Raw genomic sequence first — 71,641 nt, 5'->3', positions numbered from 1 at the left:
TTTATAATTACAGAAAATATATGCAACAAATTTTCCACCAATTGGTTTCTGTGCCAATGCACCACACAACCAATAAACAAAGCATACAGACTGCGGGCACTTCAATATCATGGTTTACGTTTTCAACACCACAATAAATAGACTATATCAATCTCGACAAATATAAAATGCATCCTTCCCTAACTTGAAGGCGTACAGTACCTAGTATCGAAGGCTTGGATTGACAATCTCTGAATGTCATTAAACTTTTTGGTGTTTTGTAACAGATATTGTGACTGGGATTGCACAATAAAGTCTAGGACTTATTTAAATTGTGGTCCCTATGTTTTACATAAATACATATACAATTACATATAGTAGATACAGACACATTACAGAGATAGAGATGAAAAAAATGCTCAACCTCCAGATGAGTTTGGGGGGGTTAAGTACAATTCTTACAAGCTTTTTTGACTGGTATCTTATTGTTTAGATGTTTTGGGCTATATACAGGCATAATCAAAGTAACACGGGACAGGCGCACTTGCCAGTATTTAGGGTGTCTATAGTTAGGTTTCCATCCAATTGGTGACAGATTCTCATGTGAATATTCTATAATCTTCATAAAAACAATATACAATTTCAGAGTTTCCTTTAGGAAAATTTGGCGCCGGACAGCATGACATGGAAGATATTAATTTACCGGACATTTGAGAAATGTAATGGACATCCATATGCATTCAGATCCAACCCGGAGCAGACAGCGCCATCAATAAACAAGTGATGTTGGCCAAATGAGACACATTTACGTGTCCTTAAAAACAGCCTATAACAAATTACAAAAGCACTATTCCTTGTGTTTCAATGTATAGCATATGACAAACTTCATAGCCTATTTTTTGGAGGGGATTTAGGCTACTTTCCTAAACAATAATTGTCCACATCACGGTTCAGCTGTCAGACATTTGAGCACTAAATGTATCAGGGCATTGCATGTAAAGGCCCTGATACATTTAGTGCTCAAATCTCAGTGTCCACCGTGTGAAATTAATATCTTAATATATATATATATATATATATATATATATATATGTATATTGCATTGCACCCTATTCAAACACTAAATTTTGTTCACATCCCACGGTATCACTAAAATGTATATTACCTTATCAAGCTCCCAGGCTGTGGGAAACATTGAGACACTTTTATCCACGGTCGGGGAGAGATGACAAACCAGAATATCAGAAAAGCACATCTATTTCCACGTCACTGATCCAGAAAGCTCAGTGCGACTGGGGCCTTCGCTTTCCAGAGGGAGCCCCATTCTGGCCATGTCCTTAGCTCTAGTATTCTGTGTCTGTTTATTATTCATGATACCTGAAGACAGAGATAAGATGCATCAGAGTTTCAGTGTCCTGCCTGAGTGCCTGGTCGGTTGGCTGGGGTGATGAAAGGGCATCTATGGAACTGAATATGTGACAAAACATCCCAACACACTATGATGAAAAGAGTTCAACCATCCAAGAAAGGTAGTGGTGAGAAGACATTAAACCTTTCAGATAGCTAAAACAAGTGGACAGCCAAGCTTGGCCCCTTTCAGACTGAGACTCAAAACACAAGGTTTACTCAGAATTACCATATCCAAGTCCCGCAAATGTACATTTTTGATTTGTTTTAATTCAACAATTGTGTTCACACAATGTAAACATGCATGGCATGTAGTGGATGACATCGCAACATCATGACATGGGACATCCACTTGTACAGATTGTCAGAGCTCATCTCTGATCAGATTCAATGCTTTGGACAAGCACACAGTATTAACTGATTAAGGATCAGGGACAACACACAGTAAAGTCATATTGAAATCTGAAATTATATCCATCCGATACATAATCCTAACAATAACAACTGGTGTATTATTTGTTGTAGGTTCATACACATCCGAAACCGTTAACACTGGTAGAGAAAAAGATGATCTGTTTGGTCCTGTTGGATGGGCAGATGTTCTAACTCTTGTTTCTGCTGTAACATGGTAAGCTGTCACAAATATTACTACGGTACAGTGGAAAGGCCATGGCACACTTCATGATGAGAGACACAGAGCACACTAAAGGAAGCAAGGCACCAATCATAATCCTGGAGTGAGCATGACTGGAATGCGGAACAAGCAGATCACTTCATCATCCTAGCCAGTGAGATGCTGGTTTAGTACTGTAGGTTGTGTCTTGAAATAGTTACGAAATGCATCACACAAGCTAGAACCCAACAACATCGTTATAATTTCAGTTCTGCGTTGAATTACCTTGCTTGTGGGTACTAATTTCCTTGCATAAAATATGACTCATTTCATTGACAGTGAGATGTTATGATAAATAGCGCTCTCTGCTGGTGTGTCAAGGAATGGGTTCACCTTATTTAAAATCCAATCAAACGTTATTTGTCACATGCATCGAATACAACAGGTGTGAAATGCTTACTTACAAGCCCTTCTCCAACAACGCAGTTTTAAGAAAAATACCTAAAAAGAAAATAACAAATAAAAAAATAAAAACATTATTTAAAAAATGAATACAAAATATAAGAAATAAAAGTAACAAATAATTAAAGAGCAGCAGTAAAATAACAATAGCAAGGCTATATACAGGGGGTACTTAGGACAGTCATATTGTTTCCCAACTCCAGTACTCAAGTACCCTCAACAGTACACATTTTTATTGTAGTCCCAGACAAGCACACCTGATTCAACTGGATTTTGGAAAGAAATACTGTACACCTAAACAGGACACAGTTGTGTATGTGATCATGTGTAAGTGTACAAAATTATGTAACAGCAGTTGGCAAGGAAATAAATAATTTGCATCATCATTGGAAACATGAAAAATCCTTTGAGATGCTTTTTACAGTAATTACAGAAGTGGGTATGCCTTCATGTGCTCATAATAGGTGCCAGAAAGGCTTGTTCCGATAAGCAGCTGGATTGTGTGATTCCCAAATACTTCTGATTGAAGTTCAACAGTATTTTGAAGAACTGTCAAAATTCGCTGAGAAATTCTTAATGTATGAATAAGAAGAGACTCAGTCAACCAGAAATCCTGAAGTAAAAGTTTGAAACATCAGAATGAATATGTTTTTATAACTATATAACCAGATCTGACTGAGCACTTACAAAGAGAATCATGGCAAAAGGAGATAATAAAATCAAAGGGAAATCTAAGACGGCAGTTGAAGAGGTAAAAAAAAGAAGAGAGAGGGCCAGGAGGCACTGATCGTAGTGGAGGGAATTTCAGGGAAATCAAATCAGTCCTTTTTGTAAAGAAAGTCCACCCCCACTACTTCCTCATCCTCGACGGTTAGCGTGATGCAGGCAGCCACCACTTACCCAGCCACCCACTCACCTCCAGTGGACTGGGCCGCGACCAATCAGACAGCCAAAGGGCCCAGGGCCATGTGGCAGATGCGCTGGATGGGGAAGCCACGGCTGTGTGGGATGAGCCTCATAAGCCGTACACACACACTGGCTGAGTCTTTCCATTTAGAACTTTGGGAGAGAAAAACAACAGGAGGTTGATGATGAATACATCCCTGATATGAGATGAGGCAGCAAGAAAGGGGTTTAAACTTGTTTATATATAAACCCATTTAAGAAAATGAAAGAGAGCTAGAGAGACAGAGTGAGAGAGTGAGAGAGGGAGATCTAAATCAAACAAACATAGCATACAGAGTAGAATACAGTAAGTGTGCACACTGCACAGTGAGAGAGGGTGAAGAGGGAACATTATGATGGGTAAAAAGAGACAGAGAGCCTTGGTGAAGAACATAGAAATCCATCAGACAGGTATAATTTATTTAACGAGGCCCCACCAAAACCTAAACTAATATTCCAAAATGAGAATGGTCAGTGTGTCCTGAGGAACACAGAGAGATTTCTCTGCCATTCCAAACTGATGAGGCAAAGAGCACTTTAGAACGCTTACAGTATAGATGAATAACACTGTATCAAAGTTTCTCTCTACCATCTTCTTGTCTCACCTTCTGGTGGACTTTTCAAACAGTTGCAGACTCAGAGGGTGTGAAAGGCATATAATATGAGGAATAATTCAACAAAAGATTACTCTGCAGCACCTTAAACTTGGGGTAGAGCTTTGAAACTCCCAGACTTGAGGTATCTGATTTGAACTCTGAGCCAGCCACCTCTTTGACAGGCAGTGTGTGAGAGCTGGAGAGATGAGTAACGTGCAGGAGATATACTGCTCAAAGGACAAGAAAATAACACACCTCACCAGTCTTACTCAGTCCTTACAGTCAAGAGTAGGAATAAAATGAGCAGAGTGCCAATTCAAAAACTATACTGCCATGGAAGTTTTTGAATTGGCACTCTCCTCATGTATCTCTGCTCTGCTGAGTTGTCTCCATTTCAAAAAAGGTTCATACAAGTCAATCCATTAGCAGAAAAGGTTGACACAAGTCAATCCAATTGCAAATGTGCTAAAGGTTTCTGCTGGCTATCAGCAACAGAGTTGGGGAGATTTGAAGTGAGATTTGAAACCCTTCCTAAGGTATTTAGCCTACAGGGGTACCATGCAGGCATAATATGTCTACCTGTATTGATTTTTTATGTAAGTAATTGATACCGGAGCGCCAAGTCTAGGTCCAAGAGGCTTCTAAACAGCTTCTGCCCCCAAGCCATAAGACTCCTGAACATCTAATAAAATAGCTACCCAGACTATTTGCTTTGTTCCCCCCCCCCCCCCCCCCCTACGCTGCTGCTACCCTGTTATTATCTATGCGTAGTCACTTTTAATAACTCTACCTACATCTACCTCAATTACCTCGACACCGGCGCCCCTGCACATTGACTCTTTACCGGTACCCCCTGTATATATAGAGCCTTGCTATTGTTATTTTACTGCTTATCTTTAAATATTTGTTACTTTTATCTCTTACTTTTTTAGGTATTTTCTTAAAACTGCATTGTTGGTTAAGGGCTTGTAAGTAAGCATTTCACTGTAAGGTCTACACCTGTTGTATTCGGCGCATGTGACAAATACAATTTGATTTGAAATAAGGCGATATTTATCAGAGCAGAGAGCACAACCCATTTGTTTCAAAGCCATGAGGAGCGGTCTGTGCAATTACAACATTCTTTATCGAAATGGACGTGGGAATAGGCTTGCAGTGACATTTTTGTTGTAGACTTAACTATCTGCCAAATCAATAATTCTGAGGCAGATAATAAAAGGTAAATGTTGGCATCAAAGCAAGCAGGAAAACGGCTCCATCAGAGTGGGCAGGGCTGCTGTCTCTCTGATCTCTAACCATGATGTAGATGAAGTTGTTTTGAGGATCAATGTAGAGAAAAGATCCAAACCTTATGAGTACAAAAACTAAAGTTGAAGACATTGTACTGACCAATAGAGGGCAGAATTGTACCAAATATATTTTAAAAAAATTGATAGTAGACTACTAATACTGTAGGCTGACTCGTAGGCTCCTACAACCGTTTTTCATGAGTTATAAATCGAGAGTAAAATATAAAAACTACCATTTTAATGGATGACATATGCTCCAACTATTCGACCGTGTTTCCAGTCGGTGTAAAAGAGACGGTGGACACAATCCTACCAATCACAAGCTGGCTTTCAAATACCAGCCAATAGAAAGTCAGACATATGAGAGAGAGGCGGTCGTGTTTGGGTTCTGTTTTCAGACAGGTGTCGCATGCAAACCTGAGTCTTCCTAGATAATATTTCAGAGATTATTTGAAATTTACCTAGTTCACAACAACATCGGACTGAAAAATGAATTGTCCGCCATTGAAAAGGGTTTATGCAGATTTGCCCGTATGGATCGTAGAAGACCACTGTGATGTAAGAACATTTAGCTAGCAGTAGCTATATTTAGCTAGCTAGAGTTAGCTACATTTGTGTAACATCTAACGTTATCTTGCTAGCTAGTTGCACACTGAAAAAATACAATGTATTCCCCATTTGAATGTCTCTACAATGGCGATCTACAGTACATCACTGTGCGATGCTACCTCACTTTCTCAAAATAGCAAATGCCCTAGCTGGCTAAGAGATCACATTACATTTTCTTAGCTAGCTGGCAAGCTAACGTTAGCTAGCTACTTTACTAAGGATTCATGCATGCTTACTCTATAATTGTGACTAGATCAGGTCTCCTTTCTGGTTTTGAACAATCAGGCTTTTGTTCCAGCCCAGCACCAACACATCAAATGCAATACTTTGTTTTCCAGACTGGAGATCATGATTTTTGTTGATTATTTGAAAGGTAACATTAGCTTAGTGCAGGAACAAAAGCCTGCACACTCAGTAGCTCTCCAGGACCCTCTGGGCTAGAAATAGATAGGTACCACTGACCCCCCCACCCAGTTTTGCTTGACATAGACACATTGTTTTAATTAATTTTGAGAATGTTTCTATCTTTTATCTGCTGCATTGTGTCCCTCAGGTGGTAAGTCCTATATATCGGGCTATAGCATCAAGGCACTTGCCGCTGAAGAACATCAAGATGGTCCATCTGGATTCCCACCCAGACCTCCTCATACCTGTCAATATGCCTGCAGATACTGTGTTTGACAAGGACTCCTTGCTCAGGTGGGATTACTGATGAACAGGGAGACTGGCCTGTACTGTACCGGCAAACATACTGTATGGACACGGACATGCCATCATCCCACATTTTATATATCCTTGAAATCTTTGTTTGCTAAGTTACCTCTTCAGGTAGCCTACAGCACAGACTAACATTCATTCAATTTCACTGAATAAATAGGGCATGACATGAACAGTATTAGCATATACATTACTCACTGATCATGTATTGTTATTTTTTTGTAGTGAGCTGAGCATTGAGAACTGGATCATGCCCATGGTATATGCTGGGCATGTGTCTCACGTGGCATGGCTCCATCCCTACTGGGCACAGCAGATCAAAGAAGGAGAGCACGTCTTTTCTGTGGGAAAAGACTCCTCCACAACCACCATCAGGTAATTAACCCACCTGACACGACACTGGTTTTGTTAGCCAATCACTTCCTGATTTTCTGGATTTCTTATACAGGAAGGTATGGTTTGAACCAAATACGTTTCTTATTTGTACTTTGTTTAATTTTGTTTCAGAGTTACAAGTAAGGACGATTACTTTTTAAGTGACGGCCTGTATGTTCCTCAGGATCAGCTGGAGAATCCTAAACCTCTGGGACTGAGTGTGGTCTTAGTGAACCCTGTGGCGTGTTGCCAGAGGAGAGACATGGAAAGGGACATTGAGAAGAGCTCTGCCAAAAGACCCAGGATAGAGAACAAGGGAGCTGGGGATGTGAATGATGCTCAACCCTCTGCTTCAGCTTCCAAGTCTGAAAGCAGCTCTAGTAGCTGTACTGACAGTGTTCAGCCACCAGGTGACAGTATAACCTCAGGGAGCAGCAGCAATGGCAACAACAGAGAAGAGGAAAAGGAACCACTCAAACAGCCTTGTTTGAAGACTGACAAGGATGAGGGTTCAATGACCTACGCAGTGAACAGCCTTCTCTCCGTTATCAAACAAACTGATCCATACATACTTGACATCGACCTTGATTTTTTCTCTTGTAAGAATCCTTTCAAGGAGATGTATACACAGGTAAAGGCAATTATTAGTTACCGTTGGATACCAGAGGCTTAACCTTCTCAAGAAAACATATACTGCTGAGATGTTGCAGATATCTTACTTAGAATCAGCAGAAGTGTTGTAAGATGTTTAGACATGTTGGTTTTTCCTTGGCATTCATGTCATGATTTGACGCCATCAGTTTTACTCCCCATCTGTATACCATAGGATGAGTACAATATTCTACAGGAGCTATACAGCTTCAGGAAGCCTAGAGAAGACCCAGATGAGGTGAGAGAAAATACTGTCTGTTCTGAAGGTGTTATGTGTGTCGGAAGGTGTGTCTGTATCAGAAGCATGTGGTGTTTCTCCCCTGCTGTACACTACGATAAAACTGTGTCATGTTGTGTTGTTTTCAGGAGGAGTTGACAGAGTGTGTGGAGAGACGTATCCGGCAGCTGGAGGATCTGGAGGCAGCATTTGCAGACCTGGTGGAGGATGATAGTGAGGAGACAGTCAGGCGCTGGGCTGCCAACCCTGGGTAGGGTAAATCTCCTCTACCTTCCTTACGGTATCTGGGCTGGCGATGCTGAGTTAATCTCCTGTACCTGCCAGGCAGTAACTTCTGCATCAGCCCAACTAGGCCTAATCCTCAGAACTCTTCTATCCTTAGAATCCTTCACTCAGCACTGGCCAGCTTAAAATTGGTACTGGAGAAAGATTAGATAAGATTGAGATCTACTTATGATTATTTCCCCACATATAGTCCCTTGAGAAAGTATTCACACCCCTTGACTTTTTCCACATTTTGTTGTGATACAGCCTGAATTTAAAATAAATTAAATTGAGATTTTGTCACTGGCCTACATACAATACCCCATAATGTCAAAGTTCAATTATGTTTTTAGATTTTAAAAAATTACACATTATTTAAAAATGAAAAGCTGAAATGTCTTGAGTCAATAAGTATTCAACCCCTAGAGAAAAAAAGAGGAAGGGAAGCGCTGCTAAGGTACACAATAGTAGATTTTGGTAGACCTAAGGTGTTCTTTGGTAAAAGGGGTCAATTGGTCATCAAAAAGAAAGTAGGACCAAGGCGCTCTTCATATCATTAATTTAAATGCCTTTATTTGTATGGCATGTTCAATAGAAACAAAGTTTACAAACTCTGACGTGTTTCGGCTGCTTGGCCTTCGTCATGGAGTACAAAGAAAGGACTTTGAACAGCTTTTTCCAATCAGCCCTGATTTGAAGAGGGAATGGCTCAGCATCAGAATGCCTAGAAAGGTAGTTCGAACCTTAAATATGACTGGGCAATGTGCCAAGAATAGGAGAGCCATCTATTCCATAGTACACTAGAACACAGCAAACATGGACAACAACATAACTGAGGGCAACGGAGCAAAATGTCCACTTGATGACAGCAAATGGACCTATCATGAGCCTACAGGAAAGGTGAGAAATCCATACCTACATTTAAACCAGGGTACTTAGTGGCCTGTAATTTGTAAATCCAAAAACGTTCTTTTTGGTTTAGCTGTCTAATTGAGGTGGGAACATGATCAATACCCATGGCTTGTAGGGAGGCAGGGTTGCCATGGTGTAAGTACTTGTAGTGCCTTGCCATGGTGTAGTCTTCATTGCCTACCAATGGGTATTGATCATGTTCCAGCCTCAATTAGAAAAGGGGACCGTCTTAAATAGCTAAACCAAAGGGAAAGTTTTTTGATTTACAAACTACAGGCCACTAAGTACCCTGGTTAAAATGAAGATATGGATTTCTCACCTTTCCTGTAGGGTTGTGATTAGGGATGCACAATATATCGGTGAACATATCAGAATCGGCCGATATTAGCTAAAATTGCCAACATCGGTATCGGCCCAATGTCTAGTTTAACGCCGATGTGCAAAACCGATGTCAAAGCTGATGTGCATACCTATATAAGGTAGGTACATGACGTAATGACGCCACGTAAAATGTTGCGCTACACGTGCAACACAGCATTCCTAACCTAGCCCACAATGTCTGCTGTGTGGATCGAGCAGTCAACAAATCGAGCAGTCATTTGAACAAGTAAGAAAATTTCAGCGAGACAACTCAAAGGCGAAATCCATTAACGCCAAGATAATGGAATTCATTCCCCTTGACAATCAACTGTTTTCTGTCATGGGTGATGTTGGCTTTCGTCGACCACCGGTACACATGTTGCAGTACCAGAGTTACACAGTAATAGCGTCACTGCTATTAGCTTTACGACATGCTATGGAACGCCGTTTGGGTCTTTACGTGTCAAAAACGATACACGTCATAACACTATTTGACGCATTAAATAAGCTTGTAATTTGACACGTCAAATAACAGGTCTGGTATAGAATGTTGTGTGTTATGAATTTGCACGTGCTAGCCAAGCGCCACCACTACTATCAGTAGCACTGTCAAAGCTGTACAAAAACAGTCTGCAAACAAGCACACACTGGCCACGAACGATGTGTTTACAATACCGCTTTGGTAATATGGCATTATTTGTTCGACCGCAACTTCTGGGGTAGCTAGCTAGTTTTATCTTACTTAGCTAGCACCAATACAACCAGCCTGAAAACAATAACCAGTAGAAACTGCAGTCATTTTCATTATTCTTAACAATGATTTAGGAATCTTTGTAAGTATTAGCTAGGTAGCCACTTGTTGTCTTTCTATTGAAAGCAGCTAGCTTGCTGCTCATTTTATAAGCAGCAAGCTAGCTTCATCTGGCTAGTGAAGCTCGACCGGACCAGGTTATGTGTTGTGAAGCTAGCCACAATAAGGATTAGGCACAATAGTGGAATTTGCGGTTTGCCTTCAAAATAAAAGTACCTCTTTGAAAGTGATGCAGAGGGTTACAATTGGTGTAATTATGCCATATGTAGACCAGATGATGTTAAACAAGGTTGGAATGTAAAGCAATGAAATGGGGTGTCAGTCTACTCGGTGACACCCACAGAACACAACTGTGAAGGCCAAATACACACTGGAGTTGCTTACCAAGAAGACATTGAATGTTCCTGAGTGGCCTAGTTACTGTTTTGACTTAAATTGTCTTGAAAATCTATGTGGTCTTGGAAATGGCTGTCTAGCAATGGTCAACAACCAACTTGACAGAGCTTGAATATTTTTTTTAAAGAATAATGTGCAAATAATGTACAATCCAGGTGTGCAAAGCTCTTAGAGACTTGCCCAGAAAGACTCACACCTGTAATCACTGCCAAAGGGGATTCTAACGTATTGACTCAGGGGTGTGAATACTTATGGAAGTGATATATTTCTGTACTTCATTTTCAATAAATTGGCAAACATTTAAACAAAAAACTTTGTTCTTATAGGGTATTGTGTGTAAATGGGTGAGCAAAACCAATTAATTGGATACATTTTTTTATTCAGGCTGTAACACAACAAAATGTGGAATAAGTCAATGGGTGTGAATACTTTCTAAGGGCACTGTAGATCTAGGCCTACCCTATATCTGCAGTGTCTTTCCCATCAACAACTGATATAGTACCTTTTATCCAAGTTTTCCTCTGGGGTTGATCACCTCTCTGTTGTCTGCCTCTCACACAGTCTGAATTAGGTTAGGCTGACATTAGGATATCGTTTTAGATAGAGAGATACTCTACAGGCGTGGTACTGTAGGGCTCTGCCTGGAGGTGATGATCTTCTTTTTTTTTCTCCTGTTTTTAGGATGACCTCTCTGGTCAAACTGGTGGGAAGCCTGCGGAGTCGAAATGAGGCTCCTGACTACGAAATGGTAAACAGATTTTTTCACCGACGTAGTCATCACCATTAGTGTGTTTTTTTTCCTACATTTCTAATTTCAGGGAAGGAAAATAAGATGAGGAAGAACATAATGTAGCACTAATTAACAGTTCGATTAGATCATTTAATATAGCCTGTCCCCTTAACAGCTAAAAGGGTTTTCTTTTTGCTCCCTGCCTCTTTCCAACCTTTTACTCTGAAAAGCACTATGATGATAAAAAGCTGGCTTTCATTATGTGGTTGGCTGACATTCTCTCCCTTCCTATGTGATGGTTATGATGATGATGATGAAGGTGCACCAGGCGGGGCTGACCTGTGACTACTCGGAGCTGCCCCACCACATCAGTAGTGAGGAGGAGGTTGAGAGACTGGTCCTGGCGGTGGAGCTCGTCCTGGAGGCCCTGCCGAAGCCCACCCTTGTCACTGTCTCCAGGTACGTCAGCGCCACTCACCCTCCCTGGAAAACAGCCATTTTACTTATTCAAAGAAAATGGGATTTGTAGCTTGCTGAAGGACATTGGACATGTAGCAAACGGTTTATTGTTGACAGCCATCAATTTATTTGCAAGTTCATGAAGTACTGACTCATTCAGTTAGTGTTTGTTAGCAAAGGCAGATGTCAAACATGTGAAAACGTACTCTTAACGCATATAGACACGGTTTGTTCTGCTACTAAGAAATTTGATCTAATCTTCAAATAATGCAGATCTTACATCAATTGACGCAAACACCTTAGTCATTGTATTTTCAGCAAAGTTGTTATTTTTCATGCAAAGCACAGTCAATTTAACAAAGTGTAATGACGCATCACCTTTGACTGGATGACATTGTTTTTGAATGACTGAATTACAAGATTCTGTTCAATCGTGTTACTGGGAAATTTGTACAGTTTGCATGTGTTATTGTACAATTTGACAGCTGATTGAATCACTGTTTTGTTTGGCAGATCCAGTCTGGATGAGTACTGCCCAACTGAACAGGTAAACTCCATCCAGAGTAGGATACTAGCCGTCCTGGAGTCTTTATATGGCTCGTTGGATGTCCATAAGGAGTACGAGACGACACCAGAGGACAACCTGCCCAAGGCATCATGATACAAATCATCGTAATTTGAGATGCATCCATCGAATTACTGACTTTCTCTCAGAAATCATGCACTGGTGTCAGTGTGAGGATTCAGCCTGAAGATACACACATGTACTAGTTTATTTGGAAGGCTTTAATCTCAAAGTATGAGTTAATGGTTGAAAATCAAGATAGCATGTCTACCTGCTCCTGTCATTTTAGTTTTTCTCAGGTAGGCAAATGTATCAAACATATCCATATTCACCTGACCATTGTTGTGAATCAGATACTGTACAATTTAAAGAGGACAGTTTTTATCATTTGTGTTCAGTTACTTGTTTGACACTTTCTTGCCATGTCCTGACTATTGGATGCAGGCATAATTCACTAAGTGAAAATTTGACTATGGAGCCATTTTACACTAAATGCACTGATTGCATTGGCAAATTGTTCAACTGTATCTGTAGGAATTTTTCATGAAATTAATATTATTTTTGTGCACGTATCTATTTCCCTTTGCTCATTTCGCAAATCTTTTCCCTTGATGCATTTCTTCAATACAATCTGAGGAAGTGTTGAGGACCCCTTTTTTAATATTTTTTTATTTGTTTTTTTTGTACTTCAAAGCAGCAAAGGAGTATGATTAGATCCTATCCTACCCCACCGACTTCGGTTTGTTTGCTCCATTGCCAGTTGCTTAGCAACTCTATTCAGTACTTTCACATTTTCATCTCACTGTTTGTACAAATGTATAAATAGATTTTTCTCTCAGTCAAGACTATTACATATTATTACAATACTTTAATGCCTTGGTTGTCAATGCAGAGTACAATTTGTCCCAACTACAGCACTGTCATTTTTAGTGTACAAGAATACCTATTCATGGTTGTACATGAATATATGACACTTCATTTAATGTTATTCTCATTTCATTCTTACAGATGCTCTCCATAATATTGTTCTAATTTTGAATGTCTTCCAAGGAAAGATAGGATACCCATCAGAGGAGGCTATATTTGTTGTCAAGAAATGTAATCTATTACATTTTCCATGGTTATAATAGACTCAATGGGATTATTTTGTTTCCTGTTTTAATACTGCCTGTGTTATTTTGAACAGTTTTGAAAAAATAATAATAATCACCCATGACAAATTGTCCAATTATAATATTCATAGATTTGCGTATGATATCTTCATGCATCCTGTGGGTTGGAATCAGCCTTTCATATTGCCTGGGGTAATTCACAACAGAAACACACACCGACTCAATTAAGAGGACATTGATGCGCCTCAAACATAATCATATGATTTTATTTTGGGGATTGCAGCCCACCATTTAAAAAATAATTTATACCACAGCATGATGTAGCCTATTACACACATCAAGAACATTCTGTGTGTGCACAATCTCTGCTATTTGATGATCCAATGGCTGCGTTTATGCAGGCAGCCCTATTGACACAACTTAGTCCTATACAACACCATTCAAAAGTTTGGACACACCTACTCATTCAAGGGTTTTTCTTTATTTTTTACTATTTTCTACATTGTAGAATAATAATGAAGACAAACTATGAAATAACACATATGGAATCATGTAGTAACCAAAAACAAATCAAAATATTTTGGAGATTCTTTAAAGTAGCCACCCTTTGCCTTTGACAGCTTTACACACACTTGGCATTCTCTCAACCAGCTTCACCTGGAATGCTTTTTCCTCAGACTTGAAGGAGTTCCCACATATGCTGAGCACTTGTTGGCTGCTTTTCTTTCATCTGCGGTCTAACTCATCCCAAACCATCTCAATTGTGTTGCGGTGGGGTGATTGTGGTCTCCTTGGTCAAATAGCGCATTGTCCTGTTGAAAAACAAATATTAGTCGCACTAAGCGCAAACCAGATGGGATGGTGTATTGCTGCAGAATGCTGTGGTAGCCATGCTGGTTAAGTGTGCCTAGAATTCTCAATAAATCACAGACAGTGTCACCAGCAAAGCACCATCACACCTCCTTCCCTATCCTTCACAGTGGGAACCACACATGCGGAGATCATCCATTCACCTACTCTGCATCTCAGACAGCGGTTGGAACCAAAAATCTCAAATTTGGACTAATCAGACCAAAGGACAGATTCCCACCAGTCTAATATCCATTGCTTGTGTTTCTTGGCCCAAGCAAGTCTCTTATTATTATTGTCCTTTAGTAGTGGTTTCTTTGCAGAAATTTGACCATGAAGTCCTGATTCACACAATCTCCTCTGAACAGTTGATGTTGAGATGTGTCTGTTACTTGAACTCTGTGAAGCATTTATTTGGGCTGCAATTTCTGAGGCTGGTAACTTTAATGACCTTATCCTCTGCAGCATAGGTAACTCTGGGTCTTCCTTTCCTGTGGCGGTCCTCATGAGACCCAGTTTCATCATACCGCAGTTTTTCAACTGCACTTGAAGAAACTTTCAAAGTTCTTGAAATGTTCTGTATTAACTGACCTTGATGTCTTAAAGTAATGATGGACTGTCATTTCTCTTTGCTTATTTGAGCGATTCTTGCCATAATATGGACTTGGTCTTTTACCAAATAGGGCTATCTTCTGTATACCACCCCTACCTTGTCACAACACAAATGATTGGCTCAAACACATTAAGGAAAGAAATTCCACAAATGTACTTTTAACAAGGCACACCTGTTAATTGAAATGTATTCCAGGTGACTACCTCAATGAAACTGGTTGAGAGAATGCCAAGAGTGTGCAAAGCTGTCATCAAGGCAGAGGGTGGCTACTTTGAAGAATCTCAAATATAAAATATATTTTGATTTGTTTAACACTTTTTTGGTTACTACATGATTCCATATGTGTTATGTCATAGATGTCTTCACTATTATTCTACAATGTTGAAAATAGCACAAATAAAGAAAAATCCTTGAATGAGTAGGTGTGTCCAAACTTTTGACTGGTACTATATATATATATATATATATATATATATATACACACACTGCTCAAAAAAATAAAGGAAACACTAAAATAACACATCCTAGATCTGAATGAATGTAATAATCTTATTAAATACTTTTTTCTTTACATAGTTTAATGTGCTGACAACAAAATCACACTAAAATAATCAATGGAAATCCAATTTATCCACCCATGGAGGTCTGGATTTGGAGTCACACTCAAAATTAAAGTGGAAAACCACACTACAGGCTGATCCAACTTTGATGTAATGTCCTTAAAACAAATCAAAATGAGGCTCAGTAGTGTGTGTGGCCTCCAAGTGCCTGTATGACCTCCCTACCATGCCTGGGCATGCTCCTGATGAGGTGGCGGATGGTCTCCTGAGGGATCTCCTCCTGGACTAAAGCATCCGCCAACTCCTGGACAGTCTGGTGCAACGTGGCGTTGGTGGATGGAGCGAGACATGATGTCCCAGATGTGCTCAATTGGATTCAGGTCTGGGTAACGGGCGGGCCAGTCCATAGCATCAATGCCTTCCTCTTGCAGGAACTGCTGACACACTCCAGCCACATGAGGTCTAGCATTGTCTTGCATTAGGAGGAACCCAGGGCCAACCGCACCAGCATATGGTCTCACAAGGTGTCTGAGGATCTCATCTCGGTACCTAATGGCAGTCAGGCTACCTCTGGCGAGCACATGGAGGGCTGTGTGGCCCCCCAAAGAAATGCCACCCCACACCATGACAGACCCAACGCCAAACCGGTCATGCTGGAGGATGTTGCAGGCAGCAGAACGTTCTCCACGGCGTCTCCAGATTCTGTCACGTCTGTCACATGTGCTCAGTGTGAACCTGCTTTCATCTGTGAAGAGCACAGGGCGCCAGTGGCGAATTTGCCAATCTTGGTGTTCTCTGGCAAATGTGAAACGTCCTGCACGGTGTTGGGCTGTAAGCACAACCCCACCTGTGGACGTCGGGCCCTCATACCAACCTCATGGAGTCTGTTTCTGACCGTTTGAGCAGACACATGCACATTTCTGGCCTGCTGGAGGTCATTTTGCAGGGCTCTGGCAGTGCTCCTCCTGCTCCTCCTTGCACAAAGGCGAAGGTAGCGGTCCTGCTGCTAGGTTGTTGCCCTCCTACGGCCTCCTCCACGTCTCCTGATGTACTGGCCTGTCTCCTGGTAGCGCCTCCATGCTCTGGACACTACGCTGACAGACACAGCAAACCTTCTTGCCACAGCTCGCATTGATGTGCCATCCTGGGTGAGCTGCACTACCTGAGCCACTTGTGTGGGTTGTAGACTCCGTCTCATGCTACCACTAGAGTGAAAGCACTGCCAGCATTCAAAAGTGACCAAAACATCAGCCAGGAAGCATAGGAACTGAGAAGTGGTCTGTGGTTACCACCTGCAGAACCACTCCTTTATTGGGATGTCTTGCTAATTGCCTATAATTTCCACCTGTTGTCTATTCCATTTGCACAACAGCATGTGAAATGTATTGTCAATCAGTGTTGCTTCCTAAGTGGACAGTTTGATTTCACAGAAGTGTGATTGACTTGGAGTTACATTGTGTTGTTTAAGTGTTCCCTTTATTTTTTTGAGCAGTATATATATATATATATGATATTCTTTTGTGTGCAGTCATATTCAAGACCATTTCAACAACTTAAGCCATTGAAATGAACCTACACAGTGAGTGAACCACATTTTTATTCTCTACCATATCAACTCTGATACTTCCTTCACACTGTTTGTGTGCCCAGTGGGTCATTGTCCATCACAGACATAACCTTGATGCTTTGTCACGTTTGTCGTCGGTGAAGGAGGACCAAAACGCAGCAGGTATGTGCAGGCTCATCTTGACTTTTATTAACTATCAAAAATGAACACCCAAAATAACAAACAGAATTACGATCGCCAAAAAACAGTCTGGTAAGGCCCAAGGCTACACACAGAACAATCTCCCAGAAAATACAAGACAAACACACCCAACTAATATAGGACTTCCAATCAAAGGCAACACCAAACAGCTGCCTTCAATTGGAAGTCCAACCCCAATTAACTCAACATAGAACCACACACACTAGACTAAACATAGAAATACATGAAAACCAAACAGTGCCCAAAAACCCCGGAATACTTATTCAAACACCCTTTTAACAAACACACCACCCTGAACCACATAAAACAAATACCCTCTGCCACGTCCTGACCAAACTACAATACTAAGTAACCCTTATACTGGCCAGGACGTGACATGCTTCCCTCAACGGGACTCAGACCAGTGTTCTGTATCCTGTATGCAGAGCGCTATCCCATTGTAAAGGATGGTGTTGGACCGAACAATGAGATGGGCCTCCGTGCTTAGCCTACTGATGCCCCAAACCAAGGCGGTTGGATCTTGACACCTTCCCTCTGACTGGCATGTCTTGGCTGCCATGGGTGGGATCAGGAAGGCTTCACCATCCAAAACAATTAGGTTGACCAACCTATTGAATACGCTCCAGTGATGCCTGCAAAGAAGTGTACTGTCTGGAGAGTGGAGTCAGTGGAACATGAAAAGTAGTTATGTGCAAGAAAGGGATCTCAAATGGGTTGTGAGACCCAAGGTGTGCTAGAAATGTGTAATGTGTGAATTGTTATAACAACCTTTGCAAACAGAGTAAACAAGACTTTTCTGTGTTAAAGCAGAGCTAGAACAGCTAATACGAGTTGCATCCCCAACAGAGCAGGTCTGTGAGAACCTTCAGAGATGAGTCAGCGACCTCCAAATATTCAAGTTATGTAACCTTTTTTTAATGCACCTGGAGTCAGTTGGGTATAGTGGTTGGCTTTAAAGAGCATAATTGTTTTGTGCCTTTAAACATTTTTCTGACTGACACCCACTTCCTTTTTTTCTCATGTATGTTGTGCAGTCTGTCAGCCGTTGTTAAATAATGTAAAGTAAACTGAGGATGTATCACACTACTGCACTAATAGGAGCCTCCCCACTGGGCACAGACGTCAATTCAATGTCTATTCCACGTGGGTCATTTTTTATTTTTTTATTTCAGCCCCCGATGTTCATCTATGAGGGGAGATGTCTTCATAAATGAATAAAAGATTGGAAAATAATTTACTTAAATAGGCTAATGGATTGATTAAAAAACCTAGGCCTACATGTTCTGTTAATAAGAGCCCGAGGATGGCCAACAAGGCCCATTAAAACATGGCTCTTTATGAAGCTAAATGATCCTTAGTATGACCTTCTTAAAACAATTCCACATAGCTTAGTAGAACCCCCCCCCCCCCCCCCCCCCCCTGGCTTAGACACAGCTTAGACTGTAGAGGGTTAAAGCATGGCTCATTATGTCTTTCCAGTGCCTAACTCCACATCATCAATATACACTGTAGCTTTCAGCTCCTGCTCTGAAGGGAATTATGTCAAAAGCCACCTGTTCATTTATCCTGGCTGATACCTAGAACAGAGCTGCCTGGCTCCCTGACAGTTTTCAGTGAAGTGTGTTATTGTCAATACGAGGAACCAACTAAATAACTAACATCAAAAGCAACAGATCAACAGAACATGTATCTCTTCCTGTATCTCTTGCTGTATCATTCCCAGTACAGCTAACTGGCTGACATTACAGGAACTAGCCTACTAGACCAATGCTTTGCAGTTCCAGTTTTTAAACCATTCCATCAAGTGAAATGACCCCTATAACATTGGAATAGATTGTGAATTGTGTTAGTTTCCCTGTGCTGGATGATGGATTGGGTAAGAGTATCAAAAGACATCTGGGATATTGGCAACCACGCTATGGCACTAGCAAGCAAGCTACAACCTGGGAAGAAGTAGAAATCTTGGTTAGATTTCATTTGCAACCTCGAAAGGTTTAATCCTCAAAACACATTGCTTTATTGTCCTCAATTCGTTCCACACTAAAATAGGCAATAAATGGCAATAGGGGAGAGTGGGGTAAGTTGACCTTCATGAAAAAATACTATTTAAATAATACTCTTCACTACAACACAAAACTTACTGGTTTTACTACTTGATTTATATTGAGATGTGTAGTAAACCAGTAGTAATTTATGTATTAACTGAAATAGTAATGAGTGATAAATTGGGAGGATTCACTACTGAACACTACAGTGCCTTCAGAAGTATTCACACCCCTTGACTTTTTCCACATTTTGTTGTGTTACAGCCTGAATTTAAAATTGATTAAATTGAGATTTTTGTCACTGGACTACACACAATACCCAATAATGTCAAAGTGGAATTATGTTTTTTACGAAAGGAAGGAAAACGCACAGGGAATTCACCATGAGGTCAATGGTGACTTTTAAACAGTAACAGAGTTTAGTGTCTGTGATAGGAGAAAACTGAGGATGGATCAACAACATTGTAGTTACTCCACAATACTAACCTAATTGACAGACTGTAAGAAGGAAGCTTGTACAGAATAAAAAATATTCCAAAACATGCATCCTGTTTGCAACAAGGCACTAAAGTAATACTGCCAAAAATGTTTTGTCCTGAATATAAAGTGTTATGTTTGGGGCAAATCCAATACAACATATTACTTAGTACCACTCTCCAATTTTTCAAGCAAAATGGTGGCTGCATCATGTTATGGGCATGCTTGTAATCGTTAAGGAATAGGGAGTTTTTTAGGAAAAAAAGCTAAGCACAGGCAAAATTCTAGAGGAATACCTGGTTCAGTCTGCTTTCCACCAGACACTGGGAGATTAATTCACCATTTAGCAGGACAATAACCTTAAACACAAGGCAAAATCTACACTTGCTTACCAAGTAGACTTGTGAATGTTCTTGAGTGGCCAAGTTACAGTTTCGATTTAAATCTACTTGAAAATCTAAGGCAAGACATGAACATTTTTGTTTAGCAATGAGCTTGAAGAATTGTTTTAATAATAAATGTTGCACAATCCAGGTGTGAAAAGCACTTACAGACCCAGAAAGACTCAGAGCTGTAATCGCTGCCAAATGTGATTTTAATATGTATTGACTCAGGGGGGTGAATACTTATTTAAACAAGATGTATTATTGTTTGTTTTTTTCATAGTTTTTTTTAATGTTATATGTTATTAAAAAAAATCCACTTTGACATTGTAGAGTATTTTGTATAGATTGTTGACAAAAAAATGACAACTAAATCCATTTTAATCCCACTTTGTAACACAACAAAATGTCAAGGGGTGTGAATATTTTCTGAAGGAACTGTACCTATTTCCTATTAACATCATAATTCTCCCTTAATGACTACTGTGTAACTACTGAGCTTTTGGGTATCTACTACTTAAAACCTACACAATTCCTACACATTCACTATTGAATTACTACGTAATGCCTACCCATTACTGCTGTATGTCTACTCAATCCCCATTAAATTAATACTGCCATTTGTGTGTGTAGTGTTGTGTCACTATTGATCCCAACAGAATTGCTCCAGATACTTTTTCATTTCCCCCTTAAACCCCTTGAATTACTATTGAAAACTGACACATTTTCTACTGTTTGTCTATTCAAAATCACTGTTGACATCTTTTTTCACTACTGTGTCACTAACGTTACTAGCAGTGGTGGGAAAAGTACTCAAAAGTCATACTGTAGTAAAAGTAAAGATACCTTAATAGAAAATGACTCAAGTAAAAGTGAAAGTCACCCAGTAAAATACTACTTGATTAAAAGTCTAAAAGTATGTGGTTCTAAATATACTTAAGTATCAACAGTAAATGTAAATGCTAAAATGTACTTAAGTATCAAAAGTAAAAGTATTAATCATTTCAAATTCCTTATATTAATGCAAACCAGACAGCACAATCTTGTTTTTTATTTTATTTACGGATAGCCAAGGAAACACTACAACACTAATTTACAAACAGAACGTTGAGTTTAGTGTGTCCACCAGATCAGAGGCAGAAGGGATGAACAGGGATTTTCTCTTGATAAGTACGTGAATTGGACCATTTTCCTGTCAAAATGTAACAAGTACTTTTGGGTGTCAGGGAAAATGTATGGAGTAAAAGTACATTATTTTCTTTAGGAAGGTAGTGAAGTAAAAGTAGAAGTTGTCAAAAATAATAAATACTAAAGTAAAGTACAGATACCCAAAAAAACTACTTAAGTAGTACTTTAAAGTATTTTTATTTAAGTACTTTACACCACTGGTTACTAGACTAGTGCACATGCTATTTCCTCAAGTTATTAACTGTAGTTATATAATCATACAATAAATAATAAGCTTATACAAACGTAATTGCATTTTTTTATTTAAATTAATTACATATTCAATTACATTTTTACTCTTTTGTTAATCCCTTTGCGGCCTTGTCTTCATTCAGATTCTCTTTCGCGTTGCAGCCACATTTCTCCACCACTTAACCTTTTAGAAAATGAAAACAAGCAAAAGAGACAACCAATTATAAGCCATTATTCATCATCTGCTAATAAAGGTCACATAAGACAACACAGAAAAACATTTGATAAACAATGTTAATCTTACAAACAATGGCCTCCAGTCTTCTTACAGTATGTCGAGGGCCTCTTTGGCAACAGGTCAAAAGAGGTAAGTAGAATGGGTAAGTATAACAATATGAACATACTGTACATTTGCATACAAACACACATACGTATTAGCTAGCATGACGAAAAATACAGGCTACATAGCTACAGTCCACTTCAATAGGGCTAACAAACAAGGCCATTTTGGCTAGCAATCTTTTTCATCTGTTAAAAAGTTATATAAATTACATTAAAGTATTTATAAAACATAAAGGAAAGTTAAACTTACAGATGGTGCCGGCATAAGGGCTATGAAAGACAGGATGATGAAGGATGGAAGATGATTACATTCAGGATTGTCAAAAACAGTAGATAGCTAACAACAACCAAACTACTTCCTGTTTTGTCTCCTGCGGTCGCGAAAACATTGTGTAGAAAAGCTGTAGTTTTTTTACTACTTATTTACTACTAACATTAAGTAGTAAAAATCTCTACCTGATTACTACTAGAAACACTACTACTGTTTTCCTACTGAACACTACAAAATTCTACTTGTGTATCTTGAGTAGTGCATAAACTACACATTCACTACACAATCCCTACAAGTCTTTACATAGTCACTACTGTAACTCATGCAAGTAGTAAAATTTCATTTAAAAAACAGATACAAAAATACACCTTATGGAACAGCGGGGCTGTGAAACAACACAAACATAGGCACAGAGACATGCATACAAACACACGATAACATACACACTATACACACACACATACACATGGATTTTGTGTTGTAGATATGTGGTAGTAGAGTAGGGGCCTAAGGACACACACTTAATATGTTGTGAAATCTGTTGTGAATGTATTGTAATGTTTTTAAAAATGTATAACTGCCTTCATTTTGATGGACCCCACGAAGAGTAGCTGTTGTCTTGGCAGCAGCTAAAGGGGATCCATAATAAATACAAATACTGCACGAATAGGTTTTGTGTAGTAATTCAGTTGTACTTTTTCATGAGGGTGAGCCAAAGGGGTAAATTGAGCCACCCTTGGTTTCTAGGAAACCATACACAAAATTAATAATTTGACCAAATATTTAGGAAGAGGTCATAATTTCATGAAGTCTGTGAAGGAAGAAACTGTTCACATTCTCCCTAAACAGTTCACATGCAGTATCCCCATAAGATTCAGTATCTGCTGGGAATTTCACACAGAGAGACACACAGAGAGGCGAGACCATACCAACAGCAGAAGATCTCCTTGAAGGTTTTCCTCATCTCCTGGCTCCTGAAGGCGTAGATCAGCGGGTCAATGACAGAGTTACACATGATGAGGATGAGGTACATGTTAAAGTGGGTCATGAAGCACACGCAGTAGGGGTTCCTGGGGCAGGAGATCATGAGGATGAGGTGGAGGAAGAAAGGAGCCCAGCACACTATGAACACCCCTAAGAGGATAGTGAGGGTGATGGCCCCCTTCATGTTGGCTGCCTGCCAGATGGGGCCGTTGCCCGGCAGAACGGCGATCCTCTTCATGTGCCGGCGTGCCAGCATGAACATGTGGACGTACAGCGAGGCCATGAGCACCAGCATGCTGAAGAACATGATGATAAGGCAGATAAGGACAGTAGTGCTCTCCGAGTAGACGATGAAGAGGACGCCCGACACGGTGCATAAGGTCCAGATGCTGGTGATGATGGCGGCGGCCCGGCGCGTGGTCATGATGTTGTGGTAGCGCAGCGCGTAGAAGATGGTCACGTAACGGTCCACGGCGATGGCCAGTAGGCTCCAGATAGACGCCAGCAGGGAACTACAGATCATGGAGTCAAACACGTTGTCCATGCTCTTGATCACGCCGCCACCAATCCCCAGATTTCCGTCGGTGATCGTTGCCATAACGATGGTCTCAGTGGCGTTGGAGACGCTGACCAGCATGTCGGCCATGGCCAGGGAACAGATGAAGAAGTACATGGGAGAGTGCAGATTCTTGTTCTTAATGATGGCGGCGATGACCAGGATGTTCTCCAGCAGGCTGACGATGCCCAGCGTGAGGAAGACCTCGGTGGAGATGAGCAGCTGCTCATAACACCCAGACGAACCATGGTGTCTCTCCGCCCCGGCCTGGTGCTGCTGATGGCTAAGAGGTGTAGCTCCAGAGCTGTGGTTCCATAGGTGAAATGATCCATGGTGATGCTGGTGCGTGGCATTCATTGTTTGTGTAGGATCTCTTCAGTCAGTACTCTTCAGTTTACTTCTTTCTTCATTATTCCCTTAATCCGTCTAGAGGGTTTCTGTGCATAATGAGGAGCTGCTTACTTCAAGCTCCAGCTTTGAATGCCATGCAGACACTGGGCAGTGAAGTAAAGTCTGAGACACTGGGAGGTAGTCTGATACGTGATCACAGGCGCTCTCTTCTGGCACTTCTGGCACTGACTCTACAGGCAGGAAAGCCTTATCATCCTCTGGTCTCACGCTGACATCTATTTACCACAGCTTCAGCCAGAGGTCTCCGAGAAAGAGAGCGCGGAGAGAGCAGAGAAAGAGAAAGAGAGAGGTGGACGCGAGAGAAGGACATTGAGAGAGAAAGAGAGAGAAACAGGCAGGGAGGCAGAAATTGTGAAGAATAGATGGAGAGAGGCTGAATGAGGGTGTGTGTCTGTGAGTGAGTCCCTAGAGTTTGAGTCACTAACTGAAAGAAAATATATTAAAGCACAGATAGCCAGCTAGAGCTTCACTTAACAGAATCATTCTCACTTTTCCTATAGACACCCCTCAGCACTCTCATCCCTGACTCCTCCCCGTCTCTCAGCCAATGGGGGAGTGTTTACAAGGGTGGGAATCACATCTGGAGTGTGCTCTTGGTCTGAGAGAGGTATTAATAGCCCTGCCCTGCTGCACCTCACTTCAGCACATACAGATTGTCTTGTAGCATGTGTCAATTTAATTCATCTAATTGATGGTTTTATTAATGTCAGAAATGTGAATCTTGATCGAGGTCTTTTGAAAAGCATTCACAGGGGTGATTTACGTAAGTGTATCAATAACATTTAGGAACTGTATCCTATCTACCACTATGTTTCAAGCAATCAGATCTACTGGACATGCTCTGTAGCCTTGTCATTCATCCCCAGCTGCTGAATATATTGCAACCTCCCCATTTGTCCTAAAATGAACACACCTGGGTCGTCCAACGAAAAGAGTGCCTTTTGCATTCCTTTGATATTTTAAGTAGAAATTGTGCACCAATTTAACATTTTAAAACTGCTATATTAAATGAAGTGCCCTTTAATATAGACCACATGGAGAGAAGGCTTGCTGGAGTTTCAAAATACTTAATCAACCCTGTGTCACTTCTACGAAGATTTCAATCCACTTAATCTGAAAAGTTCACCGTCATTGTAAAGCACTAGTTGTTTTGTTGCTTTGACAAAGCCATTTCTGAAGAGAATTATTTATTTAATGTGATTAGTGATTCATTTACGTACTGTATGTCCCTCATTTTAATGTGAACACTGTTACGTGAACTGAACTCTCATTTTAATCTGGTGAAACGATTGCTTTTTAAATATTTACTTCAATACAAAACATTGACCATTTAATCATAGTGTAAAAGCAGATATGCTGGTTCTACTCTTTTTGGCCATTTTCTGGTGTTTGTCATGGAAAACTGAGCTGGTCAAGCACAACACATCAATCCTGTTACCCATAGATAGACAGGCTAGAAATGTTTAGCAATTACATTTTTTTGCATTCAGTTGCCGCTCCCTGTTGCACACAACAAGCTTCCATTCCCCCTGTCATGAGGGGATTTATGGCTGATTTACGATTAATCGTCAACCCTGTTACTTCATTTGGCACTTAATAGGCTCTTACTACAGGCATGTTTTTATTTAACCTCGAGATGGGATGACGTGTTTTTTTTATGTTGTTAATGAAGAACATGTGCTCTTCATGACAGAAGGTTAAAATTAGGTATTTCATTCTCAAGTGGATAGTCTTCTTTTTTTTACCACGTTACACTTCTCAAAAGGCACCGAATTGGTGGAACTGTCGAAGCCTCCCAGGGCTTTAGGCTAGCTTCCTGGCCTATCGATCACACCTCTAGGTGTTTGAAAAACACACATGCATGCACACACACACACACAAATACATACACCAGCTTAGGACAGGACATAATCGACATCACCCCATCCCCTGGGCTGAAAAGAAGCAGATGTTTTTGTTTAGGTGAGCAGTTTGTTCTCACGTCTTATATCAGTCTGAATCAATAAGAGATATTGTTGGAAGTTACTGTATGCACCAAGCACAAGCAGACAAACAACATCAAATGAAAATAAAATCACATGTTATTTGTCACGTACACAGTTTTACAGCATGTATGAAAAGTGCAGTTTAATGCTTGTGTGCTAGCTCGCTCAACATTGCAGTACAATAACCAATATCAATAATAAAAAAGTTAAATAAAAAATATCAAGTAATTAGAAGGTAGTATGCAAACTAATGAACTGATATGTACACAATAGGATATACAGTATAGATTATGAATGTACTACGTCAAGTATGACTGTATTTACAAATATAAAGTGGATAGTCATGGTCGCACAGTTAAGTAGTATATGATAGAAGAGCAGCATCGGAAATATTGTGTGTTGAATAAGTCATCAATTTACCTGTCATGGTCCTAAAATACTTTAAGAATCGATGTGAGTTTGTGAGAACATGTTGCAAACAGTCTTAAGTCAATTGTTGTAGGGGTCAGGTTGGTTTTCAGTGTTACCTAACTGTAACAGGATGTACTAGGTGTCGTCCAAGGCCACCTCAAGTGGGTTTTAAATAGAGAGGATGGCTTCAGGTACACCCAGAATCACTTGGTGACAAATTTACGTATTTTGTCAAATGTATGTATTTTTCAGGGATAGCTTGGGTTAAAGCAAAAAACAGAATTTCTGACTCAGGCCATTATCACGAAAAATCTCATTCTGGGAAGTTGCCATGGCTGCATTGCAGTTTGGGCAGTTGACATCTTTGCAAGAATCTGCTAAACAATCAACAAGTTGATCATTTCAGAGGTTCCTATAATCTATCAGCAACAACCATTCATTCATGTACAGTATATAGAAATATCCCTCTCTTTACAATCCTTGTTTTGTCTCTGTTATTTTTCTCATTCATGCTTTGTCTCTGCTTTGTTTTGATTTAGGTGGAGTTGGTTTCTGTGTCCTGGGACCAGCTGGTGAAAGAAATGGGCTGTCCTTTCTCTTTTGTGTGCTCATAAACAAGGCACAATTAGAAGTTGTACACGGCTGCAGCAGTTATGGTAATACATGGATATGACTAAATAAATGAAGGTGGTGAAAGAATAGCTTTTTCAAACGGTTTATTGGTCTAACCTTTATTATTACCTGGAGGTCGCTTGAGCTTATCAATCTCTTTTTTCAAGAGAGACCTGATGAGACTCATCATTTGATGGGGAAATAAACCACCAAATCTTCAAGTGATGTTTTTGTTGTTGTGTGTCTTGTATGCAGATAACGCCCTTCTCAGATTAGAATCTAGAAAATGTATTAACATTCCAAGTGTTAGATTGATTGATTCATTTTATTTCAGTGTCATACACCAATTGGTGCCAAGCCCACATGTGCTTATAGAAACTATTTCTTGAAGTACGATGTGCACAAAACACAAAGCAAAATTACATACAAAATTGCAATTAACACGCATATATAATATGGAAGCCTACATAATGATCATGGTAAGTACAGCTACCATTTTGTCACATTATACAAACAATACATTTCTACTTCTCCCCAGGCTTTGAACATAAATTGCGCAATATCAAATACGCTCTGTGTAAAGGCGATTTTCAGGTGAACAAAATAAAAGGTCAGTCGCGGATATAGTCAATCATAAATCAATCTGGTTTAATATAAGTTTGCAAACAGGGAACACAGTATCTGCACAGGAGCAGAGAATAATGTCTTACTTGACCTTATATCCTAATTCCACAGCACCAGGAAGTCAAAACAACTTTGTCAGCTGCTAAAGAATCACACAGTGTTTCACAGACCTCCAGTCTGGCGTCCCTATCAACAGATACGAGTTTAACAAACAGCATTCAATCTAGTGACCATCAACCCGCACAACCAGAACACTGGAAATCACAGAAAGAGAAAACATAGTGTTAATCACTCTAAAATGAATAACAACTTTAATCATCTTAAATATTCTCCATTACAGTCCCCCGTTTTGGTCATTCGACATATCCATCAAAAGTGACATGTCAATGGCCAATCAGTATCTCAATGCATTTTCAAGTTGAAGATTACTACAAATTTCACAGTGTGTAGACCCCCACAATCAACCTGCCGTTCCAAAAATAATTATTCAGATATGCTACAGTTCAGAACTCACAAACGTACAGTAGAAGCCATTGATGATGTCCTGATATTGATGATGTCCAGGAGATTGTATTTCCCAACCAGACAAGCTTTACCCTGAGCTGTCACCACCATCACCTGCTGTACAGCCTCATCAGATTGTCCCAAGCACCAACAGCATGAGAGAAGTTTAGATAAGATCCGTCCATACATGCTCCACATCTATCAAAGATCCACCACCATATTGTACAGTAGGTATGGGGTTATTTTCTGCTTATGCATCCTTTTCACCCTTTTGCATCCCGTGTAGCTCAGTTGGTAGAGCATGGCGCTTGCAACACCAGGGTTGTGGGTTCGATTCCCATGGGGGACCAGTATAAGAAAAAGTATGACAATGTATGCACTCACTACTGTATGTTGTTCTGAATAAGAGTGTCTGCTAAATGACTAAAATGTAATTAATTAGATGCCAAACTCACCACCGGTATGTATGGCCAAAAGCTCTATGTTCTTGTCATCTGACCGGGACTGGCTCCAGGCAAAAGTGACATAAGCGGCCCCCAACACATATTCACAAATTGAGGGTGGGAACGATGTGGTGATTTTCACGTGGAGTGGAGAAATAACAAGTAGAGCACAGTCAGTGTAGCTAGCTAGCATTGCTAACCTTATCTAGCTAATGTTACCTGTTGTTGTACACTGTATTCAAAAGATTAGCCAGAGATCTAGGCTATGGCTTGTTCTGGAGCTGGATTTGTCATAAGCATTGAGTGAAAACTTTGCCACAGACAGATAGGGGAAACCAGTATCTTTGACTTTGCCATCTATTGTTATCAAAGTTTTGTCATGTTCCATAAATTGCAGCCACAAATCCACTATAGAATAGAAAGAATAAGATGAAGCTCCTATAAAACGGATAGCCTAACTATTGAACGGTTTTGGACTAGAGACACGTTTTTCTACATTGTAATGGACACAATGCAACCTTTAGTAGGCTGCTGGCAGGCTATTTTGGCTGAGCTACAGCAATGCCAAGTCAGCCCATACCAGTGTTGGGGAAGCTACTCTGAAAATATAGTTTACCAAGCTACCTGTAATGGCCGTCAGAAGAAGGGGACCAAAGCGCAGCGTGGTAAGTGCTCATAATTTATTAAACAAAGAAACACCCAAACAAAAGTGAACCGCCAACAGTTCCGTCAGGTACAGACTACAAAACAGAAAACAACTACCCACAAACACAGGTGGGAAAAAGGCTGCCTAAGTATGATTCCCAATCAGAGACAACGAGAGACAGCTGCCTCTGATTGTAAACCATACTCGGCCAAAACAAAGAAATAGAATGCATAGAATTCCCACCCCACCCCACACCCTGACCTAACCAAATAGGTAAAAAGCATGGCTCTCTAAGGTCAGGGCGTGACACTACCGATTACTTCACACTGGAAGAAGTTAAGATACGCTAAAGTTAGAAAAAGTAGTTCAGTATTTCACTACATTCACTAGTTCACTACATCCAAACTACTAGATAATTACAATATCTAAATCTCAAGTGTCATAGACTACAACTTGCGAGAACAGATCATCCCAGAATCAGATGTTACCAGAATTTGGCTATTAAACACAAAAAGTGTTTCAAGTGAGAATTAGGCAGGTATGATGCAGAAAAATAATGTAAATTCTTGCCTACTTATTTTATTTGTGAGAAGAAAAAAATGTGTGAGTAGTTCCAGTTGACTAGCTATGCCGTAGCCTCGTCACGGGAAGCCTGAGGAAGTTCCATGGCAGAAATCAGCTAGAGGTCAGAACCTGATGTAAATCAGTGGCGCCTCACAAAACGTCAAACCAATCAAATGCATTGCTTGGGCGGAGTTCCAAAGGTGCTCACCAGATTAGTGCTGCAGGAGCAACAGTGAGGACTAAACATGTCAACAAAACAAGCACTGGTAACAAAACATTTTAGAACGTTTGCAGCACGCTGGTTTTCACACATGTCCCTGTTATTTCGAGATGAGCAGCTAAAGCAGCAAGAGGGGAGAAATGGTACACACTTTTCAATTTTAAAAATGTTGAAGTTTCTGAAGTGATATTGTATTTGGCTGTAAAGGCTAGCATGAGGGGCAAATAGCTAACCACAATGAGGTTTGTTTTGAGAAGTTAGCTAATCTTGTAATATACCTAGGTATAACTAACTAACTAGCTACCAGCTAGTTCAATTTCTCTCATGATTATGAAGCCAACAACATTTTTATAAAATAACGCATATTATTGACCTTAAAGGTTAGCTGTGTTAGCCCAGTCGCTAGCTTATCCAGGGTCAGTGATGCATAGAGCAACCATGTACTGTCTATAGGTACTGCAATAATTTTGCTACCAAAAATGATAAATTGAATGAAATGAAATAAAATGAACCTCATCAAATGTTACCTGTAAAGCTTATCTCCTGTAGCCTAATTGCCGTTTCCTTATTTTCATACTGTACCTAAATTAAAAGGCATGTACAAAATCTGGTATAATTGAGAGCATATAGCTCAACATGTAAACAATGTGTGAGTTTAGCTATTGTCTGCTTCAGAAGACGGATGCCAATAATAACAGTAATGTTATCATACTGTAGACCTATGGCTGCATTCGCGATGCACGCAATAAGCTGCAAAATGTATTCACATAGTTGATATACTGACAATCAAATAAAACTGGAGCTCTTACCACTAGACAAAAAGGAAATGTTAATTTGAGAATACAACACAGAAACAGACACATTCGAGACAGAAGCCCTTCCCCTCTTTATTGCAGGATTGTGATATGTGATTAATCAACAGTGACACTAGATCATTTTAGAAAAATAGTTTAACAATTAAAACAAGTTGAAACACTTCACTTTAAAGAATCAACACTTCAAAATGTAGAAATAAGATAACTCATATGAGTAGGATTAGATAGCTTAGTGTAAACAACAACAAGTAGGCTATTATTACTAAAGCATCATTTCAGGAGAAGAAAAAACCCACCATCCCTGATCTTCCATTCCAGCCCAGCAATAGCACACTTAATTATCAACTCATTCAATTTGATAAATTGAATCAGGTATGTTACAGCTGAGCTGAAACATGCACACCCAGCAGGGTTGACCTGCTCCAATTTTAATAGGTTTATACATTGTGTTTAATGTTTAACAGTATTTTAGTATACTACATTTGCTAAGATAGGTAGGCCTACACATACAGTATAACACATTTTTGTATTTATTTAACTAGGCAAGTCAGTTAAGAACACATTCGTATTTACAATGACAGCCTAGGAACAGTGGGTTAACTGCCTTGTTCAGGGGCAGAACGACAGATTTTTACCTTGTCAGCCTGGGGATTCAATGTAGCAACCTTTCAGTTACTGGCCCGAAGCTCTAACCACTAGGCTACCTGCCGACATATAGGACATACCCCTAGTCTCTTAGATATTCATTGGGACCTCTCTCTTCATCTGCAAACAGGCTTTCACAGCTTTCCATATCTGAGGACAGAAAACAGGCTTAATGTTACTCAAGTTAGACAGCACTGAATATTATGTTCCTATTTTCTCTGAGTCTTCAAAGTTTCTCCCTCTAGGGACTGGAACTGGAGAATCTTTTCATAACGTCCTCCCAGAAAACGACCTGCCCTATCCAGTAGCCTACATCCTCCCTTTACCGACAGCTGAATCTGCAATTTCACCACGTTCCATGGCTGTTATCTACAAATGCATTTGGAGACTGTGTTTTTAATTTAGAATGATTACATCAATATAGCTAGCTAATAGGAAGATAGCTAGCTGATGACATTTAATTAACTTACCTAAACACGGTGTAAAGTTAGCTAGCTAGCTATCTAGCAGCTCACTTGAGTTAACCTACAAAGCTAGATTGTTTTTTAACATTTTAAAAAAGTATTTCCATAATTGAATAGGTTCCCCCACTGCCTCCGCTTTTTGGGGTCCTTACACAAACTAAATAACGGGCAATCTTCAAGATATTTCGGTGATAGCAAAGCGCAGCCAGCAGCCTTGTGGACAGGACGAATGGAGTCAGAGCGGTTTGGCGTCGAAATAAGGATGCATAAGCAGAAAATAACCCCAACACAGCTGCCTTCTCAGCCTTATCTTTCTTATTTTTTGACCAAAGCCATTCGCTCACCTGGCTGTTCACATCCCATCCTCGTCACCAAGCTTAAAAATGAATTTTCAGGTGAACAAAAGAGAAATGCAGTTACGGATACAGTCAATCATAAATCAATCTGGTTTAATACAAGTTTGCAAACAGGGAGCACAGTATCCTGCACAGGAGCAGAGAATAATGTTTAACTTGGCCTTCGCCCTTATATCCTAATTACACAGCACCGGGAAGTTAAAACAACTTTGTCAGTTGCTAAAGAATCAGTCTTTCACAAATTACAACAGTGTCCTTGGACCTCCAGTCTGGTGTCAATCCCTATCAACAGATATGAGTTTAACATATAGCATCGAGTCTAGTGAACATCAACCCACACAACCAGAACCCTGGAAATCATGTGTATTACAGATAGGGAACAAACATACAGTGTTAATCCTTCTAAAATGAATAACAACTTTATTAATCTTAAATATTAATTGCACCCTGTCCAAAATTTTTTTTAAAGCCTGTGCTCGTCATAATATAATAGATAACGCCATAATGTCTTGTATGCAAATAACACCCTTCTCAGATGAGAATCTAGAAATATTACCAACATTCCAAGAGTAAGTAATTCATTACTATGAGTAAAACCATGTGTATCAAGAAAGAAATTGAGCTAGACATTTAAACATGCTCTCACAAACAATGATCATTATTTTAATGTCACATAAATCCAGTTGCCAGTTTTAATATATTATTCCAATCATGTCTTCAGATCAAAGGAAACATTCACAACAGTCTCTTTTTGATCCTTCAGAGTACTGTATGCAGGTTGAGTAGCACACACAAACATATTCTGAGCCAAATAATTACACACAAAAGGACAAAAAAAGATAGAAGAGATCATAATGAATTGATGTGGTAGCTAGTGATTGTCAGAAACATTTTGGGGAGGCTCTCATTCTCAAAGGGTTTTGTAATAACATCGTTTCATTCAGGTTGAATACCCTTGTGTCATAATGCTCCCACCACCACGCCTAGTTCCTCCAAGGGGTATATATTCCACAAAACCATTCCAGGTGTATCTCATGGAGGGGCAGCAGTGGAACAGTGAGATACTGGATAAACTTCTATCCCAGCACTGAATCATATGTGGACACATTATGGATTACTTGCAGTTACCAGGTCAGAGTCAAATGAGCATATCAATTATTTAGAAGTATGTCTATGGTATATCTATGGTATCTCTATGGTATCTCTATGGTATCTCTATGGTATATCTATGGGGTTATGTCAGTTATGTCATGATGTGATTTTTTGTGTGTGTTTTGAGACATTCGCTCAGGTAAAGCAGTAAACCCTGAGATAAGGCTTTAGGCTATTTTTTTACAAGTTTACAAGTTTCTTATGATATCTATGAATAAGAAATCGTATTTGTGTTAGCATATCAATCTATTTGAACAATATTTTGTACTCACATGGTACACATGGTATGTAAATAACATATGCCACATGTGATCTTGTTGGGTACTCTGTATTTGCTTGATATTGTTGAGTGGAGACAAAGAACAAGTCAGACTACTTTTTAGTTTTAATAATGTGTTGCAATTGATTTTGTTAAGTTTGTATCTACTAACTGCCTGCACACAATCGTCCCTCCAGGCCAGACTCACAATCTTTTGACAGTCTGTTCATTTCTCTGACCTGGCCCTGGCCATTCTGATCCTTCAAAACGGGCAGACTGGGTTACACACAAAACTTTGCTCCTGATTACATGGCCTGAGTTTACTGTTGCTTACATAGTTTCAATCAATGAATATACGGGTGACATTTTATTCTTATTAGAATTACAATAAATTACTAAGATGCTTCTTCCCACACTGCCCTCACACCCCACCTCACTAGTACGCTTTTCTTCGATCTTCGGTCTCTACTTTACAGGCAAAATTCAAAATTCAAAGAATTCTTCATGACAATATACAGTAGATATGTTAATATTGGTGTCGGATCATCATGTACTCTCCGTTTATTTGTTCCAGAAAGCATCACAGAAAAATCTACACCTGGTGGGCAGATTTTGGCAGAGAGTAAACAGAGAAGCTCCTCTGACAATATCAACTCTCCACAAACAAGTGACAACACCTGCATACCCAAGGACTTCAGCTGCATATACAACAAAGGTAAAGCCAGGCCAACAAAAGCTGCATTATGAGGCTGATGAAAGCTACTGCTGCTAGCCTTTTCATCAGTTATACTGCACTCAAGGTCTGTCTCAAATGGGACCTTTTTCCCTATAGAGTGCCATACTTTTGACTAGGGCCCATAGGGTCAAAGGTAGAGCAGTGTGGGGACTAGGATGCCATTTGGGACACATGTCAATAAAATGTATTTATAAAACCTTTTTTACATCAGCCGATGTCACAAAGTGCTATACAGAAACCCAGCCTAAAACCCCAAACAGCAAACAATGCAGATGTAGAAGACACATACAAGATCAACATGGTCTGGCTTTCTATCCTGAAGGTGAAAGAAATGTACACCTGTTTAGGCGAGGTGCTGGCTAGTGGAGTAGAACACTTGAAAAAAAAGGATAGCCGCATACTCTAGGAGCTCAGATGCAATAATTTAATAACCAACGTTTCGACAGCCAAGCTGTCTTCTTCAGGGTATATTGACAAACACTGCAGGTCACTTAAGCAATAAGGCCCGTGGGGGTGTGGTATATGGCCAATATACCACGGTTAAGTGCTGTTCTTAGGCACAACGCAACGCCACAAACCCTCAAGGTGCCTTATTGCTATTATAAACTGGTTACCAATGTAATTAGAACAGTAAAAATAAATGTTTTGTTATACCCACGATATACGGTCTGCTCTACCACGGCTGTCAGCCAATCATCATTCAGGACTCGAACCACCCAGTTTATAATAGTTTATATAGTTTGAAAGGACACACACAGTCCGGCTGTGGCTTGATTTTATTGGTTGATTATTTAAAGCATGAATGGATAACATATGATCATAGATACAATTTGGCTACATAGGCCTACAGACATTATTTACAATGGATAGCAAATTAAATGAAAAGTCCAAACGGCCTCTCGTTTTAACAATAAATTGTCAAGGTCATCCCTTCTCCTAGGGAGGGGGACGTGTTCGATGCTGATATAACGAAGGGACAAAATAAAGTTGTGGCACATAATTCTTGTAATGTCTGCTTCCAACTCACACTCTCAAACATGTAGATCCCCTGAACGCAGCTCACTTTCCAGCCCACTTTCCAGCTCACACTCTCAAACACATAGATCCCAATCACCTGAATTCTGATCAACTGTTCACACACCTGTATGTCATTATCACACACTAGTTAGTTCAGTTCTTTGCACCCCATCATTGTGAGGTATTGTTTGTTTTGTGACACACTTCTATTCGAAGCGCTGGTTTTCCCGTAATTTAATTCTCCTGTGTATGATAGTTTTTGCCTGCCTCACTAACGACGCCTATTGCCTATTCCTTGACTGTACTTTAGCCTATCGGATTTCCTGTTATCAACCTATTGCCTGATCTCCCGGATGACATTTCTAGCCTTTTCCCTGCCTGTACTTTTGCCTTTTTGGACCCCTGTGTATGACCTTCTGCCTGCTCCTGGACCCAGGTACCTGTCTCCTCCTGTGGTCCTTTACAGTAAACACCTGCTTCGCCCTGCGCTTGAAACCAGCTCTCTGTCTCCCATCGTGTTCATTACAAAATGGATTCAGCGGAGCTGCAGCTACGTCTAGCCCGACAGGAGGAACGAATCGATGATCTCTGCGACCTCCTTTGCCAGACCATTCCTGCATCACCAATATCAGGTGCCACAGCCTCCTCTCGTTCATCTCCCCCATATCCATGCCTAATAAATACGGCTCCCCAGGGAAATGTCAAGGATTTCTCATGCAATGTAACCTGTACATAGACCATCACCCCGCTGACTTCACCTCTGACAAAGACAGGGTGGACTTCGTAATCTCCCTACTCACAGGCAAAGCTCTGGATTGGGTCACAGCCCTATGGGCCGCTCAAAGTTCTGATCTGTCCTTTGAATCACGTTTCCACGCCCTCTTCAAGGTGTTCGACCATTCAGTTTCAGGTCGTCACACCGGGGACCTGTTATGTGAGCTGCGACAGGGCCGTCGCTCCACCACTGAGTATGCCCTTGAGTTCCGCACCATGGCTGCTGGCAGTGGATGGAGTGAACCAGCTCTCCTTACAGTCTACCGGAGGGGTCTTAATCGGAAGTTACAGACAGAACTGGCCTAAAGATTTAATGGACCTAAACCAATACATCCGGATGTCCCTATCCATTGGCAACCTACTGGTGGACCGCAGACCTATATAGTCGCCCATGGCCTGTGAGTCTTCCACACCCTTCTCTCGTCCACCACGGTCTAATAGCCCCGAACCCATGCAACTCGGCTGCGCCCCTCTCACGCCTGCCAAGAGACATCAGAGGTTACGTGAAAACCTGTGCCTCTATTGTGGAGAGAGTAACCATCTACTCAATAGTTGTCCCATTCGCCCCCCCCCCTCCCCCCACTTGGGGTGACCACAACACCTCCACTTCCATCCGGGTAAGCACCTCTACGTTTTTGAATATTACCAAAAGGCAGTTTGGTATCCCGGCTCTTCTTTCTGCTAATGGGGTCACTCGGTTTGTGGAGGGACTAGTGGACTTGGGGGCTGCAGGTAATTTCATTTATGAACAATTGGCACAACAGTTAAGAGTCAAACTAATCCCTGTTAATCCTCCCGTTATGATAATGATAATGCGCTGGACGGACATCCCCTCAGAACTGGTCTTGTGACTCGCATGACCGCAAGTATCACCCTTCAGATTGGCCCCCTTCAATCATTTAGTTAATGGTGTTGTCTTCACCTAAAGAACCTCTCATCCTCGGTCACCCCTGGCTAAGCCTTCACGACCCTGCCATTTCATGGAGGCAAGGGGAACTGCTGTCATGGTCTCCCGCCTGTTTTTAAGAACTGCTTCAATCTACCCTGCCGAGCCACCTCTATAGAAGGATCGGAGTCTGCCATTCCAACCCACCTGTATATGCCCAGTTCCAAAGTGTCTTCAGCAAGAAAAAGGCATCCATTCCGCCCCCTCATTGCCCGGAGGACTGCGCAATCGACCTCCTTCCTGGGGCATCGCCCCCTAAGGGTCGGATCTATCCCTTGTCCATCCCAGAGAATGAGGCTATGGGAACCTATATAGAAGAGACCCTTGACATGGGATTCATCTGTCTATCCATGTCTCCGGCTGCATCAGTTTTTTTTTGTGAAAAAAAAGGATGGTAGTCTCCGTCCCTTCATAGATTACCGACCCCTCGTTGACCTTACCATCAAGAATCGCTTCCCTCTGATTCCAGCCGCACTAGAACAAGTTGGACAGGCTACCATCTACTCCAAACTGGACCTACTTAGGGCTTACAACCTGGTCCATATCCGAAGTGGGGATGAGTGGAAGACGGTGTTCATCACCACTAGGGGTCACTACGAATACCTGGTTATGCCCTACGGTCTCACCAATGCTCCCAAAGTCTTCCGGTCCTTCATGAATGAAGTTTTCCACGACATGATCAACCAGTTCCTCATCGTGTACATTGACGATATCTTCATCTACTCTCATTCCATTGCAGAACCCGTACAACACGTGCAACGGGTCCTCCAATGGCTACAGGACCACCATCTTTATGTCAAGGCTGAGAAGAGCACCTTTCACGTTACTATGGTAACCTTCCTAGGTTTCGTGTTGACACCAGGAGGGGTCAACCTGGACGAAGGCAAAGTCACAGCCGTGCTTAACGGGCCCAAACGTACAATCCAGCACCTCCCGGCACCCCTGCAGGCAAGACCTGTGTTCCGGCATCCGTCAGACCCCCAACTAATGCAGTGGTGCCATACCTCGCTGAGTTCTGGTCCCGGGATCACCCGGACCACGGAGCTACTGAAACGCAATTTCTGGTGGTCATCCCTAACAGCAGACGTCCAAGATTATGTTTTTTCCTGTCCCGTCTGTGAATGGGCAAAGAGCCTTCGCTAACTACCTACCGGTAAGCTCGAACATTTACCTACACCACACAGACCATGGTCCCACATTGCCATGGATTTCCTCACTGATCTGCCAGACACTTCAGGCTTCACTATTTTAGTTGTAGTGGACTGGTTCTCCAAGACTCATCCCCGACTCATCCCCCTTCCGCATCTACCTAATGCCATAGAAATGGCTGAGTGCATGTTCCAACAGGTGTTTCGTATCTGTATGGGATCCCAGAAGACACCGTTTCGGATCGGAGACTCCAGTTAGTCTCCAGGTTGTGGCGAGCCTTCTGCAACCAACTGGGGGTCTCCATCAGCCTCCGGATACCATCCCCAAACCAACGGGTAGACAGAACGCTTGAATCAGGAAATAGGGAAGTAACTTCGTCAACACTGCAACCACCAACCACACGAGTGGAGTTGCTATCTAGCCTGGGCCGAATACGCACAGAACTCCCTAGTGCATTCCTCTCTCCATCTCACTCCTTTTCAGTGTGTCCTCGGATACCAACCCTAGTGTTCCCATGGGAGGCAGAGCCCGGAACTGTGCGTCTGAGTGGTTGATTGGGAGGGGTACGGACCCACTGAATGGTCCTGGGTCCCCACCCAGGACATGATCCTGGCTTTCCACTGTAACCGTCCCGACCGCCCAGCTCCACGTCCCTGGGAGAGGCCCTCTGCTCAGCTTCTTAAGCCTTTAAGAGACACCCGTGGGAGGGAGGGGGGGGGGGGGGGGGGGTGTATTGTAAAGTCTGCTTCCAACTCACACTCGCAAACACATAGATCCCCTGAACGCAGCTCACTCTCCAGATCCCAATCACCTTAAGTCTGATCACCTGTTCACACACCTGTATGTTATTATCACACACTATTTAGTTCAGTTCTTTGCACCCCATCATTGTGAGGTATTGTTTGTTTTGTGACACACTTCTATTCGAAGCGCTGGTTTTCCCGTAATTTAATCCTCTCGTGTATGATAGTTTTTGCCTGCCTCACTAACAACGCCTTTTGCCTATTACCTGCCTGTACTTTAGCCTATCGGATCAACCTATTGCCTGATCTCCCGGATGACGTTACTAGCCTTTTCCCTGCCTGTACTTTTGCCTTTTTGGACCCTCTGTGTATGACCTTCTGCCTGCCCCTGGACCCAGCTACCTGCCTCCTCCTGTGGTCCTTTACAATAAACACCTGCTGCGCCCTACGCTTGAAACCAGCTCGCTGTCTCCCATTGTGTTCATTACAATGGTGCTACAATGCTCAGAGATTCGTACTTTTAGTTCACGCTTCGTTTTGCCCTCATAATTTTTACCACAAGGACAAGTTCTAAGATAAATAACTGCCTTAGTGGCGCACGTGATAACACCTTTGATTGTGATCTGTTTCCCTGTTTGAGGATGTTTGAAGGATCTACATTTGTAAGTGCCATTGCATTGAGTGCTGCAATTACACTTGTAGTTTCCATCCGGTAGAGGCTCAAGGAGATGTTGTGTGGGGGTATTTTGTGGTGGTAAATCAGAGTTTACCAATTGATCTCTGAGATTTCTGCCCCGTGAGAATATGACTAAGGGAGGGTCTCAAAACACATTACTGATACAGTCATCAGTAATACTGTCTATCCTCCCTGGGAATTGTGTTCCTGTACACACGCAGAAGTAGACAAAACATAGTAAACGTAAGTCTGTCTCCCTCAATTTAGTATGGTATTAATTTGTGATATGTTACGAATTACAATTTGTACAATATGTTACAAATTTCCAATACGTATGATATGTTACAAATACCAATTTGTTGTGGCTAACGTTAGCTAGGTGGCTAACATTGTCGAGTTTAGGGGTTAAGTGGGAAAAAAAGACTAATCTTTTAGAAAAAAAATACTAATAAGTAGTACACATATTTATTAATCTGATAAAGTGCATTTGGAAAGAATTCAGACCCCTTGACTTTTTCGACATTTTGCTATGTTACAGCCTTATTTTAAAATGTATTAAAAACATTTTTTACCATCAATCTACACACAATACCCCATAATGACAAAGCGAAAATAGTTTAAAAAATATCTATTTTTAGCATATTTATAAAAATAAAAAAAACTGAAATATCACATTTACTTAAGTAAACCCTTTACTCAGTACTTTGTCGACGCACCTTCGGCAGCGATTATAGCCTCAAGTGTTTCTGGGTATGACGCTACAAGCTTGGCACACCTGTATTTGAGTAGTTTCTCCCATTCTTCTCTGCATATTCTCTCAAGCTCTGTCAAGTTGGATGGGGAGCGTCACTGCACACCTATTTTCAGGTCTCTCCAGAGATCTTCGATCGGGTTCAAGTCCAGGCTCTGGCTGGGCCACTCAAGGACATTCAGAGACTTGTCCCGAAATCACTTCTGCGTTGTCTTGGCTGTGTGCTTAGGGTCATTATCCTGTTGGAAGGTGAAGCTTCACCCCAGTCTGAGGTCCTGAGCTCTCTGGAGCAGGTTTTCATCACCACTGTACTTTGAGTTCAGTCTTGGTTTTATCAGACCAGAGAATCTTGTTTATAAAGGAACCTTAGCCTTTTGGCAAACTCCAAGCGGGCCATTTGCTGAGGAGTGGCTTCCGTCTGGCTACTCTACCATAAAGGACTGATTGGTGGAGTGCTGCAGAGATCGTTGTCCTTCTGAAAGGTTCTACCATCTCCACGGAGGAACTCTGGAGATATGTCAGAGTGACCATTGGGTTCTTGGTCACCTCCCTGACCAAGGCCCTTCTCCCCCTGATTGCTCAGTTTGGCCGGGTGGCCAGCTCTAGGAAGATTCTTGGTGGTTCCAAACTTCTTCCATTTAAGAATGATGGAGGCCACTGTGTTGTTGGGGAACTTCAATGCTGCAGAAATGTTTTGGTACCCTTCCCCAGATCTGTTTTTCACCACATTATCATTATTAGGTATTGTGTGTAGATTGATGAGGAATACATTTTTTTATCTATTTTAGAATAGGGCTGTAACGTAACAACATTTGGGAAAAGGGAAGGGGTCTGAATACTTTCCGAATGCACTGAACAAAAATATAAATACAACATGGAACAATTTCAAAGATTTTACTAATTGAACTGATTTTACAGTTCAATTTCTGGGATCTTTTTTTTCAGCTAATGGAACATGGGACCAACACTTTACATGTTGCTTTTACATTTTTGTTCAGTGTATATCAGACACATCATTGGGGTGTCAACTAAAATACATATTCCAGACAAGATTAAAGAATGGGACATGTTGAATATAGAGGAAAACCTGGTTCAGTCTGCTTTCCAACAGACACTGGTAGACAGATTCACCTTTCAGCAGGACAATAACCTAAAACACAATGCCAAATATACACTGAGTGTACAAAATATTAAGAACATCTGCTCTGTCCTTGACAGACTGACCAGGTGAATCCAGGTTAAGCTATGATCCCTTATTGATGTCTCTTGTTAAATCCACTTCAATCAGTGTAGATGAAGAGGAGGCAGATTAAAGAAGGATTTTTAAGCCTTGAAACAATTGGGACATGGATTGCGTATATGTGCCATTCAGAGGGTGAATGGGCAAAACAAAAGATGTAACTGCCTTTGAACGGAGTATGGTAGTCGGTGCCAGGTGCACTGGTTTGAGTGTATCAAGAACTGCAACGCTGCTGGGTTTGCACGCTCAGCAGTTTCCCGTGTGCATCAAGAATGGTCTACCACCAAAAGGACATCCAGCCAACTTGACACAACTGTGAGAAGCATTGGAGTCAACATGGGTCAGCATCAACACCTTGTAGAGTCTATGCCCTGACAAAATGAGGCTGTTCTGAGGGCAAATGAGGGTGCAACTCAGTATAAGGAATGTTTTGTATACTCAGTGTAAGTCAGTGCTTGCGTCTGCAGTTTGCATGAATTTGAGTAGTTAATACAATACATGTTGACAGAATGGCTGTGAGACAGAGAAAGAGAGACTGTTGCTGTATTCCCAGGTAAGGCCCTTGCTTCTGGTACCACTGAAGGCCCCAGTGTTCAGTCAGGCAGCTTGAAGAAGATGTGTCACCATCCAGGCTCATGTCACAGCATACAGGGGCCTGATAGCGAGATTAAAATAAATGCATTATGTACCTTTCACCACAAAAGCCATGTTAGCATTCACTGCACATGTTGCTGAACAATTCAACCCTTTTGGTAGTGTAATTGATATATGGAAATTCACATATAATATTCATAAGCTTTGACTAATACCTGTAGGGTCTTGTGGGCCGCTTTAGCATTAGCTAGCCTAACATGAATCATATTACCAGAACAAATATATTTTTCTTTAAATACATGTGTTCTGGACCTTTTTAAACTACTAGCGGGCCGCTAACTGTTAGATAACAAACAACCTTGTCCAGTCATGTTACCTAGCTGACTAACAACCTGGTAACTCGACCACCAGTATGCTTTAAGATGGCACTGGAAAAAAGAAAAGCTGCTCCTGGATGTGCTCTCAGGCCTATAGGCTAAATCAATTGAAATCAATACCTTTTTATGGTGCTCCTAAATACTTTTTGATGCTCTTAATTATTTAAAGATGAGCACTGACTACCAATTAAAAAAGTTCATTTAGAGCCCTGACCGTGTCCCTTTATGTTTAGATCTACTCCCTGCTCTCAGTGGTGAGGACACAACCAAAGATTTCTTCCAAGAGCTGGTGAACATTCTCCTCAGCTATGTCTGCAAGTCGTTCAGACGGAGCTCCAAAGTCCTGGACTTCCACCACCCTCACCAACTCAGAGAGGGCCTGGAGGGCTTCAGTCTGGAGCTCCCAGACCAGCCCGAGAACCTGGAACAACTCCTGGTCGACTGCAGGGACACCTTGAAGTATGGAGTCAAAACAGGTACCGTAAGAGCTGTCGACTATTTTGCCAAACATACTCCATTAGGGGTGTAACGGTTCAAGCCCAAGGTTCAAGCCCAAGGTTCAAGCCCAAGGTTCAAGCCCAAGCCCAAAGCCCAAGGTTCAGTACATATTGCAGTTTTGGGGTTATTGTTCAGTTCCGGTACAGCGAGAAAATGAAATGCCAACAGTTAATGTAGTTCCTTTTTGTTTATTTAAGAAAATACAAAGTATTGGTACTCCTGATTCCAGATGATCATGAGTCATAATGCTTGATGACAGCACAATCAGGAATACTAACACTTGTTGTATTGTCTTTAATGAAAACACATGATTACTCATCAACAACACCATTAAAATAAAGTGCAATATGCCTGCGAAATTAATATGTAAACATGGCTCAGACATTTTATAGGCCTATGCTGTAATGTTTTCTTAAAAAGAGAAAAATATGCAGACTTGTGTGACACTCTTAAAGGGGTCACGTCTGCAGCGCAGGTACTTCTCATTTCCCACTCTGGGGTAATGTGATGGGCTGTCCCTGTTAAGTAGCTCTCTGTAGACCTGAAGGTCCATCAATCTGTAATAAGTGCAACCCAGGGTGCATTGGCCAATTCATTGACAACTTTGGCTTTAGCTTGCTTATATAGAGCGGGTACCACCTGTTTGCTGAAATGGGTGCGAGAGGGAGAAGTTCGTCAGGGACAGTTCGATATCTACTGAAAGGAGCATCAAGCTCATCAGGTGCACTTTCACCATTTCATCTGTAGCCTAATAAACTGTCTGCTTCCTGGAGTCTAGAGGACAGAACACATCATCTCACGACTCAAAGTTTACTTCGATATCAGGGGTTGCGTTAACGCAGAATTCAGCTTTTTTTACGCTGAAAAAAACGAAACGCATAAGAAATATGTTGCTGCGTTTTGTAAACGCAGGTCTAAAATGCTTCTCACGCCTTGACCACACATATAGCATCAATGCGCAAAATGGTACGAAGCATCATCTGGATATGTGTGCAACAAAAGTTTAACATTCACATTCACCTTCTGCTACCATTTCTCTCAAGCCATCTACAAATACACTCTGACTGATGTGTAGCTGCTTTTCTCTGTGTTCCTCTGGTAAAAAAATAATTTCAAACAAAACATTAGGAAGTGTAGCTGGCTACATTCCATCTATGATAAACATTAGAAATATGATGGCCGTGCATAGTTTTTGCTCAAAAGACCTTGAATTTTCATTGTAAGCTAATTTACTTGGCTGTTAGCCAAATAGTGTTGCATTTCTGTTGTCGGCTGATGAAAATGAAGCTATTTTCTGCAGAATGTGTTGGGCTAATGTATTTTCTGTGAAGGAAAACTATAGTTGCACGTCCCTGGTCACTCTATTGAAGCAAAAGAAACACTCTTGACTTTCAATATAAAACGCAGGTGAAATGGTTTAAAATGCAGATTTCTGTACTCTAACGCAACCCCTGGATATGATGGTTATTATATCAATATTTGAGCATTAAAGCTTTTCTACTACCATTTCTTGCATAATTCCTTTTACAGACACAAAAATATCCCACCTTGTTAAGTGTATTTTGTTTTGTTGACATTTGGAAAGTTTACCAACAAATTAGCTAGCTGTTTACATCAGGCTGGTCATGAAATGCTTTATCCAGCATGTACTTTACTCACATTAAAAGGATGGAAACCTGGTTAACGTCAAGCCATTTTGAGGATGCTAGAATTATATTTTGGACAAACTTGCACATGCCTACAGGAGACTTTTGAAGTAGCCTAATCAGATTAAAACATTGTGCCTGGTTGTAAGCTATATGTAAGCTATATTTTGTCTCCAATGTTTATTGAAAACATACATACATTTGCGCAATAACCACTTGTTGTCGCTCAAATACATTGTTACAGTTGGCGGTTAACTATCTGGCAAATTTTTGCCATATTAGCATTCATGTGAAATCAGTCAAAACACAAGTTGAAACAAGTTGAAAATGAGCCACTTACATTTCCTCACATGGCAGTTTCTTGTCATTCTTGCTAGCAATCTGGCAACCCAGAATCACAACAACAGAATCACAACAGGCTGACTTCTCCCCCATGGAAGCGAACATAGTTTTCGTGACATTATCAGCCAACTCGTCTATATGGCCACATTATTATAGGACAACTTGGGAGAATAATGATCTGGATCAGATCGCACATATCAGAATCAGAAGTAAAAATACAGCCATACTGGCCTGCTACTGTGCCTTTCCAGACCTTATACACTGTCGAGAGTAGCCCCACAACTTATCCAAACGTAAAGAAACATTCATATCACAGGGCTTTTGCACGTTATTCAAAGATTTCACTACAGCCAAGAATAGAATTTTGTACTCACTTGAAAACAATAATGCAATTATTCATTGCATTGTGGTGTTGTAGGCTAGTCTAGGTAAGATAATTTTATTGTCCCTAAACAAGATCAAATCAAATTGTATTGGTCGCATACACATATTTAGCAGATGTTACTGTGGGTGTAGTGAAATGCTTGTGCTCCTAGCTCCAACAGTGCAGTAATATCTAACAATACACAACAACTGAGTACACAGTGTTCTGTCAAACATTATTAAAGTGCCAGTGTTCCATGACTATGTACTGTACATAGGGCAACAGCCTCTAAGGTGCATGTTAGAGTAACCGGGTGGTAGCCGGCTAGTGACAGTGACTAGGGGTACTGGCCGGAGGCCGGAGGCCGGCGAAGGCAAGTGGTGCTATTTAATAGTCTGATGGCCTTGAGATAAAAGCTGTTTTTCAGTCTCTCGGTCCCAGCTTTGATGCAGCTGTACTGACCTCGCCTTCTGGAGGGTAGCGTGGTGAACAGGCCGTGGCTCGGGTGACTGAGGTCCTTAATGATCTTCTTGGCCTTCCTGTGACAACGGGTGCTGTAGATGTCCTGGAGGGCCATACTAGGTGGTGATATATTCCAATGGTGCATCTGTAAAAGTTTGTGAGGGTCTTAGGGGCCATGACAACTTTCTTCAGCCTCCTGAGGTTGAAGAGGCGCTGTTGCGCCTTCTTCACCACACTGTCTGTGTGGGTGGACCATTTCAGTTTGTCAGTGATGTGTACCCCAAGGAGCTTTTCACCTCTCCACTGCGGCCCCATCGATGTGGATGGGGGCGTGTTCCCTCTGCTGTCTCCTGAAGTCCATGATCAGCTCCTTTGTTTTGGTGACATTGAAGGAGATGTTATTTTCCTGGCACCACTCCACCAGGGCCCTCACCTCCTCCCTGTAGTCTGTCTCAATGTCGTTGGTAATCAGGCTACCACTGTTCTTTCATGCGCATTGATGCACTTGGCCTCTCCTCAGCTATTCCTATTTGTTCTTGTGGATTCATATTGAAAATTGATGCAGCTTTGAATGCTTTTATGTGTGCTATGATTGCTAGTTAGCCTATTGCAGATCTGGACAAACGATCCACCTACCATTATTGTCACTCTGAGAAGAGAGACGGCAGGGTTGACATTTCGGCTGTATATTGACCTGTGGTATAGTTAACCAATAAGGCCCGAGGGGGTGTGGTATATGGCCAATATACCCCGGCTAAGGGTTGTTCATAAGCACAACGCAACGTGGTACAGTATATTGGCCATAAACCCCAGAGGTGCCTTAATGCTATTATAAACTGGTTACCAAGGTAATTAGAACAGTAAAAAGTTATGTTTTGTCATATCTGTGGTATATCAGTTTTCAGGGCTCAAACCACCTAGTTTATAAGAAAAGTTAGCGCACGGAAAAGCATATTGCATAAGGGATGTATTAAACACCTTGATATAGGGGAGGCGCATGCAAGCAGATGAGGAAATATGGATAGATTGGAAGAAATTCTATATGCAAAAGAGAGAATGTAAACCAGGGGGAAAAAACTCACTACCCTCCTCTGTGTCCAATAAAAAAATCACACAACCCTCCCCAAAGCAGCAAAAAAACTGATAGACAACTCTCCCCTATTGCAGAGGAGAGACGAAGTTGTGCTGTTTTTTTTTTCGTTTTGGGGGTGATGTAGGCCAACCTGGACTCAGGAGTAGATATTACATTTAAATCTGGGACATTCCAATTAGTATGATATGTTAAGTTTCACATGGTATGTATTCATTTGTGGATGTCCATCATCCATTTGGTATGATATGTTAAGTTTCACATGGTATGTATTCATTTGTGGATGTCCATCATCCATTTGGTATGATATGTTGCGAATTACAATTTGTATATGTTATGAATTTCTATTCGTACAATAAGTTACGAATTGCGTACAATATTTCACAAATTTGAAAAACGTATGATATGTTATGAATTCCAATTTGTTGTGGCTAAGGTTAGCTACGTCACTAATGCTAACGTTAGCTAGGTGGATAACGTTAGCTAGGCTAGGGTTAGGGCAGGGTTTTCCAAACCCCAAGGGGTGCACGTTTTGGTTTTTGCACTACACAGCTGATTCAAATAATCAACTAATCATCAAGCTTTGATAATGTTAATCAACTGTGTAGGGTTTGGGGAAAAACCAAAACGTGCACCCATTGGGGTCCCGAGGACTGAGTTTGGGAAATGCTGGGTTAGGGGTTAAGGTTAGTTTTACGTCTGTGTCGGCATAAATGTGTCAACATGTTTGAGGTGTCGACAGCTACATGGGCTATTCTTGTTGATCAGTGTCGACATATTCTCTCTGTCCATTGCTGTTGTAATCTACTGGGAAGTCAAAATGTTCTTAAACGATGATGTAGAATCCTCCTTGTTTATCAACCCAACCACTCTCCATCATACAGATCTAGTTACTGGCTGCAAAAGGACTGTATGTAATTTGCCAATTAATATTTGAATTTTTATTACATGTGCATATGCTCTATTTGTTTTAACAGAATACCCTGAAATGTTTTTTTCAGCTCAGATTTACTCTAAGCTTATACTGTAGGCCTAGTGTTTTTTTGTGTGGTTTTTTATGTGTTCATTCGGGAACCGAAGTCCCAGTACCGAACGGTCCAGTACAAATATGTGTACAGTTACCCCCCATACTCCATGTACCAGTATGTCATTGGTTCTGGCCATGGGAATGACTGACATTATAGATATCATAGACATTATAGATTAGTAGAATGTTCCAGAATGTCTTCATCTGTCCCCAGGTCACCCACGCTTCTTCAATCAGCTGTCATCAGGGCTGGATGTCATCGGTCTAGCCGGGGAATGGCTGACGTCTACCGCCAACACAAACATGTAACATTTACATTCCTTTTTATTTAACCCTTATTTTACCAGGTAAGTTGACTGAGAACATATTCTCATTTACAGCAACGACCTGGGGAATAGTTACAAGGGAGAGGAGGAGGAATGAATGAGCCAATTGGAAGCAACCAAAAAAACTCATCATCAAGCTTTAATTATTTGAGTCAGCTGTGTAGTGCTAGGGCAAAAAACTAAACGTGCACCCAGGGGGGAAATGTACAAAAAAGAGGTACAGCCGAAGAACCCTTTTAGGTCCAAGGTAGCACCTTTTTTTCGAAGAGTGTATGGCCTATGGTGTGATCTGTCCTCCGGTAAATGTCATTCTGCAATATGAGTTAAAGTGTAAAACATTTTTTCTAGGTTTACATATGAAGTGTCCCCAGTGTTCATTCTGATGGAGGAGGTTCTACTGAGGAAGATGCAGGAGATTGTGGGTTGGTCAGAGGAAGAGGGGGATGGTGTTTTCTGTCCAGGTACAGTGTTAGCTGCATTCTGACCTTACTATCAATACAAACAATGTAGCCAATGACACACATACACTTTGTTACATTTACCCTTGTTACTTTTATTGAATTGGTTAATTTTGTCCTCTTAATTTTGGATATATTGTTTAGGTGTTATGAAGTTCAATGAAATTCTAAGTTTAAGACAATCTCTTAGTGAGATATCCACCTATAATACAGTACTCTCTATTGGTTACACAGACTTTTGGCCCCATCCTATTCTAACCACCTCTCGCCGGCTTTGTATTCATGCTACCTGATAAAATTGCTGTATAATATGATCCTGTTGCCATCTAATGCATATTCAAATGTAATAAATCAACAATGCAGAGTTTTCCCTGTCCTCTGCCGTGCCTTGATTGTATTACTGTTGATGATATTTGGAAATGTGCATGTACACCCTGGCCCATACTTTTGCTAGCCACAATTCTGACTTGTGCTCTGATATCTGCTTCACTGATTTCAGCTCTCGTAAAAGCCTGGGTTTTCTGCACGTTAACACTAGAAGCTTTTGGGGCGGCAGGTAGCCTAGTGGTTAGCGCATTGGGCCAGTAACCGAGTGGTTGCTAGATCGAATCCCTGAGCTGACAAGGTAAAAATCTGTCGTTCTGCCCCTGAACAAGGCAGTTAACCCATTGTTTCTAGGCTGTCATTGTAAATAAGAATTTGTTCTTAACTGACTTGCCTAGTTAAATAAAGATTACATTTAAAAAAGAAAAAGCTTATTACCTAAAATGGATCAATTGAAAGGGTGGGTTCACAGCTCCAATCCAGATGTGTTGGTCATTACTGAGACTTGATTAAGAAAGAGTGTTTTGAATATTGATGTTAACCTTTCTGTTTATAACCTATTTCGGCAAGACAGATCTTCCATAGGTGGGGGAGTGGCAATCTTTACCGAAAATCAACTTCAGTGCTCGGTTGTCTCCACCAAGTCTGTCCCCAAACAATTTTATTTGCTGGTTTTAAGCATTAAACTTTCAAATAGCTCTTCGTTGACTGTTGCTGGGTGTTATCATCCTCCATCAGCACCGGCCTGTACCCTACCTGCCCTAAGCTCTCTCCTGGCCCCTTACACTAAGTCTGAATTTGTCCTGCTAGGTGACCTAAACTGGGACATGCTTAAACCACCTGACCAAGTCCTAAAGCAATTAGACTCTCTAAATCTCTCTCAGATAATTACCAATCCCACAAGGTATGACTCCAAACACCCAGAAAAGGCTACTCTCCTCGATGTTATCCTCACAAATAATCCTGATAAGTACCAGTCTGGTATTTTCTGTAATGACCTTAGTGATCACTGTTTAACAGCCTGGGTTCGTAATGGCTGCTCAGTGAAACGTCCTGTCCTGATTTGTCATAGACGCTTGTGTCACGCCCTGACCTGAGAGAGAGGGTTTGTTTCTCTATGTGGTTAGGTCAGGGTGTGGGGTGGTCATTCTATGTTTTGTATTTCTTTGTGTTGGGCCGAGTATGGTTCCTAACCAGAGGCAGCTGTCTATCGTTGTCTCTGATTAGGAACCATACTTAGGCAGCCTGTTTTTCCTTTGGGTTTTGTGGGTAGTTGTTTTCCGTTTATTTGTGAGTACCTGATGGAACTGTCTGCTGTCATTTTTGTTTAATTTGTAAGTGTTCATTCTTTCATTAAACATCAAGATGAACATATTCCACGCTGCACCTTGGTCTACTCATTTTGACGCCTGTGACAGCTTGCTAAAACACTTTAATGAGCAAGCCTTCCTTCATGACCTGGCCTCTGTAAATTGGTACAGAATCAGCTTGATTCCCTCTGTCGAAGAAGCTTGGACCTTCTTTTTTGATATCTTCAGTGATATTGTTAACAAACACTCCCACATAAAGACAATTAGAAACAGGTTCAGCCCCTGGTTTGACCATGATCTTGCAGAGTTACTCCACATCAAGAACTGCATTTGGTGAAAGGCTCAGCACATGCATACTCAGGCTGACTGGCTCTCGTTCAGGCAAATGAGAAATAAGTACACTCAGGCTATTCGGAAGGCCAATGTTAGTTACTTTAAGGAGCAGTTCTCTCTCTGTGGGTCTAACCCCAAGAAGTTCAGGAAAACGGTTAAAGACCTGGAGAATAAACCCTCCTCCTCACAGCTGCCCATGTCCCTTAAAGTTGATGATGTGGTTGTTACTGACAAGAAGCACATGGCTGAGCTCTTTAATCACAACTTCATTAAGGCCGGATTCGTATTTGACTCAGGCATGCCTCCTTGCCCGTCAAACATTTCCTCATCTCCCACTAATGTGACTAGCCCCGATGTCCCTCCCTCTTTTCCCCTGCCCCGCTACAAAGTATCTCCCTGCAGGCGGTCATTGAATCCGAGATGCTAAAGGAGCTCCTTAAACTTCACCCCAAAAAAACATCTGGGTCAGATGGTTTAGACCCTTTCTTCTTTAAGATTGCTGCCCCTATAATCGCCAAGCCTATCTCTGACCTTTTTAACCTGTCTCTCCTCTCTGGGGAGTTTCCCATTGCTTGAAACAGCCACAGTTAGTCCTTTATTTATATGCAGATTATACAATCTTATACTGGCCCCTCCCCGGATTTTGTGTTAAACACTCTACAACAAAGCTTTCTTAGTGTCCAACAAGATTTCTCTGCCCTTATTTATTATTATTATTAAACCTTTATTTAACCAGGAAGGTGTCATTGAGATTTAAAATTTATTTTTCAACAGCGTCCTGGCCAAGATAGGCAGCACAAAGTCATTGCAAAAATTACAGACAAACAACATGAAAAACTACAAGTAATCTAGTAAAAACCATAGAATTCACAAGAGTATAACAAAATCAAAAACAGCAAATTAAAAACATTGACAGGTCAGGGAATCAGTCTCAAGATCATTCATCAGTGATTTAAAAATACCAATCGGGACAAGTTCTTCCAGTTTAAAAGTATTTTGTAAGGCGTTCCAAGACGATGGCGCAGAGTACATAAAAGCCATTTTACCAAATTCAGTTTGGACATTTGGAACAGTTAGCAGGATAAAGTCCAGCGAACGAAGAGAGTACCTTGTACCTTGTGGTTTGGTAAGAAGAATGCCCCTCACCACAGGTGTGACTACTACCTCTGAGGGTTTAGAGCTTGAGGTAGTCACCTCATACAAGTACTTGGGAGTATGGCTAGATGGTACACTGTCCTTCTCTCAGCACATATCAAAGCTGCAGGCTAAAATTAAATCTAGACTTGATTTCCTCTATCGTAATCGCTCCTCTTTCACCCCAGCTGCCAAACTAACCCTGATTCAGATGATCATCCTACCCATGCTAGATTATGGAGACGTAATTTATAAATCGGCAAGTAAGGGTGCTCTCGAGCGGCAAGATGTACTTTACCATTTGGCCATCAGATTTGCCACCAATGCTCCTTATAGGACACATCACTGCACTCTATACTCTTCTGTAAACTGGTCATCTCTGTATACCAGTCGCAAGACCCACTGGTTGTTGCTTATTTATAAAACCCTCTTAGGCCTCACTCCCCCCTATCTGAGATATCTACTGCAGCCCTCATCCTCCATTCACATCCGACCGTGATTGGGAGTCCCATAGGGCGGCGCACAATTGGCCCAGCGTCGTCTGGGTTAAGGGAGGGTTTGGCCGGCCGGGATGTCCTTGTCCAAAAAATAGGCACGCTGGGCTTTTGGTTTCTCTCCCTCTAAAAACAGAAATAAATATGTTGGCCTTTATAAATATTATTTTGGCCTTTATTCAGATTACAATTGCTTTCAATTCTCTAGTACAGACAATATTGAAGACTATCAAATGCTTTTCAAAGATGCCCTCTGGTGGTCAAACTAGCACTAACTAGCATTAATGGTAACAATGGCTGACAATGAAATAACGTGCCATAGAATTCTGCGGCAGCCCGCAAGGTATGCAGCAGTATGGCGCAACTTTTACAGGAAGAACTACTGTACAACACCCATTCTGCCAATCACATTCTGTTAAAGGTACTGACAGTTGTGGCTGCTTTGCGTGATGTATTGTAGTCTACCTTCTTGCCCTTTGTGCTGTTGTCTGTGCCCAAGAATGTTTGTACCCTGTTATGTGCTTCTACCGTGTTGTGCTGCTGCCATGTTGTGTTGCTACCATGTTGTTGTCATGTTGTGTTGCTACCATGCTGTGTTGTCATGTGTTGCTGCCGTGCTGTTGTCGTCTTAGGTCTCTCTTTATGGTGTGTTGTATTGTCTCTCTTGTCGTGATGTGTGTTTTGCCCTATATTTTTATTTAATTTATTTTTAATCCCAGCCCCCATCCCCACATGAGGCCTTTTGCCTTTTGGTAGACCGTCATTGTAAATAACAATTTGTTCTTAACTGACTTGCCTAGTTAAATAAAGGTTAAATAAAAATAAAATAAAAATGTATATATTTCCTCAGGTGGGACCATGTCCAATCTGTACAGTGTACTACTGGCCAGATACCACTTCTTCCCTGAAGTGAAGACCAAAGGGATGACTGCTCTGCCCAGGCTAATCCTCTTCACATCAGCACATGTACGCATCACCAGTATTCATGTTAGGTCATGCTTATTCATATTATCTATAACCATGTACTGACAAATACTTTTCCCCTACTCTAGAGTCATTATTCAGTCAAGAAATCTGCAGCAGTCCTTGGGATAGGAAGTGAAAATGTTGTGGTGGTGAAATGTAATGACCGGTAAGCAAGGAGGGGAGAGTGATTTGCATTTGTTGATTGTGAATGTTGACAATATCATCAGAGCTAAATGGGTGATGTTGTTTTTTTACTCTTCAAGGGGAAAGATGATCCCTGCAGAATTGGAGTCAAGTATCATTACTGCCAAAGATCAGGTAATGGATGAATGAGTCTGCTCTTGCCAAACTGAGGTATAAAGGGCTTTGTGAATTAAATACATGTAAGCTTACCTGTACACAGTATTTTCAGCCAGTGAAGGATTTAGTCAAATTAGGATGAAACAGATACCCCCAACAGAATACGCTCAAATCAGAATTTCTGTTTACCAGTCAACAGCATTGTCTGGTGCCTAAAATGAGCTACCAGAGCTCCAGTGTGTTGGCAGGGACTATTTCACAGGAACAGGTCAATACACTCATCATGATTCTTGTCATCACTCTCTCTCTCTCTCTCTCTTCAGGGTTGTGTCCCATTCTACGTCAATGCCACAGCAGGCACCACTGTGTACGGAGCCTTTGATCCTCTCAATGCCATCGCAGACATCTGTGAGAGCCATGGACTCTGGCTGCATGTTGATGTATTTACCTTATAACATCCATCTATCCATCATGGTTTACCGGACACAGATTTAGCCTTATTTCTGACATATTTTAATTGGGCATGCTTTTTAGTCCAGTACTAAGCATAATTTGTGTCTGGGAAACCGTCCCCATAAGAATTTGTTATATGTAAAGATAAGATTGTATTTAGAGTTAAATTCTCTTTATTTCTTAACAGGCAGCCTGGGGCGGAGGACTGTTGATGTCCAAGCGGCACCGTGTGAAACTACAAGGGATTGAACGGTAGGTACAGTAACCAGAGAGAACAGAGACTTGAGGACACCCAAAATCTACAGCTCTCCAAAAGGATAATAGATTTCTGAATTTCACTCTACCGTACAGCCAGGATCAATTACATTTGGGGGGGGGTACTGTTTCCATTCACAATTGAAATGGAATTGACCCTCAACAGTTCTGCCTTGATTGGATCTTACATGCAGGTCTATTTGAATTATGTTTATTACAGAGCCTGGTCTGTGACTTGGAACCCTCATAAAATGATGGGTGCTCCGCTGCAATGCTCAGCCATACTGGTGAAGAAAAGGGTGTGTAGTCTAAAGCTATGAATTTAAAAGATTCATCATCAAGATTACCATTACATGCACACACACACACACACACACACACACACACACACACACACACACACACACACACACACACACACACACACACACACACACACACACACACACACACACACACACACACACACACACACACAGAGACACACACACATAATGGAATTACTGGTTTCTCACTAGCAGGGCCTCTTGAAAGACTGCAATCAGATGTGTGCTGAATACCTTTTCCAAACTGACAAACACTACGACACCTCTTATGACACCGGAGACAAGACCATTCAGTGTGGCAGGCATGTTGATGTCTTCAAGCTCTGGCTCATGTGGAAGGCCAAGGTATGTAACATACTCACATGGATTTATATATTTATTTATTTATCAAATGGCAAATAAAACTAATTTCATTCCCACCTTGATACATTTATAGTGTTTTTTATATATATACTATATATATTTCTCTTCTCAGGGTTCAGAAGGCTTTGGATCACAGGTCAATAAATGTTTGGAAAATGCTGAGCACTTATTCGACAAACTTAAACAAAGACCAGACTTTGAACTCGTCTTCAAAAGCAAAGTAAGTCCGTTTTTTAAAGTCCCTTGTAGTTATTGAATAATTCCTCAGTGAGATGAATCGTTGTTAGCCTTTTATCTGTGATACATCCCAATGCAGCCTGAACACAGCAATGTGTGCTTCTGGTACATCCCACCAAGTCTGAGGAACATGCCACCAGGTCCTGAGAGGAACAGGAGACTCCATGAGGTAATGCTACACCTTGGATCTCTAATGTTAGTGATATATTAGATGTGTCTTAATTCAACCTTTTCAGTTCTTTATCCATTAGATGCTGTAGATTCTGTATCTGTAATCATTCATTACTAGCACCAGCACATTATGACATCAGTTCATACTCTATAAAGCTAAATAACTGTTTGGTTTCTAAGGTGGCACCAAAGATCAAAGCCAAGATGATGGAGCAGGGGATGGCCATGATTGGCTATCAGCCACTCGGAGACAAAGTTAACTTCTTCCGATGTGTCTTCTCCAACCCAGCCACACAGACAGAGGATGTGGACTACCTCTTGGAGGAGATCGCTTCTCTTGGTCATGACATGCAGAATGCATCAGGTTTGAGACCAATTTGTGAATCAGGTTTGAGACCACTTTATGAATCTGATTGTGGCTCAGATTAACTGTAAAACATGCATTTAGAGGAAAATGGGTAAAAACAATCAGAAAACTAAATATATCTCTATACGTACTAATTGTTCTGAAATGTTTTGTTGTGTAATTACAGTCCTTCTTATGTAAAAATATATATACAAATATGATTTTTGTATTCCAGGGTATCAGGGAATCGTTAGAATGTAGCCAGTTAATTTCTAAATTCATTTTATTTGTGTACAACAATATTGTAGCCTATACAGCGCATCCGGAAAGTATTCAGACCCCTTGACTTTTTTCACATTTCTTTACGTTACAGCCTTATTCTAAAACTGATTAAATTATTTTTTTATCCTCATTAATCTACACACAATACCCCATAATGACAAAGGAAAAACTGTTTTTTAGAAATGTTTGTAAATTTATAAGAATAAACAAACAGAAATACCTAATTTACATAAGTATTCAGACCCTTCGCTAGGAGACTCGAAACTGAGCTCAGGTGAACCTTGTTTTCATTGATCATCCTTGAGATGTCTCTACAACTTTATTGGAGTCCACCTGTGGTAAATTCAATTGATTGGACATGATTTGGAAAGGCACACACCTGTATATATAAGGTCCCACAGTTGACAGTACATGTCAGCCAAAAACCAAGCCATGAGGTCGAAGGAATTGTCCGTAGAGCTCCAAAACAGGATTGTGTTGAGGCACAGCTCTGGGGAAGGGTACCAAAACATTTCTGCAGCATTGAAGGTCCCCACGAACACCGAACACAGTGGCCTCCATAATTCTTAAATGGAAGAAGTTTGGAACCACCAATACTTTTCGAAGAGCTGGCCGCCAGGCCAAACTGAGCAATCAGGGGAGAAGGGCCTTGGTAAGGAGGTGACCAAGAACACAATGGTCACTCAAACAGAGCTCCAGAGTTCCTCTGTGGAGAAGGGAGAACGTTCCAGAAGCACAATCATCTCTGCAGCACTCCACCAATTAGGTATTTATGGTAGAGTGGCCAGACGGAAGCCACTCCTCAGTAAAAAGCACATGACAGCCTGCTTGGCATTTCCATAAGGCTCCTAAAAGGACTCTCAAACCATGAGAAACAAGATTCTCTAGTCTGATGAAACCAAGATTGAACTCTGGCCTGAATGCCAAGTGTCACATCTGGAGGAAACCTGGCACCATTCCTACGGTGAAGCATGTTGGTGGCAGCATCATGCTGTGGGGATTTTTTTCCGTGGCAGTGACTGGGAGACTAGTCAGGATCAAGGAAAAGATGACAGGAGCAAAGTACAGAGAGATGCTTGATGAAAATCTGCTCCAGAGCGCTCAGGACCTCAGACTGGGGCAAAGGTTCACCTTCCAACAGGACAAGAACCCTAAGCACACAGCCAAGACAATGCAGGAGTGGCTTCGGGACAAGTCTCTTAGTGTCCTTGAGTCGCCCAGCCAGAACCCTGACTTGAACCAACTCGAACATCTCTGTAGAGACCTGAAAACAGGTGTGTCAAGCTTGTAGCTTCATACCTAAGAAGACTCGAGGCTGTAATCCCTGCCAAAGGTGCTTCAACAAAGTACTGAGTAAAGGGTCTGAATACTTATGTAAATGTGATATTTCCGTTTTTATTTTTAATACATTTGCTAAAATGTCTACAACCTGTTTTTGCTTTGTCACTATGGGGTATTGTGTGTAGATTGATGAGGAATAAAAACAATTGAATCCATTTTAGAATAAGGCTGTAACGTAACAAAATGTGGAAAAAGTCAAGAGGTCTGAATACTTTCTGAATGCACTGTATATCTAAGGGGACAATGAACATGGTTTCATTTTTATTTATAATTTCTCAAGTTTGATATTTCAAACATTTCAAAATATTAATGTTAAGTAGGCAACAGTTGACTCTGTAATTTAGTAATTGTATCAACTGAAAGGTTATTAAAGTGTTTAATCATATTGCCGTCATTGTGTTTTGCCTAAAATTCAGAGTAAAATTTCACTAAAAAGTCCATCACTACCATCTGTAGGTAAAAAGGAAGACTTGAACAAATCCAATCCCGAGCTCTAAAATGGGTCAGTTTTTATGTTTCTCATATGAATGAACACAAGTAGTGTTTTTTTCTTTTCTTTTTTGAATGAATCACAATAGAGAAGCTGGAATAATGGTGATTGGTTATAATGTTTTAACTCTTTATTGCACAAAATATGAAAAATCCTAAGAAAAATTCTAATTCATCATTATAACTGTACACATTCCTAAAACAAAGTATAACAACCATTTCTTCCCTCGGTACGACAGCACTTTCTCTGGTTAAGAAATAGCCTGAATACTGGCATTGTGACAATGTCCTGTAATTTTGGGGAGTGAGATAGAAAGATTCCAAACAGCTTATTAGTATCCAGTCTTTCAGGCACAGGATATCATGGTGAACCGTTTGTAAATGCAGTTCATGTTGTGCAGTACAATGTACACAAGTAAGAGTAGGACAAAACCCAGAAGAACCATTAAGCCTGCCCTGGTCGTGAACGAGCTCTTGCAACAACCTTCCTCCCTCTCCTCATGTTCCTCTCCCAACCCTGGGCTTCCCTCGTCAGACACAGGCACTGGAGACATCTTTGTCTGCCCAGCCAGTAGGTGCCTACCTGAATGTTCACCAGGCACTGTAGCCCTCTCTTGGTCTATAGACAGGTAGCAGGTGTTACTAGGCAGCTGTTTGAAGAAGACAGGTGTGTATTCTGGGGGGGATGGGACAGAGATGACGGCCATAGTGTCCGGGTCATCTGGGAGCTGGGAGACGGAGACCCCAGGTAGCAGGGTGGTGACAGAGCGACACCAGGGGCAGCGCAGCTCACTCAAGCTCATCTTCATCTGGGTCAAGCACACAGAGCAGCAGGTGTGTTTGCAGTCCAGGAGCTTGGGCCTGCGCTGCAAATTGTAGTAGTTCAGACAGATCTGACATTCTAACATGGGGCTTTGTTGTGAGACAGGTTCCATAATCATGAGTTTGGTCTGTTGTGTCAATGACGGGCACAAGATGTCAAACCACAGTCTTGTTCCCTCAGTATGAATATGCAGATTAGGGATTATTGCACATCCAGAGGGAGACTCTCAGACATTTCAAGCTCTTGGTCTCGCCTCTTCTTTACAGTTGTGTTGTCACAGTACTTAGTTAAATCCATGTCTGGCTCCATCTACCCTATTAGAGAGAAAACATTTGTCAAGTCAGTGTGTGATTCAGTAATCCTCATTAAATCACTTATATTGAAAAAGGAAAAAGACGACTTTGTCATGTCCTGCCCTGTGTATGTTGTGTGTGTCTCTGTGTGTGTGTCCTTCAAGACCCTGTGTATCACTATAAGGATAAAGTACAAGAAATGTTTGTCATTGAACAAAAAATAAAAGAAGCCTAGATAATGAGCAAACCTGTATCTGGTATGGAATGGCAAGGATGTTGACCTCTAGATCTTTATCGCTCAGCAGCCTAAGTAGAAGTTCCGGCATGACGTTGCTGAAAATATCTTAAGACAATCTTATGGGCTTAGTCCAGGTTGAAGTTTTTAGTTGAAGAAGCAGTTGTGAGTTACAGAATGCATGTCAGCTCACAAAATGTTTTCAAGTTCTTGCAAGTACTGACATACCAACCAAACCAGTTCACCAGGTTCTCTAAATAGGACACACAAGCGTAGTCAAATTATCCCTCTAAATAGCGGCAGTAGAGATACAGTTCTGTAACCTGCCTTCCACAGTTACTGCAGTAGCCTATCCTAAGTGCTGAAGTTTGCTAAAATAAAATGTACTTTAATTAGAGCTTTCTAAGACAAAGTCCTTGGAGTTTACATATGCAAAGATAATGCTTTGCCACTAACTTGAAATGGTTATATATAGTTGATAATCACCTGAAAAGAAAAGTGGACATTGGCTCTGTGAATACCTGGATGGAGCTTTAATTTGAAAGCAAAATATTACATGACGCCACACGTTCCTACCATATAGCCTAAATCATGAAGTTAAAAAGTTAGTGTCTACTTTAAAGGCTATGTAAACACTGAATGCCATGAAAGGTTGTTGCATTTAACTGGCCATAATGCTGTTTTCAAGGTAATTTCCTTAGTAGGTGATGTCAAAGGTCAGCATGTGGGAGGAGTGGGAGCTCATTTTGTTTAACCTTTATTTTGACAGGGAGCCATGCAGTCTCACAAACATGCATTCTCACAAAGCAATAACAACTATTTTGCTGTCCTATAAATCCAGTTGCCAGTTTTAACATAATATTTCAATGGTGTCCTCAGACCAAATACAGGTAACATTCACAAGTCTCTTTTTGATCCTTCAGAGTACTGTATGCAGGTTGAGTAGCACACACAAACATATTTTGAGCCAAATAATTACACAAAAAAGGACCAAAGAGATAATAATGAATTGATGTGGCAGTTAGTGATTGTCAGAAACATTTTGGGGAGGCTCTCATTCTCAAAGGGTTTTGTAATAACATCGTTTCATTCAGGTTGAATACCCTTGTGTCATAATGCTCCCACCACCACGCCTAGTTCCTCCAAGGGGTATATATTCCACAAAACCATTCCAGGTGTATCTCATGGAGGGGCAGCAGTGGAACAGTGAGATACTGGACAAACTTCACTCCCAGAACTCAATCATATGTGGGCTCACTATGGATTATTTGCAGCTGCCAGGTAAGTGTCAAATGAGCACATAAATTATTTAGATGTAACTATATGGTATCTCTATGGGGTTATGTCAAGATGACATAACTCTGGGGGGGGGGGGGCTATATAATTTAAAATAACTGTCCTTTTTCTGGCTATACTCCATGTATTTTGAATGGCATGGCAAGTTTTCATTTATGATATCTGTAAATATGACAATGTATTAATGGTAGCATATCTATTTGAATAATATGTTAGACTCACATGGTATGGAAAAAAACATATCCAACATAGACCTCTTGAGTGGCGCAGCGATCTAAGGCGTCAAAAAAACCCTGGTTCGTTCCCAGGCTGTGTCACAACTGGCCGTGATCGGGAGTGTCATAGGACGGTGCACAATTGGCCCAGTGTCGTTAGGGGAAGGATTGTCCTGGGGTGTAAGCTGTCATTGTAAATAAGAATTTGTTCTTAACTGACTTGCCTAGTTAAATAAAAAAATATGTTGGATACAGGCCTAATGTCAAAATTTAAAGAATTCCACATGACAATATAGACATGTCAATATTGTATTGGATCATCATGTACTCTGGGTTTAATTGTTCCAGAAAGCATCATTGAAAATGCTAAACCAGGTGGGCAGGTTTTGGCAGAGAGTAAACAGCACAGAAACTCCTCTGACATCAACCCTCCACAAACAGCAAGTGATAACACCTGCAGCATAACCAAGGACTTCAGTTGCATCTACAGCAAAGGTAAAACTAGCCCAACATCATATGTTGGCATTTATGTATCTAATCCGGTTTCGGTATGAAAAATGACTGACAAAATCCCAAATTCCCGCGAGATACAGCGTGGCTCCTAATCCGTGACCAGATGTTTTATTTGTGAGGCTCCGTATCCGTGACTGCGCAGGTCCTCAGTGGAATGTGGGACTTCAATGATTTCTTATGCTGAAACCGGATTACGGTAGATAAATAAATACACAAAGATTAAATTCTAAATGTCACCAAGTAAAAAAAAAAAAACAGAAATAGCCACTACAATGTCAAAATATGATTTTGTTATGAGTTCTGTACCATTCGCTAGCTAACCGGCGTTAGATAGTTTGCCAGCCTAGCAAACTCTGGTCTAGTCCAATGGAAACCGATGCAACCAAAGATTTTTATAAAAACAAGAGACCACAGCCAGTCGTTTCAAACGTTAACAAATGAGTCATAGTGGGCAGAGCCAAGTACGAGCTAGCGCATATTTTCGTTAGGGAACCCCTACTCTGTCAAGTATCCGGGTGCTATAACTCAATTTGTCTATGCACTCTTTCTAAACAACGCTTTTTTTTTACTTTGGCAAATAGTAAAGTCTACTGAACTTGGTCCACTCTTTTCGTAACATATTCTATTTTTGGGAACCTAAAATTGTATTGAGATCAAATGTTTCATCGATGACAAAATTTGCAGAATGTAGACAAAATATTAATCTCATTCCATCTCCCACTGCTGGCAACTAACTTTCCTCTCCACTACCATATTTGGTAGTAAGTGGAAACGACAAGCGAATGCTTCAGATTTATACATCCGGGGAAATATCTGTCTAATTGTTCTATCTGTAATGCAACCCTGCTGGCTAGCTAGATGACCAATGTTGACAGTGAGGTACGTCCCTATGAGATTATAGGCTCTATTTTGATGGTTAGGGAGAAGTCAACCACTAGGTGGTTGAGATGTTGTTTGGTAAAATGTTTTAAAAACAATTCTAATTAATGAAACAGTTTGACAATGGAGGAAGATACTCCAAACGTTTAGACATTTTAAAATCCATCAAATATTGACTGAATTATATCACATAAAACATTTTACTGACATAGATACATATAATGACTGTAGTTCAGGGATTTTGATGGGAATTCAGGTATTCAATATATTGTAAAATCTCACTTTTTTTCTTAGGATGCACTCATATGTACATTTTCTAATGGTATCAAGTATTTTTTTATATATTTTGTGTTAAAATAAAGAAAATGATGTGCTATATTTGCATGAATACACTGGGAGTATTTGCATATATGACTAAATTAACATAAAGTGGTGGAATTTACCACAGGTGGACTACAATCAAGTTGTAGAAACATCTCAAGGATGATCAATCGAAACAGGCTGCACCTGAGCTCAATTTCGAGTCTCATAGCAAAGGGTCTAAATACTTATATAAATAAGGTATTTTACTTTTTTATTTGTAATACGTTTGCAAAAAAAATGTAAAAACAGTTTTTTTCTTTGTCATTATGTGGTTTTGTGTGTAGATTGAAGGGGGGGAAATAATTTAATACATTTTAGAATAAGGCTGTTACGTAACAAAATGTGAAAAAAAGTCAAGGGGTCTGAATACTTTCACAATGCACAATGTATACATATATATAAACTGAACAAAAATATAAATGCAACATGTATAGTGTTGGTCCCATGTTTCATGAGCTGAAATAAAAAATTCCAGAAATGTTCCATATGCACAACTTGGCTGCAATTTAAATTAATCTCGTTTTCTGGTGCTCCTACAAACTATTGCAAGTTGGGAGCAATTGCTAACATTGAAAAAATGAGCCCTGACCGTGTCCCTTTATGTTTAGATCTACTCCCTGCTCTCAGTGGTGAGGACACAACCAAAGATTTCTTCCAAGAGCTGGTGAACATTCTCCTCAGCTATGTCTGCAAGTCGTTCAGACGGAGCTCCAAAGTCCTGGACTTCCACCACCCTCACCAACTCAGAGAGGGCCTGGAGGGCTTCAGTCTGGAGCTCCCAGACCAGCCCGAGAACCTGGAACAACTCCTGGTCGACTGCAGGGATACCTTGAAGTATGGAGTCAAAACAGGTACCGTAAGAGCTGTCGACTGTTTTGCCGAAAATTTACCAGAAATGTACTATAGGTACAAAACATGTACTCCATGTACCAGTAAGTCATTGTTTCTGTCCAGGCAATGGCTGACATTATAGATTAGTATAATGTTCCAGAATGTCCTCATCTGTCCCCAGGTCACCCACGCTTCTTCAATCAGCTGTCATCAGGGCTGGATGTTATCGGTTTGGCCGGGGAATGGCTGACATCTACTGCCAACACAAACATGTAAGATTTACATTATCCCTAAGGTGTAAGATCTAATTTCTCACTAAGCCCTCATATTACAGAATGACATTTGCCTAATAACATATCTGACATTTACCAGAGAACAGTATGTATCAAGCTTCTCAGAGTAGTAGTTCTGATCTTATAGACAGGGTGGATATGATCCTATACAGTGGGGGAAAAAAGTATTTGATCCCCTGCTGATTTTGTACGTTTGCCCACTGACAAAGAAAGGATCAGTCTATAATTTTAATGGTAGGTTTATTTGAACAGTGAGAGACAGAATAACAACAAAAATATCCAGAAAAAACGCATGTCAAAAATGTTATAAATTGATTTGCATTTTAATGAGGGAAATAAGTATTTGACCCCCTCTCAATCAGAAAGATTTCTGGCTCCCAGGTGTCTTTTATACAGGTAACGAGCTGAGATTAGGAGCACACTCTTAAAGGGAGTGCTCCTAACCGCAGCTTGTTACCTGTAAAAAAGACACCTGTCCACAGAAGCAATCAATCAATCAGATTCCAAACTCTCCACCATGGCCAAGACCAAAGAGCTCTCCAAGGATGTCAGGGACAAGATTGTAGACCTACACAAGGCTGGAATGGGCTACAAGACCATCGCCAAGCAGCATGGTGAGAAGGTGACAACATTTGGTGCGATTATTCGCAAATGGAAGAAACACAAAAGAACTGTCAATATCCCTCGTCCTGGGGCTCCATGCAAGATCTCACTTCGTGGAGTTGCAATGATCATGAGAACGGTGAGGAATCAGCCCAGAACTACACGGGAGGATCTTGTCAATGATCTCAAGGCAGCTGGGACCATAGTCACCAAGAAAACAATTGGTAACACACTACCCCGTGAAGGACTGAAATCCTGCAGCACCCGCAAGGTCCCCCTGCTCAAGAATACATATACATGCCCATCTGAAGTTTGCCAATGAACATCTGAATGATTCAGAGGACAACTGGGTGAAAGTGTTGTGGTCAGATGAGACCAAAATGGAGCTCTTTGACATCAACTCAACTCGCCGTGTTTGGAGGAGGAGGAATTCTGCCTATGACCCCAAGAACACTATCTCCACCGTCAAACATGGAGGTGGAAACATTATGCTTTGGGGGTGTTTTTCTGCTAAGGGGACAGGACAACTTCACCGCATCAAAGGGACGATGGACGGGGCCATGTACCGTCAAATCTTGGGTGAGAACCTCCTTCCCTCAGCCAGGGCATTGAAAATGGGTCGTGGATGGGTATTCCAGCATGACAATGACCCAAAACACACGGCCAAGAGCCACTCCTTTGTTGCCAAGAAGAAGCACATTAAGGTCCTGGAGTGGCCTAGCCAGTCTCCAGACCTTAATCCCATAGAAAATCTGTGGAGGGAGCTGAAGGTTTGAGTTGCCAAACGTCAGCCTCGAAACCTTAATGACTTGGAGAAGATCTGCAAGGAGGAGTGGGACAAAATCCCTCCTGAGATGTGTGCAAACCTGGTGGCCAACTACAAGAAACGTCTGACCTCTGTGATTGCCAACAAGGGTTTTACCACCAAGTACTAAGTCATGTTTTGCAGAGGGGTCAAATACTTATTTCCCTCATTAAAATGCAAATCATTTTATAACATTTTTGACATGCGTTTTTCTGGATTTTTTTGTTGTTATTCTGTCTCTCACTGTTCAAATAAACCTACTATTAAAATTATAGACTGATCCTTTCTTTGTAAGTGGACAAACGTACACAATCAGCAGGGGATCAAATACTTTTTCCCCCCACTGTATGAGCACTCCTACGCTGAGGCGTTTGACACATACGGCCCCAGATGACACTAGGGCCTACGGTGTGATCTGTTCTCTGGTAAATGTCATTCTGCAATATGAGTTAAAGTGGAAAACCTTTTTTCTAGGTTTACATATGAAGTGTCCCCAGTGTTCATTCTGATGGAGGAGGTTCTACTGAGGAAGATGCAGGAGATTGTGGGTTGGTCAGAGGAAGAGGGGGATGGTGTTTTCTGTCCAGGTACAGTGTTAGCTGCATTCTGACCTTACTATCGATACAAACAATGTAGCCAATGACAAACATACACTGTGATACAATTATCCTTGTTACTTTCATTGAATTGGTTAATTTTGTACTCTTAATTTTGGATATATTGTTTAGTTGTTATGAAGTTGAATGAAATTATAAGATTAAGACAATCTCTTAGTGAGATATCCATCTATAGTACAATATGTATATATTTCCTCAGGTGGGACCATGTCCAATCTGTACAGTGTACTACTGGCCAGATACCACTTCTTCCCTGAAGTGAAGACCAAAGGGATGACTGCTCTGCCCAGGCTAATCCTCTTCACATCAGCACATGTACGCATCACCAGTATTCATGTTAGGTCATGCTTATTCATATTATCTATAAACATGTACTGACAAATACTTTTCCCCTACTCTAGAGTCATTATTCAGTCAAGAAATCTGCAGCAGTCCTTGGGATAGGAAGTGAAAATGTTGTGGTGGTGAAATGTAATGACCGGTAAGCAAGGAGGGGAGAGTGATTTGCATTTGTTGATTGTGAATGTTGACAATATCATCAGAGCTAAATGGGTGATGTTGTTTTTTTACTCTTCAAGGGGAAAGATGATCCCTGCAGAATTGGAGTCAAGTATCATTACTGCCAAAGATCAGGTAATGGATGAATGAGTCTGCTCTTGCCAAACTGAGGTATAAAGGGCTTTGTGAATTAAATACATGTAAGCTTACCTGTACACAGTATTTTCAGCCAGTGAAGGATTTAGTCAAATTAGGATGAAACAGATACCCCCAACAGAATACGCTCAAATCAGAATTTCTGTTTACCAGTCAACAACATTGTCTGGTGCCTAAAATGAGCTACTAGAGCTCCAGTGTGTTGGCAGGGACTATTTCACAGGAACAGGTCAATACACTCATCATGATTCTTGTCATCTCTCTCTCTCTCTCTCTCTTCAGGGTTGTGTCCCATTCTACGTCAATGCCACAGCAGGCACCACTGTGTACGGAGCCTTTGATCCTCTCAATGCCATCGCAGACATCTGTGAGAGCCATGGACTCTGGCTGCATGTTGATGTATTTACCTTATAACATCCATCTATCCATCATGGTTTACCGGACACAGATTTAGCCTTATCCTGGACAATAAAATATATTTTAATTGGGCATGCTTTAGTCCAGTACTAAAGATAATTTTTTGTCTGGGAAACCGTCCCCGTAAGAATTTCTTATATGTAAGCAGGGTTGGGGAGTAACAGATTACATGTAATCGCAAATTCAAGTCAGAGACCACTATGACAACACAATAAATGTGTTTGACGGAACGCGGGAAAAGATCAGGAACAGGCTTTTGTGGGCTACAGTCTAAGCTATGTCTTCTAATGGTGCGACTGCTGTCAGCATCCAAACATTATCCAACTTAAATACACGCTTGGAGGATGACAGCAGTGGTGTAGTCTACAGCGATATGGATATCACGTATTATTGATATCTATTGTACATAACGCATTGATGTGAATCACACTGCTGCCCTCTGATTTAGCTATTTGCACCTTACGGATTGTGGTTGTTGTGAATGGCTGTTCACAAATCTAAATGTGTTTGAACCCAATAATGGTTGAATTCAAGAAGTTTAAGCTGCCTATCAATCAGTTTTTGAAACCAATGGACAGCCTGTGAAAAATGCGGTCTTGCAACAGCTGCATAGTGCGGATCCCAGCCTATGGAATAAATGTGGGGCTTTTTTGCTAAATCTAAATCATACTGTTAAAAAAAAAAAAAAATCCATAGGCCTAATGGACACATGCTCAATCTCACACACTTTTGATAGACTTAAAGGGGCAATCTGTAGTTGCTACATCCATTTCTAGACTTATAAATGATGTGTGTATATATATATATATATATCATTTAATCCTATTATTATATGTAGTAGAAAGCGATGGGTTAGAAGAAGCCTACATAACCAACCCATAAAGTAAAATGTAACATCAATTTATGGCCAGCTATGTAAACTTTAACATTGATTTATCCTGCAATTGGTAACACATTTTTGTCTTCTTCTAATATCACTTAAGGGGAAAGTAATCTAAAAGTAACTGAATGTAATCACATTACGTTATTGATTACAATTTTGGACAGGTAACTAGTAACTGTAACGGATTACATTTAGAAAGTAACCTACTGTACAACCCTGTATGTAAGATATAAAAAGATAAGATTGTATTTAGAGTAAAATTCTCTTTATTTCTTAACAGGCAGCCTGGGGCGGAGGACTGTTGATGTCCAACCTGCACCGTGTGAAACTACAAGGGATTGAACGGTAGGTACAGTAACCAGAGAGAACAGAGACTTGAGGACACCCAAAATCTACAGCTCTCAGAAAATATAATAATTGCTGAATTTCACTCTACCGTACAGCCAGGATCAATTACATTTGTGGGGGGTACTGTTTCCATTCACAATTGAAATGGAATTGACCCTCAACAGTTCTGCCTTGATTGGATCTTAAATGCAGGTCTATTTGAATTATGTTTATTACAGAGCCTGGTCTGTGACTTGGAACCCTCATAAAATGATGGGTGCTCCGCTGCAATGCTCAGCCATACTGGTGAAGAAAAGGGTGTGTAGTCTAACGCTATGAATTTTAAAAAAATCAAGATTACCGACATATTCCATCCTGAACTACAATTTGCACACATGCATGCACGCATTCAGAAATACACATACAATATGTAGTCAGTGGTTTCTCACTCACAGGGCCTCTTGAAAGACTGCAATCAGATGTGTGCTGAATACCTTTTCCAAACTGACAAGCACTACGACACCTCTTATGACACCGGAGACAAGACCATTCAGTGTGGCAGGCATGTTGATGTCTTCAAGCTCTGGCTCATGTGGAAGGCCAAGGTATGTAACATACTCACATGGATTTATATATTTATTTATTTATTTATCAAATGGCAAATACAACTAATTTCATTCCCACCTTGATACATTTATAGTGTTTTTTATATATATACTATATATATATTTCTCTTCTCAGGGTTCAGAAGGCTTTGGATCACAGGTCAATAAATGTTTGGAAAATGCGGAGCACTTGTTCGACAAACTCAATCAAAGACCAGACTTTGAACTCGTCTTCAAAAGCAAAGTAAGTCTGTTTTTTAAAGTCCCTTGTAGTTATTGAATAATTCCTCAGTGAGATGAATCGTTGTTAGCCTTTTATCTGTGATACATCCCAATGCAGCCTGAACACAGCAATGTGTGCTTCTGGTACATCCCACCAAGTCTGAGGAACATGCCACCAGGTCCTGAGAGGAACAGGAGACTCCATGAGGTAATGCTACACCTTGGATCTCTAATGTTAGTGATATATTAGATGCTTCTTATTTCAACCTTTGTGGTTCTTTATCCATTAGATGCTGCAGATACTGTATCTGTAATCATTCATTACTAGCACCAGCACATTATGACATCAGTTCATACTCTATAAAGCTAAATAACTGTTTGGTTTCTAAGGTGGCACCAAAGATCAAAGCCAAGATGATGGAGCAGGGGATGGCCATGATTGGTTATCAGCCGCTTGGAGACAAAGTTAACTTCTTCCGATGTGTCTTCTCCAACCCAGCCACACAGACAGAGGATGTGGACTACCTCTTGGAGGAGATCGCTTCTCTTGGTCATGACATATGCATCAGGATTGAAACCAATTTATGAATCAGGATTTAGACCACTTTATGAATCAGATTGTGGCTCAGATCAACTCTGAAACACGCATTTAGAATTATTCTCATGTTTTATTGCGTAAATATTCATTTCTTTATAAATATTTGTATTTCAGATTATCAGGTAATAGTTATACTGTAGTCAGTTGATTTCTACATACATTTTGTGTACAACAATATTGTATATAACAGGACAATGAACATGGTTTAATTTCTCAAGTTTGACATTTTAAAATATCAATGTTAAGTAGGCAACAGTTGCTGTAATCGTATTAACCGATGGGTTATTAAAGTGTTTAACAATCATAGTCATTGTGTGTGGCCTAAAATGTTACATTTTACTAAAATGTCCAACACCATCTGTAGGTGAAAACAAAGAATTGAACAAATACTGCATGTTGTGCAGTACAATGTACACAAGTAAGAGGACAAAACCCAGAAGAACCATTAAGCCTGCCCTGGTCGTGAACGAGCTCTTGCAACAACCTTCCTCCCTCTCCTCATGTTCCTCCCCCAACCCTGGGCTTCCCTCGTCAGACACAGGCACGGGAGACATCTTTGTCTGCCCAGCCAGTAGGTGCCTACCTGAATGTTCACCAGGCACTGTAGCCCTCTCTTGGTCTATAGACAGGTAGCAGGTGTTACTAGGCAGCTGTTTGAAGAAGACAGGTGTGTATTCTGGGGGGGATGGGACAGAGATGACGGCCATAGTGTCCGGGTCATCTAGGAGCTGAGAGACGGAGACCCCAGGTAGCAGGGTGGTGACAGAGCGACAGCAGGGGCAGCACAGCTCACTCAGGCTCATCTTCATCTGGGTCAAGCACACAGAGCAGCAGGTGTGTTTGCAGTCCAGGAGCTTGGGCCTGCACCGCAAATTGTAGCAGTTCAGACAGATCTGACATTCTAACATGGGGCTTTGTTGTGAGACAGGTTCCATAATCATGAGTTTGGTCTGTTGTGTCAATGACGGGCACAAGATGTCAAACCACAGTCTTGTTCCCTCAGTATGAATATGCAGATTGGGGATTATTGCACATCCAGAGGGAGACTCAGACATTTCATGCTCTTGGTCTCGCCTCTTCTTTACAGTTATGTTGTCACAGTACTTAGTTAAATCCATGTCTGGCTCCATCTACCCTATTAGAGAGAAGTCAGTTTGTGATTCAGTAATCCTCATTAAATCACTCATACTGAAAAAGGAAAACGACTACTTGGTCATATCCTGCCCACTGAGCTCTGTCCAAAACACTGGTGTCAGAAACAAACAGCAGTAGCATTAAGGCTGCACAATTCTGATCTTGTTCCACCAATCAGCCTTTCGACCAATCACATTAGCTCTGAAAAAGATCTGATGATTGGTCTAAAGACAGGTATTCCACCAATCAAATCAGATATTTTTCAGAGCTGATTGGGCTGCCTATCTGTGTGTGTGTGTGTAAGGATAAATAAATAAATCTAGCTAATGCACAAACTTTACTGCTAGACCTTTAATCACTCAGCAGCCTTAGGTAAAGTTTGTGAATGACATTGCCTTGAAAAGAGATGTGCAGCAATCTCTGTCCAGGTTGAATTTGAGTTAAAGAAGCAGTTGTGAGTTAGACTACAGACTTTTTCGGTCAACAAAAAAAAACACCTGGATCGAGCTGTAATGTGAAAGCTATATATTACATCTAGGCACACATTACTAGTACCACATAGCCTTATTCATGACATTGCAAGTTAAAGTCATGTGGATATAATGATGGCGCCGGAGGAGATGACTGACCCTTTACCAGCGCCAAACCAATTGTGCTATTGTGTGTTTTTTGGCGTCATTTGTAACTTATTTTGTACATAATGTTTCTGCCATCGTCTCATGACTGAAAAGAGCTTCTGGATATCAGGACAGTGATTACTCACTTCGTACTGGATGCAGATTTTTTTCTTTAACGAGTCGGACGTGAAGGATTTACTTCAGACACCT

The 71,641-nt window shown here is 41.0% G+C and overlaps 5 protein-coding genes across 7 annotated transcripts; 3 read left to right on the top strand and 2 right to left on the bottom strand.

Moving 5' to 3' along the window:
* Nucleotides 1-5,671: 5,671 nt before the first annotated feature.
* c21h5orf22 (chromosome 21 C5orf22 homolog) lies at nt 5,672-13,609 on the top strand. Its single transcript, XM_029704906.1, has 9 exons — nt 5,672-5,849; nt 6,454-6,599; nt 6,843-6,992; nt 7,125-7,623; nt 7,819-7,881; nt 8,010-8,131; nt 11,306-11,372; nt 11,674-11,813; nt 12,327-13,609. The coding sequence occupies exons 1-9, from the start codon at nt 5,781-5,783 to the stop codon at nt 12,472-12,474; spliced, it is 1,404 nt and encodes a 467-aa protein (XP_029560766.1). The 5' UTR covers nt 5,672-5,780; the 3' UTR covers nt 12,475-13,609.
* Nucleotides 13,610-21,653: 8,044 nt separating this feature from the next.
* On the bottom strand, nt 21,654-24,524 carry LOC115157781 (melanocortin receptor 4-like). The gene is made up of 4 exons (XM_029706212.1): nt 23,147-24,524; nt 22,197-22,216; nt 21,909-21,949; nt 21,654-21,788 (listed from the first exon to the last, which is right to left on the bottom strand). Coding segments are annotated over exons 1-3 (990 nt in total). The 5' UTR covers nt 24,115-24,524; the 3' UTR covers nt 21,654-21,788; nt 21,909-21,947.
* Nucleotides 24,525-30,203: 5,679 nt separating this feature from the next.
* On the top strand, nt 30,204-56,246 carry gad3 (glutamate decarboxylase 3). 3 transcript variants are annotated; one of them, XM_029704903.1, is made up of 15 exons: nt 30,204-30,320; nt 34,443-34,583; nt 43,105-43,347; nt 48,515-48,605; nt 48,975-49,087; nt 53,530-53,645; nt 53,732-53,811; nt 53,909-53,963; nt 54,269-54,385; nt 54,586-54,650; nt 54,874-54,952; nt 55,172-55,324; nt 55,455-55,562; nt 55,659-55,748; nt 55,931-56,246. In XM_029704903.1, exons 1-15 carry the CDS (start codon nt 30,269-30,271, stop codon nt 56,177-56,179), a joined length of 1,752 nt encoding a protein of 583 aa, XP_029560763.1. In that variant the 5' UTR covers nt 30,204-30,268; the 3' UTR covers nt 56,180-56,246. The 3 variants fall into 3 exon arrangements, with proteins under 3 accessions (XP_029560763.1, XP_029560764.1, XP_029560765.1); XM_029704904.1 differs by having other exon boundaries at nt 30,206-30,320; nt 55,175-55,324; XM_029704905.1 differs by lacking the exon at nt 30,204-30,320 and adding an exon at nt 33,354-33,588.
* A 2,068-nt stretch (nt 56,247-58,314) lies between these two features.
* On the bottom strand, nt 58,315-61,181 carry LOC115157034 (E3 ubiquitin-protein ligase RNF152-like). The gene is made up of 3 exons (XM_029704902.1): nt 61,078-61,181; nt 59,573-59,667; nt 58,315-59,345 (listed from the first exon to the last, which is right to left on the bottom strand). Exon 3 carries the CDS (start codon nt 59,147-59,149, stop codon nt 58,556-58,558), a length of 594 nt encoding a protein of 197 aa, XP_029560762.1. The 5' UTR covers nt 59,150-59,345; nt 59,573-59,667; nt 61,078-61,181; the 3' UTR covers nt 58,315-58,555.
* LOC115157033 (glutamate decarboxylase 1) lies at nt 60,411-69,986 on the top strand. Its single transcript, XM_029704901.1, has 16 exons — nt 60,411-60,449; nt 60,654-60,840; nt 61,419-61,565; nt 63,434-63,676; nt 63,838-63,928; nt 65,832-65,944; nt 66,174-66,289; nt 66,376-66,455; nt 66,553-66,607; nt 66,911-67,027; nt 68,209-68,273; nt 68,495-68,573; nt 68,711-68,860; nt 68,997-69,104; nt 69,201-69,290; nt 69,473-69,986. The coding sequence occupies exons 1-16, from the start codon at nt 60,426-60,428 to the stop codon at nt 69,668-69,670; spliced, it is 1,863 nt and encodes a 620-aa protein (XP_029560761.1). The 5' UTR covers nt 60,411-60,425; the 3' UTR covers nt 69,671-69,986.
* Nucleotides 69,987-71,641: the final 1,655 nt, after the last annotated feature.

The sequence above is a fragment of the Salmo trutta genome, chromosome 21 (genome assembly GCF_901001165.1).
Source record: "Salmo trutta chromosome 21, fSalTru1.1, whole genome shotgun sequence".
Taxonomy (NCBI): Eukaryota; Metazoa; Chordata; class Actinopteri; order Salmoniformes; family Salmonidae; genus Salmo; species Salmo trutta.
Note: the sequence above shows the minus strand (reverse complement) of the source record. Positions and strands in the feature narration are given on the sequence as shown.

Bases quoted from the DNA above. Each gene is read 5' to 3' on its own strand.
- LOC115157781 (XM_029706212.1), bottom strand. From the start codon at position 24,114: ATGAATGCCACGCACCAGCATCACCATGGATCATTTCACCTATGGAAC. The intron at 22,217-23,146 runs GTATGGTCTCGC...TGTCTTTCATAG, and splicing joins AAGGAGATCTTCTGCTGTTG to CCCTTATGCCGGCACCATCT.
- LOC115157033 (XM_029704901.1), top strand. From the start codon at position 60,426: ATGGTGTCCTCAGACCAAATACAG. The intron at 61,566-63,433 runs GTAAAACTAGCC...CTTTATGTTTAG, and splicing joins CAGTTGCATCTACAGCAAAG to ATCTACTCCCTGCTCTCAGT. The intron at 63,929-65,831 runs GTAAGATTTACA...CCTTTTTTCTAG, and splicing joins TCTACTGCCAACACAAACAT to GTTTACATATGAAGTGTCCC.
- LOC115157034 (XM_029704902.1), bottom strand. From the start codon at position 59,149: ATGATTATGGAACCTGTCTCACAACAAAGCCCCATGTTAGAATGTCAG.
- c21h5orf22 (XM_029704906.1), top strand. From the start codon at position 5,781: ATGAATTGTCCGCCATTGAAAAGGGTTTATGCAGATTTGCCCGTATGG. The intron at 8,132-11,305 runs GTAGGGTAAATC...TCCTGTTTTTAG, and splicing joins CGCTGGGCTGCCAACCCTGG to GATGACCTCTCTGGTCAAAC. The intron at 11,373-11,673 runs GTAAACAGATTT...ATGATGATGAAG, and splicing joins AGGCTCCTGACTACGAAATG to GTGCACCAGGCGGGGCTGAC.
- gad3 (XM_029704903.1), top strand. From the start codon at position 30,269: ATGTCCCTGTTATTTCGAGATGAGCAGCTAAAGCAGCAAGAGGGGAGA. The intron at 54,953-55,171 runs GTGTGTAGTCTA...GTTTCTCACTAG, and splicing joins CCATACTGGTGAAGAAAAGG to CAGGGCCTCTTGAAAGACTG. The intron at 55,563-55,658 runs GTAAGTCCGTTT...ATCCCAATGCAG, and splicing joins AACTCGTCTTCAAAAGCAAA to CCTGAACACAGCAATGTGTG.